We start from the raw sequence: 69803 nt of genomic DNA, 5'->3' as shown, positions 1-69803 counted from the left end.
GATTTTTTGTTTTAAGATACTGTAATTGGAATGTTCTTACTCTTTGAAAAAGTGCTAGCCTATATTGACCAAATCGTTTCCAACCTGATGTTATCTTTTGGGTAATCTTAGTTTTGATGTTTCCTGGTGTTATCATTTTCCCTAGATATTTGTATTCATCAATCTGCTCTATCTTTTCTCTATCTATCAAAATATCCGTTCTTGATTATTTTGTTGCTGTCTTGTTACGCAATTATTTTTGTCTTATTCCTGTTCGTGTTCATTCTATCTCGTTTCCCTTTCTGGTTCAGTTCCTCGAGCAATTGTTGCAGAGTGCATTTTGACTGTGCAAAAAAGATGGTGTCATATGAAAATCTGAAATTGCTCAGCAGTTGTTCATTAATAATGACGGATTTGAGCTTCTTAAATATCTCTTCAACTGAAGCTGTAAACATAACAGGTGAAAGAGTGTCACCATGGCGCACCCCTTTCTGAATCTTTATTTTATCACTTAACTTCTCTGTTTTGATTTGTGCAGTGCCATTTGCGTGTGTAATTTTGGTAATGTTTACTATTTTATCTGATAAACCATGAGTTTGAATTGCATTAAAAACAGAAGTACTTAATGGAATCAAATGCCTTTTCATAGTCAACAAATGCCATAAATATGAGTTGCTGGTATTTGTTCATCTTCTTTAATAACTGCCCAACTGCATGCAGGTGAGCAATGCAAGAGAATTCTTCTCTATAAGCTGCTTGTTCGGAGAGGGCTGGTATTCATTTAGACTGCTGCTCATTCTGTTCTTGATGCTTTTCATAAATAGTTTGTAAATATGTGAGCGTAGGCTAATGGGGCGATAGTTTGCAAGGTCTTTTTTGTTTCTTTTTTTTTTAAAGAAGAGAGTAATTATGGCATTCTTCCACTGTTCTGTCTTTTTTTCGATCACTTTATTAAATGCGTTACATAACTTTTCAAGAAGATTATCACCCACTGCTTTGACCATCTCTATCTCTATGATGTGGTCTTCTCCTGGTGCTTTACCATTTTTCATCTGTTTGACTGCTTTTTCTAATTCGCTTTTCAGCGTTTTCAGCTACAATGTTTGGTAGAAATCAGCGTATCTTTCAATTACCTTTTCTCTATTTCATGTTTCTGAGCCATCTTCATTCTTTAGTGCCTGAACCAATGCTCATTTTCCATTTTTTTGCAATCTTGCATTTTTTCAATCCCTTGCCTGTCTCAATTGCATTTTTCACCTGTAGGGTGTTGAATTTTCTGAGGTCTTGTCTAATACTTTTTCGTGTGTTCTTCTTGTAAATTTTATACGATCATGATCTGGTCAAAAACTCAACAAAAACGTATATTGTGTATTTGTTTGGCCAGTCCTCGTCGTCACTTTTTTAAATTAATAACTTTCTGAATGACAATTATTTCAAACCAATCTACAGTATTTCACTTTCCGCAAACAGTGCAAGGTTTTTGATAAACTGTGGTCACAATGATCACTCTTGATAAACTATAGGCTAATCACTTTTTTTCTTTTGGTGATATATTAGAACTAGATTCATTTTCCGACATAGCCTAATGCTCTGTATCATTTATTTTTCTCACGGTACCGTACCTTAATTTAATTAATAAAATGTACATGTCTTTGCAGAAGGTCATTGCGCTGAGTATGACCGGCTATGAATGGACTGGAATTTTCAATTCTTTATCTACCCTCTTTTCCATTTTATGAGAAAAACCTTTCAGTCTATTTTTCTTTCATACCTTCAAGATTGCACTTCAAAATTAATCATAAAAAATCACTTTGTGGATAAAGTCGTCTGCTCCATTTGTTATCTGTACAGTTTTATATCCCATTGGGTCATTTTCCTTCCACAGTATTTCTTAAATTAATTTATGTTTGTAACCGCATTACTAACAACCAACAAAGTTTAGACTTTGATTTGCTCTTGTTGACAAGTCCACAAAATGACAAAAATACCGCAGGTTGTTTGTCAATGAAGCGTTTTGATTAAATATTAATTGCAGAGTTGTTTGTTTAGTTTTAGAACTTTGGCCTGGTCGATAGCCTACCTTCAAAAAAAAAATCCTCCACAAACAAAAAAAGTAAACACTAAATGACATAAGACTTATAATTTTGTGATAATTTACAATCATAATAATATAATTTAATATCACAATGCGTTGTAACAGCTACGAGTATTAACAAACAAAGCATTGAGATTAGCAGCAGCGACCACGTCAGTTTGAGGAATTCAGAGAGGACGTACTGTTGTGATGATCTATGACCAAGAAATTGTTCGCAGCGACGAAGAAAAACGCACATTGGAGAAATTCGTAAAAAAATCCTTATAATTACTTGACATGCTTTTGCTGTGTAGACGGGCCAAAAACATCTTTTACTATAACTTGAAAATACTTTTAAAGGCCTACCCTAGGAACTTAAAAAATTTCAGTGCAGAGTTAAGATTATTGCCCAAGCAGCCGCTATGCTTTTAGTACAAACCTTATCTTAATTTGAACATTAAATTCAAATCAGAATGCGGTCGTAAGACGAAAAATTTAACTTTCTGAATAAACGCTATAAAAAAAAAACAGATTGATTTATGAAAAAGTTTATGAAACTTAAATGCGAATCTAAAATGACTTTTTTAAAGTTTATCTGAATCTAGTCAACAACTCTGCTCCACAATCTTGACTCTTGGTTAACAACTCAGGGTTAGCAGCCTATGGAACTGTTCAAAGTATATTTACAATACTTTCCTAGCGTAATGAAATTTTGTTTTTCCTAGAAGAAACTTCCTCTTTCTTATGTCAATAGCAAACCGTTTGCTTTCGTTGAGCTTACAAAGCGAAGGTGAAACGCTTGCAAATCACAAAATGCAAAAAAGGTCATAAAATTTTTAAGTGGCCTTGCGATATAGGCCTACTCCTTCATGTTGGACTACTGATAGGGTTTACTATCGTAACAAAAAGAAATACTTTGAAAAATTCAGAGAGAGAGAGTCTTACCTTAATTTTTTGTCTTGGTTTTTTTCAATTACGTTAAATTTCTTTTTGCAGACTGATAAACTGAAGTCCCTTTGGAAGCCTCTCCGGGGTGCGCGCTTGAGCGACGCATTTCAGTACTGCTCTCCCTACAGCGCCACCTAGGGAATGGAATAATTCCCCGGCAACAACACTTCAACAATAGGAAACTTCACTCTGCCAATCTCGGTAACCGTCTCTGCGCCAAGAGCCTCTACAAGTATACGAAACTACCAGGAATAACCAATCAAGGCTTTGTCAGTCCGAGGACAAAGATTCAAAACCAACCAACCAAGCCTAATCCTGGCAGTTTTGCAGACTTGTAGACTGCAGAGTGTAGAGGCCTTGAAATACTGGCATAAGCTCTGTCACCAAGATCGACACCGTGAAGTTTCCTCGTGTTGTTTGTAAAATCATTCTACTTGCCAGGTGCCGCTGTATGGATAGCTGTTCAGGGGCGGATTTACCTATGGCGCCGGGGCGCCTCCTAAAATTCCAATTTATTTTTTTATGTCTGCATGCAAATTTCCTTTTTATGCTATACTTTAACTTGTAAATTTCTATTTTACTAAGATAAAACAATGCGTGATGTTTAGTCTCGGCAAGTAGACCTACTAACCGCTAATAACCTTTTATTGTATGCGTAAGCGTAACAATGACTTTTCATCACCTGATTTAAAATATAATAGGTTCCTCAATTCAAAAATGATATGAAGGAACATTTGTAGCCTACTTTGAAAAATTGAGATTTACAACTGCCAGACACTTCGCTAATTATAATCCTAGCTTTGGCTAGACTCCCAATTTGTGCATTGATTGATGTGTATTTCGAAATGGATTTTGGTAGTTACCCCTTTTCATCCACTTGGAGCAATAACTTTTTGTGTTGTATAGCCTAAAGTTTTAGTGGAAAATACCTAAATTATCATTTCACGTTCGCTATTGCTTTTAATTGCCACGAGCGGCATTATGGTATTGCCTCACCTTTACAACTGATAGTCACTTATGGTGTTGATTTGTGATGTGGGAATGACTGGTAGCCTACCTGACTTAGATAGGCAGTTTTATTGATAAAAACGCAAAAAATTTTCCCAAGCCATTTGCGGCGAGGTTGTTCCATACTTCTTTGGCGCCCCCTAAAATTTTGCCCTAAATCCGCCACTGTAGCTGTTCTTGAAGTATGCTGTTCAAGTTTATATCTCAAGAGTCGAACCAGCGACACTTCATCTTGTCAATTGTTTGTTTAAAAAAAAATCTTACGTTTGATGCGCCCCGGGATGCGCCGCAAGCCATGTTAATTAATCCAGGCACAGAAAATAGTGGGTTGTGCGTTCATCTGGACTAGAGCTATATGAGGTCCACAGATCTATTCTGAAGTCGATAGGACTATATTTGGCATTGGATAAATAATGTGGTGTGAGTGGCTTATGGTGAGCCACACGCACAAATTCCTATTAAAACACATTGCAAGTGAAGCAACCCAACCCTGTTGGTTGGTTTTGAATCTTTATCCTCGGACTGACAAAGCCTTGATAACTTATTTCTGGTAATATCGCATAGTACTTGTAGAGGCTTTTGACACAAGGCTGGTTACCAAGATTGGCAGAGCGAAGTTTCAGATTGCTTCTGTTTGTGAGCGATTGAGCTTCACCCATTTTTTCCAAGATAGTTCTGCTCCTCGCGGAACTTTATAGGTAGGCCAGGGATATCTATAGATATCCCTGAGGTAGGCTACCATGAAAAATTGTGATTTGAATTGGGCTTGCAGCTTTTTTCCACTTAGGCTGTTTTAAAAGTCGGGAATATTAGGCTAAATTTGAAGTTGCGCATAACCACAGTATGGTAAGAGAAGCGGCAGCAGGTCGAGATTTTAAGATATCGAAAAGGAATGTAGGTAAACTTTCATAAGCAAAATATCCATGCAGAAAATATCCATAAGGAAAATATCCGAATTTTTTCCGAGTGGTTATTTTTCAGTAGAGTTGGGATATTTTTCCCAGTCGAGATACGTTCCGTATGGTTATTTTCCAGTCGAGATATTTTCCACAGCGATTTTCTGTTTCAATTTTTATCGATTACCTCTAAAAAGTCGAGAGGTCAACTAACCGAGCTATCAGGTCGGACCAGTGGCGTAGCCAGGAATTTTGAATAGGGGGGGGAGGGGTTGACGCCTAAGACGACACCAAGCGGCAGGGGGACTGGGGGGGCAAGCGTTGAAACCCTCAACCCCCCTTGGCTACGCCACTGGGCGGACCCAATTCAATTGGTCCAAATAGAAGTCGTTTCCAAACTTATAGGCCTACAGATTTATAAAGAGTTCGTTTGACGCACAAAATCAAGAAATAGGTAGAATTAAACAACAAAGTGCGAACGTTAAAACGTGCTTGTGACCTAAGTAAGTTATTAAGTTGAAAGGATTTGGCACGGTCGCATCACCTTCAGAAAAATTTAAGATAGAAAGGGAGATAAAAAAAATGTTACAAAAAAAAACAAACAGCCATAGGCCTATTGTTTTAGCTGGTATTTTCAAGACTTGTATAAATAAACATTTGCTATGAAGATCGGCCATGGTGCGTTATCAAGAGTGCTGATGGTCTTGAGGGGAACACATCTTGATGCGTTTAGCTCATAGCAAAGAAGTGCAAGGCAGGCAAAGAAAACTCCACAAAGAAATTTAAAATCCTATCACGGGCAAAGTCCTTTCAAGCGCAACGCACCAGGCCTTTCACGACTCACAAAATAGTTACAAATTGACGACACGAAACAATGACAAAAACAAATAAAACAAACAAGCAAAAACAACATCGTCATCTTGCGGAAATCCAATATCGGTAATAGCCTACCTAGGGAAGTTATGTCATGCAGAGATGAGATATCAAGCGTGCTTTGATATAAAGTTATGTCGATAAAGCAATAATTATAAGACCCTAGTCAGCTAAACTCGTCACCTCTACAGTCTACACCGATCTCACGTCAATAAACGTTGAATTAATGAGTTGTCTGAGTTGTCTATATACCTATGTCTGTAGTTAGCACGGCCACAAAACCCAAAACACAAACAGCAAAAATAAAACAAAGAGAAGCACACATGTAGCCTAGTATAAATGCAGCTTAATGAAAAGCGTTGTGGATAGAATTTGCCAGTTTCAGTAGGCTATTATGTGGATGAGCAGTCATCATAATAATAATATAATGGGGAAAGAAAACTGGACATAGAAGAAACCCATTCTCAGGCAAAAGCCCCATTTCGATGTGGTCCAGGAGAGCAAGGTGTTGAGGTCTTTCTATGGTCAGACTGTTCCGTTTGCTGTTAATATCTACAAATATAAGAGTAGGCTACCGGTAGCCCACAGCACAAGCAGTCGACATTATTGAGTTGAGAAAGTTTAGGATAGTTTCGAAGTTGTTTGAGACAATTAGCCTAAATTGTAGTTTAAAGTTCTCAGCAAGCATGGTTGATGGAAAAGACTAGAATCCTGAAAATATTATTGTCTGATTTTGGTTTGCAATTAAAAACTGCTCTCCATTCAGTAGAATTTATTGAATGGAAGTAGCTCGATCACAGATAGCAACACTTCAAGAATCGGAAACTTCACTCAGCCAATCTCGGTGGTCTGGCATGTGTCGTTGGTGTAAAGCCTCTACAAGTATGCAAAACTGGTTGGTTTTGAATCTTCATCCTCGGACTGACAAAGCCTTGATAGGTTAGTGTAGCCTACTTACCTACGGTACATAGACGTAGCCAGGGGGGGGGGGGGGGGAGAGCGAAAAGGGCCATGCTCCTCCCAAATTTTTCAAAGTTTGGGTTTCGAAGTTGAACCCTTTGTTGAAAATATAATATAATTTGTATAAATTTATATCGTTTACCAAGACACCAGGACTTGTTTTAGACACAAAGAAAGACACCAATAAATTTTGCAAATCTTAAATTGCGCAAAGTTTACGCGATTTACGCTTCTTTTAACTAATCTGTGGAAGCAATTTCAGAATGGCTTACTCTGTTGGGTTTTTGTGTAGCAGCTACCTTTAATAAGTTAATAGCTGTTAATCTGCTAATAAATTTCATACAAATATTACCCTCAAAGTGTTTCCAGAAAGCACTATAATCCATTATTTGAGTGTAATTTTGCAAAAATTTTGCGGGGGAGCATGCCCCCGGACCCCCCTAAAATTCTTGTGCTTTCGGCACGCTCTAACCCTCGCCAGCTTTATTGCTTCCCTTGCTTAACCCACCAGAATACGCCACAGCACACCAGGTGGCGATGTCTTAAATCAAACACTCTGTTGTTCTCTTCAATTCATCAAATATTTGCCCCCCCTCAAATTATTTTTCTGGTTACGCCACTGCTACGGTACCTCTTGACGCAGGGCCGGTCAACGGGATTGGCAGAGTGAAGTTTCCGATTGTGGAAGTGTTGTTGCCGGGGAAACTATTCCATCCATTAGATGCCACTGAATAGAGAGCGGTCCTTAAAATTTATTGCTCAAGCGCACATCCCGAGAGTCGAACCAACGCCGCTTGATCTTGAAGCTTCTTCGTTCACGAAGACACTCGCTAACCAACTGAGCTATCGGGGCCAGCACTGAGCTATCGGGGCTGACAAACCTGCCAGAATTAAGCTTCCAAAAAACGTTTGCAGTCCGATAGTAAAGAATACATAAAGACACAATTAACCAATCAAATAGAACAAGAAAATTTGCGATAAAAAGGGCTGGTGAAACAAGAATGCGATTTTGGAAGCAACAATGAAAAAAATCATTGGACAGGGTCTGGCAACTCTGATTTATTTATCAAGTTGAGAGCAAAGTTGCCAGATGGCCCTTTTTAGGCCAAATTCCAAAAATCTGGCCTTTTTAAATTGCAGTTGGCTTAAAAGAATTGATGTCTGGCCTTATTTGGCCCTTTTTATGGCTGCAAATTTTGACCGGTTTAGAAAGTATTATTTTAAGTAAATTGCAAATAAAAGTATCACTTAAAGCCTGAACTATATCCGTTTTAATTACTAAGTAGAGACATAGATAGTAGAGAATGTGTTAGCTGTGGACAGGGTGGTTCATTTGCCAAGTAGCCTAGGGTGGTTCATTGCCAAGTAGCCTAATTAGTGAAGTGACTTAGCTTAGTCAGCAGTCAGTACATAGTAGGCCTACCAACAGCATAGTAAGGTGTAAACAAATCATTTTTTTGAAAGGTTAAGGTATAGCCTATTCTCCAAGTATTGAAAATGAGTAAGTATACAGTAAGTAAGGCATACTGATGATGAATTAAAGTGATAATGGTTTCTAGTTTTTCTGTTACTACAGTAATTGTTTATTAAACAGATTATGCAAACCAACCGGTCATTATGCTCTGACAGTGTTAAATTACTTTCTGTTGTGCTTGATCGTTAAATGGCATTTAAAAAAATATTTTAATTAAGTTGTTAGCGTTTATTTAGCCTTAATAGAAGTTAATAAAAAATTTGGCCTTTTTTTGGCCTTATTTTATAATGAATTTGGCCTTACTATAGCTTGAGTATCTGGTAACCCTGGTTGAGAGTTGATGGTATTGGTGTTGGAGTTGGTAATTGACTAATTGGTATTGGTAATTTGTTGTCTGACCAATTTATGATGTGCTGAAGTTATCTTTTGGACCTGCAATAAACAACACTGGGTGATATGTCATTTGTCTATTCATCAAAGTTGGTTGGTTGTAATAGCAAACACTGTCAACTGTAATTGAGTGTAAGACCGAGGTTTGTGTTTTGAAACATAGCTTAAGCCTAAAAGAAGGTGGCTTAGGCGTTATAGCCTTGCCTACAATCAATCAGTGGATTATTTGTCTAAGACAGAAACAGTGCATGTTTAAAATATGCAAACTGCAAAAGTTGCTCAAGTTTCCACACTGACATTAAGATTGATTGATTGAATCTTTATCACTCGGACTGGGAAAGCTTCTTGCGAGCTTAATTCTGGCAGTTTCGCATACTTGTAGCTCTAGGCTTTAAATCACTGACACAGGCCCGGTCACCGAGATTGACAGAGTGAAGTTTCTGATTGTTGAAGTCTTGTTGCCGGGGAACTATTCCATCCATTAGATGCCACTGAATGGAGAGCAGTCCTTAACGTGCGTTGCTCAAGTGCACACCCCGAGAGTCGAACCAGCGCTGCTTGATCTTGAAGCTCCTTTGTTCCAGAAGTGACGCGCTAACCAATTGAGCTATCGGGGCGGACGAGACGACCAGTCAATTTCTGCCTTTCACAAATGGCAAGTGTGTCATTTATGACAAAAAAAGGTGTAACAGATATATGCATGAGTGCTGCACTTATTCAAGGTTATTTTATTTGTAAATTGATATTATTTTTCTATTTTGTAGCTTTTTATCATTTGTTATTATATTGAACATGTATATAAATTGTGGGAGACTTTACAGCGTATTGTAAATGTTAAAGATGTGCACCTACTTTATACTTCTTTAAAAAAACTTAATAAACATATCTCCCAGAAAATGGTACACGAAGACCATGTCAATCATGCCAATGCATCAGATCCAAATAAGTTGTTTAACAAGTAAGTTATTATCATAATATTTTCTGTCGGCTATTATACTGAAAAATTAACCAAAAATCATCTAGTGGGTTATTGACCAGCGTAAGTGTGTAACAGTCAACTTTTTGCTTTGTTTTTATCAAAAAACTTTTTCATTAACAAACCATAAAGTTTGGAAGCTGGTATACAAGTCTTCACTCTGGTCAAACATACCACGACGTCAAAACATTGGAAGCAACCAAAAATATAAGGAGAAACTATATAATATATTTCACATTTGCTTTTCTGTTTATTCATTTCACTCTATAGTCTATATGTCTTTGTTGACTCAAGTCTTTGACCTATATTCACGTCAATAGCATTTATGGCCAGGACGAAGACTAGTACACCAGCTCCAAAGTTTGATGTTGAAGTTGCAATCCAGCTTCTTAAACATTTAATTTTGTTTATAAACTTAAGTTTGAATCATCTTTATGACTTGATAACGTAGTACAAAGAAAGTTAACTAATCAGTTTCTGATCTGTTAGACAAATAGTGGATACTTGCCTCTGACTGTTATAGTCACATAGTAGCATGCTGTGTAAGATGCAGTGTAGGTTACCTTTATTTAACTATTTTCCGATTTTTAGTATGATTCTTTTGCTAGAAGTGACATTTTACTTCTGTCTTTTTTGAATTTATTACAAAATACGCCAATCAATCAATATGGTTTATCTATCATGCATGAAAGTTTCAAATATACTAATATCTGTTCAACTGGGCACCATATGAAGGATTCAGAACAAAGTTATTTAAGCTTATAACTCAGCCTAGCCAACTAATACAGTACCGTAATGCATTGATGCACAAGTCATTGTCACAACACTTCATACAAAGGCTATCATTACCTTTTAGTAGTAGGCTACCTTATTTAAATAGACTAAAACCAAATGCTTTAGTTTGCATTATTTGTAAATTGTTGAAATTTAACATGCTTTTTTAAGTCATACAGTAACCGATGTTTAGAATTTCGCTTGAAATTTGATCATCAAATTCATAAAATATGAAACGTGCAGTTTGTAAAGTGGTTACCTTATTCAATGCAGTTTCAGGTTGATTTATAGCTGCCTCATTGTTTGCCATGAAACAAAGTTTACAAAATGTGTAGTTTTATTTTTTTGTAATTCAGAATAGAAAAGTAAACTTTCTAAAACGATGATGCACGTTACCATAGTTTTCAGTTTTGTTTCCATTTAAAATAACTATTTGTTAGACTTACATGACTATGAGTAAGTTACCACTTTACAATAATACTTTTGAACCATAATTATTAACTGGCAAAGCAAAGTTCAATTAAAAGTCTCATCCTTCATAGTGCACAAATAGGTTTTAATTACTTTGATGTCGAATCAACCTATTTTCTTGCAAGTTACTCATAAAAGTAATTATTGGTTTTTGTGCAGATTTTTACAAGCTCAAACTTGTCATCAGACATTTTCTTCATTCTTGGATCTGTGTGAAATCATTGATTTGTCGTATCCACCATCTCCATCATCATCATCATCATCTTTGTCATCTGATCATATTTCATTTTACCCTCGACTAAAGAAAAAGCTTTCTTCCTGGAAAGCGCAATCAGTATGGAGCAAGTTAGACAAACGCTTTTTTGGAAAAGAATATTTTGAAAAACCAAAAGAGCACAAGTTAGGTCAAAGGGCTGGTGCAGATATGAAGGTAATTTTTCACTGAAGTGGTTTCTTTATTCTTTGTCATTGAAACAATGGTTTTGTTTATCCTTAATGCATTTTCATTCCATAATAATACCAGCCAGGTGCAGCCCAAAATTGTGATTCTGTAATAAAAAAGTCATGTTTAATCATCTGTGGGAAAGCATGTTTTGTTGTGTTTGTGGTCAGGTAACAAAACTGGGTCTGCTACTATTTGGTGAGTCCGATTCGGTAAGAGCCTTTTTTGGAGAGTTCCCTATTCGGTGATTTTTTGAATTTTTTTTTGAAAATTATCGGGTACTGTAGCCTAATTATCATTGCCGCTTTTACATCGTTTTAATATCGCTAAACGTTGAAATAAGACCCTAAACCCTAATCCTCAAACGGCAATGATAATTAGGCTACGGTACCCGATAATTAAAAAAAAAATCACCAAATAGGGAACTCTCCGAAAAAGGCTCTCACTGAATAGGGAACTCACCAAATCAGACTCACCGAAATGGGTCATTCCGAATAAAACTAGCCTATTCTTCTCATCCATTTGTTCATTGTGTGCAATAAATAAACTGTATTACTGAATCCTTCAGCATAATTATTATATAGCCTAACTCTGAAAAGGTTTTTGCAAAACTTTATTTTTGCATGTCTTTTCTCGCTGTTTCATAAATGGTTTCCTTTGATACAACACTAGAATACCGAAAACATCATTACAACTACTTTTTAATATTTTGAAAGTATTTTAATATTTGTGCCATAACATTCTTGTTGTTTCAGGTTGTAATCATAGGAGCTGGACCTTGTGGGCTCAGAACAGCAATTGATATGGCTTGTCTTGGAACCAAAGTTGTAGTAGTTGAAAAGCGTGATAATTTTTCTCGAAACAATGTTCTACATCTGTGGCCATTCCTCATCACTGATCTTAAGGTACAGTGGTACACTACTGAATTTTAAAAAAAATTTGCTCTTTTTTTGCTAAAAAAAGTATATAGCCTATTGTATGTGTACGAATGCTAACAAAAACTTTTGTACATGCACTATGTGTTGACACTCTCTGGTGTAGACTAGAGTTGTAGTAACAAAAAGTACGGTATGTTGTTATACCAAGAAGTATAAGGGTACTTTTTAAGAGAAATTTTATTATGTTTTTTTCTATAACAAGAATGGTGAACTGCAGTTAATTCAACTGCTCATTTTTTAAGCCATATTACTTGGTAGCTACAAATCTATTGTTTAAGAACGGACATTTTGGTTTTGAAATTGCTCTTTAACTTAAATTGTTTAATTTCAGACACTTGGAGCCAAGAAGCTGTATGGCCGATTTTGTGCTGGAGCAATTGATCATATTTCCATTCGCCAGTTGCAATTAATTCTGTTGAAAGTATCGCTAATGCTTGGTGTGGAAGTCATAGTCAATGTTTCGTTTGAGGGCCTAATCCCTCCCTCAGACGTGATCGATTCCGGGGTGAAAGGTAAGCATTTAAACTATATAATAATATTTTGGTGAATTGCTTGGCGATTCACTTTCAATATCTCGCATTTAATGAACTGTTTTTTAGCTTTATTAAGTGTTTTAAGGCAGTTTTCTTACCACCATGCAACATTTGTGTCATTTAGTTTTTACTTTTACACGAAGATTCAATGCAGCAGCTTGATGAATTTGATACACTGCATTTTTTGTTTGATTTGCTGTGACACTTCTCTCAAATTTGATCCATTTTGTTAATTTATATGAATTTTCGCTTGAATGCTTTTACAAGTTTCTAAGCTTGAAAAAAATTGGTGTATTCATGGCCGTTTAGTCAGTCAAACATTCTAGGAAGGCGAAATCTGTTTATTGCGCTGTATTGGCTATTCATAGACTGAAGTGATATACGTACATGCTGGGTTGTACGTTTACACGTAATGTGTATAGTGTATACGCGCTAACTGATCTAGTGTATGGTTGTAAAGATTTATTGATTAAACCAAAGTCGTTAAACAGATATTTCCTGAAAACTGATACTGCAATGCCTCCATCCTGTTGTGTCACGCCGCGCAACATCCCATCTCTGCTCAATGATAATAGCACTTCACGCAGTTTGCAGATGGTTCAGTCTATGCTTCAGTTGACCGAAGTCTAGTTAGAGACGGACTAGCCAAAAGCACGAGGAATTGTTGAACAGAGAAACGATAGCTGCTACTCAGTTGATGACATTTGAAACACTACAGTAATACAGTACCTTATGTTATGTGCTACAGGAGAAGATTGCGCTTTGGATATAACCGTAGCTGCTGTCATGAACAGCTGGCTGCGTAAGTTAAGACTAAAATGGTGGTGCGCTTATGAGACTGCGCCTTGGATAACGCTAATTTTTAGACTTATAGCGCATTTTTGAGTGCAAAACAGCCAAATGTTTGTCATCTGAATGACAAAAAAACAGTTTTTTTAAACTTGTCATCTAATTGCTGTTCCAGGCTGGACAGCGGCCGTGCAACCTTTGAATCATCCTATCTCCAACTTTCAGTTCGACGTTGTCGTCGGTGCCGATGGAAAACGCAACACACTTAAAGGTAATCACCACGTAAAAGTGGGAAAAACAATTAGGTTTGTTCAAATTTATAATTTATTCTTGAGATTTTATTTATCTATTTACTAGTCACAACTTTCAACCCTACATTAATTGCGGGTCAGCCGTGTACAGTTAACAGATCGACAATTTTGTGTTTTTTTACTAACAGCAGACGACATATTTCAGGATTCAAAAGAAAAGAATTCCGAGGAAAGCTGGCGATTGGTTTGACTGTTAACTTTATAAATCGCAACACGACAGCCGAAGCAAAGGTTGAAGAAATCAGCGGAGTGGCATATATCTTCAATCAGGAATTTTTTAAAGTACGTTATTATATATTTTTGTGGTGAAGATAGTGTTAAAGCAGTTTTAAACTATAGCTAGATGTTTTATTGCAATAAATTAATTCTGATATTACCAGATGTATTTTTTAACAAGATCATTAATTTTTCTTTATAAAAGCATGATCACTTTCATGAACGTGTTTTCTTTTAGGACTTGCAACGAGAGAAGGGCATCGACTTAGAAAACATTGTATATTACAAAGGAGAAACGCATTATTTTGTTATGACTGCCAAAAAGCACAGCTTAGTCGCAAAAGGAGTTCTTAAGCAGGTAATTCCATTTTATCACTCCTTCTCATTGAGCAAGTGTTTGCTTCATTGTTGATTCTCTACCGAGTAAATGTTTGTATTATTTATTGTAAGAGCATGAGCTGCCAATCAGAAGCTTTCCCATGCATCAGGAATCAGCTTCAACTTCAATACTAATTTTCAAAGTGCTGAAAAGACTAAATTTAGGCTTTATATCCCCTTGCTTTTGAGTTGCTTTGTAAAAAATATAAGCTTAATGTTGCCCAACAGATTGTTAAATTAAGTTACCTTGAGCATTGAGCAAGGTATAGTTGCGGTTTCGTGCGAGGTTTTGACCCGACTGGCGACTACTCGTTGTAAAGTTGTGTTATGTGTCAAGGAAATATTGCCTGAGTCATACAAATCACAGGAAGTTTCTTAAACGGGCAAGGTGTTTTGTGAGAATATTCCTCAGTCGCATCAAAGGTGACTTTTTGAACATTGATTGCTTTTGTAAGTTGGTTTTTTCAAAGCAACAACTGCGGTGCACAAATTGCATCCCTGGGTGGAGTGGTCTTCCAAACAGCAGTTCAGTCGATTCAGTTCTTTCGGACATTGATTCAGTGTCTTTAAACGTGAATAAAGGTAAAAAACGACTGATTTGCTCTCTGGTATTTCAGTATGTATTCTTCTGTTTGTTTAGTTCAACATTTAGGCACATTCATGCTTGCTTTGGTCTTAACTAATCCGATTTAGATTTGTTAAACTACATTGTTTCGGTTTTCGTAGCTTGTCATTTATAGTAACATGACACGTGGTGTTTGTTGTGTATCGCTTTGTTCTGCCCTCCCTGGTTTGTATCAACCTGTCTGTTGTGGTTGTATACGCGTGCCAGTTACATGACCTTCAGTTTTACAATGGAGCGGCAATAAGAAAAAATGATAAAATTGTCTGACACCGAGCTACGTTACCTGATGTGGATTTTGAAGCGGTGTAGTCTTTGTTTTGTCATTGTCTTCGACTATTATTCTTCTTCTTTTTGTTGCCAGCAAACGAGGTTGATTTGATAGTGAAACACTGTAGTCAGTCTTTTGTTTGAGTGACTGTATGTAGTTCATTGTGTGTAGGCAATACATGGAATGATGAAAGCAAACGACCCATGTCATACTTTCAAGACAAAAAAGTAATTTCAGTTGATTGATTTGTACATCATGTACTTCTGTGTACAAAAGGCTTGGTTAGACTTGGACTGTCAACTTTGGTAAATTTGCGCCTCAAGCAATCCCAACGACTCAAGCCCAGTCTACGACTCGTTTGCTTTTCACGTCCACTTAGATATGTATATTGAAATGCTATAAACGTTTAAAATAAACTAATAAAGTTATTGCTTGCATGGGTAATTTCGAACTTTGCTGATTTGATTCAGTTACCATTGACCTTTCGAGGGATGTGACATATGTTACTCACTTGGCACAGTTTTGTCAATGAAAGGATTAGTAAATCATCAGAAATTAGAACTTCTTTTCATAAAGGGACTAAACTTTTATAAGTTTTGTAATGCATAGCTCACAATACTTTATAGATATTGGCGATATACGGTACGACTATATAGGCTACGCAAAATGAATTTTGTATTTCTTTGGGTGGAACTGATTTACGTAACTCCAGCTTGCAAAGACTGCCATTTCTACATGGCATGGCGACGTTCAAACAATGTAAAAATAGCAGCTTTTGCGAGTTGAATACTAAATTCAACCATGTTCTTCCATTCATTTATTCTTGTGCAAGCGCATAAGGCAGATAGCTTCATTATGAGACTCTGTCGCGCCTTAGTGAGACAACAAAAGGTTTTAACCTATTCCTTTTTTCTGATTTGATTGATCATTAATCCCCGTCTGCGCAGGACTACGACGATACGTCACAATTGCTGTCCTACGACAATGTCGACATGGAAGCCATGATGACGTATGCGCGTGAGGCTGCTGACTTTTCCACCCACAATCAACTACCAAGCTTGGAGTTCGCCATCAACAAACACCGCCAGCCAGACATCGCCTTATTTGACTTCACATGCATGTCAGTCGTCGCTTATAGCCTTTTATTTGTTTTCAAAAAGAAAAGAGTTATCTTCCGTATTTGGTGTTGCTCTTTTTACACAGTGTTTGATAACTTTATATAGAGAGTGTAATGTGTATTCTCTGTATCCATCAGCAACAATATTTTTTTTGTTTAAATATGAAATCCTCGCTTCTGTCACTCTGTACTGTCATGTAGTTTTTTGTTCGTTTCTGCTAATCAGTGTCACGTTTTAGGTATGCAGCTGAAAACGCGGCGTTATTTCGTGAGGTCAATGGTCACAAACTGCTATCGTGTTTGGTCGGAGACAGCTTGCTCGAGGTAAAAAAGGATACAATTTAATTCAGTGCCGAAAATTTAGCTGCTGGCAGGTTTTTTTCACCTGTGGCTGCAGTTTGATTTGTTTTCTTTCTATTTCACGCCTCTGTTTACAACTTTGGCTGTTACCGGTAGGCTACATATCAGCTTAATTAAAACACTAAGAGCAACAATTTGCTTAAAATCATGCCATTCGAACGTCACGATTTTATTTTGGGTCGCCTGTAAGTTTCAAAGAAAAATCTTGGTATTTTTACCAAACTGGTCTTTGTGTCGAATCTCATGACGTTGCAAATCGTCATCTGACGCTGATGTTGTTTGTGGTCACGTGATAAACAAACCCGCATCTGTTCAGCTAAATGGAAACAAAAAGTATTGAGAATGGGTAAACATGTTCTTTTTTTATCTTAAGGCAGTATTTTACGAACCGAACGGTTTGAAAGTAGCCTGGACGATTTAAAAGGCAGGTCGGCGTCAGAATTCGTCGCTTAATTTGATACCTTGTACTAACCGCCTACACGAGACTATTTTATTCTCTACCTAATCTATAGTCTACTTAATTACTCATGTGGTTATCATTTAATGTTGTAAAATCGTATAAAATCAGTAAATTAATAGATCTTCCTTTTTTATCAGCCGTTCTGGCCAATGGGGACAGGTTGCGCACGTGGTTTCTTAGCTGCTTTCGATACCGTATGGATGACGAGACAATGGGCCATCAAAAGGAAGGAAGCCCTATCCTCTGGTATGCCGCTATTCTATCTTTGAAGCAAAAGTTTCCCCAGCTGCCGCTTTATTGTTTAATTTATGTTGAACCGACAAAAGCAATCAAGGTTTTGCCACTTTGTGCATCTAGCCTACGTGGAGAGTGGACGCCCACTCCAAACAGCAATTCAACCGTTTTTTTAAACTTGTCTTTTACGTCTACAGACGTTGAATCAATCTAAAAAAGGTCGAGTTGCTGTCTGGGACGTTCAATTACGTTTTTGTAGAAGAAAAAAAATCGACCTTTAACTTTTCGCTTCAGTTCTGTGCCAATGTTTTATGTGGTTTACCAATTGGTTTGCCAATTGTCAAGCGAATCATATGCTTTATTCAGGAAACTCTTTGACGTAGCCTTTTTTTCTTTACTTCTGTCACATAAGTTAGTCCTGAAAAACGAAAGAGGTAAATTAATGTCACTGGACGGTAATCGAACGTAACGATATCGCCGTATGTTTTCAAAGGAAACGCGGTATTTGGTTGCAAATGATCTATCATGACACGGATTGTACTTGTGTAAGGTTTCCTAGGTTTACACAGAAGTTGCTATTTAACAGCAGAACATTATGCATCGGGTATTTTTTTCTTTCAAACGGTAATCGTTAACATTCTAATGTAACATTTGTGTTCCATTTATCAGATATCTCGGTGGAGTTAGAAGTTCTTGCTGAAAGAGAATCGGTCTACAGAGTGCTGCATCAGACTACTCCACAAAACACAGTGAAAAATATATCAGCTTATACAATTGGTAAGGTCTCTTTGTTATCTGCTTTGGCTTAACGATCGTTTTTATTAAAGACTGTTCGTACTTGTTATGCCACTTGTGCGATCTTTAACGAAAAGTTCACTTAGTTTACCACTGATGTCACTTTTTGTTGGGTGTGATATCCAAATTAGTTGTAAAACATAGGTCTACCTATACAGAGGTGCATTTGAAGAGTAATTTTGAAAGTGTTAGGTTGTCACTTTTGGTCGATTTGGAGGTACCAGTACAATGAAGTCTTTTATGGTAAACTAAACGTAATCGCAAATGTCCAGTTCGAAAAGGAGTGCCGAAGTCCGCCCTTCTCTCGCAAATGTTGCACAAGAACACGACATGTGACATAAATCTAATTCATTAAAGTCGGTTTTCTAAAATCATCTCGATTGTTGCATAACGTTTGGTCGTAAGTTCCATTGCATCTAAGAACGTCGATCCTTTTTCAGACCCTGGCACTCGCTACGTGCATATCAACACTTCATGTGTGTCACAAAATCGCGTAAAGGAATATTACTTAGCTGATCGAGATATACCAGATGTACTGGACAGCAGAAACAAGTTGAAACCTCCTTCTACTGTGGAAGTGGAGTCGGAAAAATCAAATCGTACACGCAGTTCTCTCACTAGGAAAGGTAAAATGAGTTGTAATCATTGAGACAGTGCCTGCAGTGTTGCCAGATGCACACCAGGGAATTCGCTCAGCCCCGCCCGAAAATTTCCCCAGTTTTGTTGAAATTTTCTCTCACCAAAAGTGATAATCGCTTTTTTAGGTAATGTTTTCTTTTTAAACTCACTCTGAGCTACTTTTCTAAAAAAGGGTCTTCACTTATTAGGACAGCGGTTTTGCTGAAAAAGGCTTACCGTTTCTTCTACCTCTGCCTTATCAAACCTTTCTTTAATAGTATTTTTACCATCTGGCAACGTTGCTGTCTAGTTGCTCATTTTTTAAAGTATTGCGCTAGAAACTAGTGGCTGTACGTGTCGTAATCCGTGGCGGCGGTTACGCAAAAATGCTATAGCGTCATAAACAGTCCAACTGTTACAGGTTTGCTGATGTCAGTAGTTTGCTGCTTTAAATAATGCATAGGATTTAATTTTTCTTAATAGCGCTTTCAAACGAGGTACCGTTTGACAAGCCATAAACTACAATTCTATATTCATATTTTACTTTCTTGCTTCACAATTAGTGTTGAAATTGTGGATAAAATTGAGAGTTGAATTTTAAGAGCAACGATGCTTTTTCCTGGTCATCAACCAGCGATTTTGATCCATATTTCGAATGAAATAACACGCGTGATGAGTAGCTACTGAAATCTTTTGCACTTTGCAGTGTCGATGGTGCGATCAAGTAAGCTGCAATCGTGGTGCCAGAGAATGACAGAGGGTTACAAGGACGTTCACATCATAAACATGGCGTCCTCTTGGAAAAGCGGCCTTGCCATGTGTGCACTCATACACCGGTTCAGACCGGATCTCATAAATTGGAATGAGCTGAATTCTGTCGACATCGAAAACAACAACCAATTGGTAGGTGCAGGTAGTGTAGAGTTGCCAAATCTGTGCAACCTCTTTGGTAATTACAAGACTGTTTTGGGGGCTGTTCGAAAATCACATGACATTATTTTCTTGCTTATTGCCTAATGCCTATCTTTTATGACGCAATATGGCCGCTCTGATTACCTTCTTACTCGAGGAGATCATCTGATTGTTGACCAGCAGTTGCGTAAGTTGTCACTACGACTTTATGACTCCAAATATGAACCACTGCTTTTTTATTGCAGTGAAATTAAACTTTAAGATTGTTGTATTGTAGAGTTTGAAAATGGTGAACTGGCGACCATGTTGCAGCATAACTCGTTATCCTACTGCATGCAGGCTTTCGATATAGCGGAGAAGCAGCTTGGAATATCACCAGTTATGACCGGAAAGGAAATGCTAGAGTGCGAACATGTTGATAAACTACTCATGGTGACATACATTTCTCAGGTATGCGAACTATCGTTTGCTTTGTTTATAAACACAACATATGTCGTGTTGCTTTAACGATGAACGGTTTTTGTTTGTTGTAGTTTCTGTTTAACATTTCGTTTTGTTTTTTTAGTTATAGACTGATGTGTAGTGACGTCACGGCTATGTTAAAAGTGAAATGATACAGAAAAAAACTGTTTATTTCTGTGGGTGTTGTTACAATCACTGTTTTTCAACTTGTTTTGATATAAATTCAATTCATGAAAAAGCGTTGAAGCAAAACTTTATCAAGAGAGTAAAATCTTAAACATCGTTTTGTCTTTCATCTTTGAATCTTCAGTTTTATGAGATGTTCAAACATGAAACCCCATCCGGACTTCCTCCAGCTACCGCGGAAAATGTCAGCATGCAGGAGGATGCGGATGAACTCCATAGGTCTCATGGTGTGAGCCTGACCTCTCCAGTTGGGTTGCTTACTCGCATTCATCAACGTATTAAACGTCGAGCTGTGCAGGTATTGTTCTTCAGTTATACATAAAAACAACTTTTATTTGCGCTTCTTTTGTGTGGAGTGTCAGATGGTCAAAAGTTTCAAGCTCGATGCCATATGCAGCTTTATCAGACATATTGCATTATAGCTGCATCATAAGTCTTCCGATCTTAATTTGTAGCAGTCTACCGGTACATCAGAAATTGTTCAAATTTAAAACAATGCTTGCTTTGTAACCAAGCTGTGGTAAGACGAGAAGTTGCCGACCGCAATGCATTGCATCCTCAAGTAAACAAGAGTGATTAGTTGAGTACATATTTGCTCAACCACTTGAGCGCTATCACATGTAGAACACTCAATAAGGTAAGACAATTATCCTTGCCCACGGACACAGCTGCATATTTGTCACAGTTACTATATTGATTAGTCCTTCTCGCACGTTTCATTGTTGACTTTTTTAGTGAAGTGTAAATTTATTTTGCTTGTGACAGAGCAAGCATGATGACCACGGTAAAAAGAAGAAAGCTGGTATTTTCAAAAAGAAAGGAGATCTTGATTCGTCTCAACCGGTTTTAGCCGCTTTGCCGGAATCAGAAGACCACGAAACAGCCAAGTAAGGCAATAGCCGCTGCTGGTAGTAAATGAAGTAACACAGCAAACAAGATTGCTCTAGCACCGTGTCCTTATTTGGTTGTTTGGAAATAACTGATCACGTGTTCAAACACTTCCAGCGCACCCAAAGTCGTCCCACCAGAAATGGAAAGCATCGAAATCGCTGGAACGAACGTGAAGTTGAGACCAAAGCAGCAACAGTTGGACGAGTGTGGCTCTTCTAAAGCGACTGTCCACCAACGGGCGAGCAATAGAATCAGCGCTTTATCAAACCAGCTGATCTCACAATGGGAGCAAAATGCCCCCCAACCCTCACCCCGCCTTGGGAAACGAAGTCAACAAAGTGAACATGTAAAGTTTTTATTTCATGATATACTCTGGCTGTAGCTTGTTGAGGAAGCTGTTTTTATTGTGTGACTTTAAATTACTTTGTATTGCGTGTACCTAACGGAATCAACAGATTCTTTTATAATGTCAGTCACTGCACTAAAAGCAGCTTGTTTGTGAAAGCCGTAAGCTACAGTGTAGACTCTACACTGTAGAGTCTAGACGTTTGCTGTTTTTTTATGCTTTAGATAAACAAGTAATGAAAACTTGTCACAGCTTTGTCTCCCTGGAATAAATTTCCTCCTAAAAATTAAAAATTCCTTCCTCACTGAGCCAAATGCCTTCTGATTGAGAACCACTGAATCAGATTGCCAACGGAACAGTATCATTTTCTCTATTCCCTTGTTATCCATCAGTTTTACACATCTCGTGTTTATTTTTACGTTTCTCATGACTTTGTCTCATAATTTTCTGGTAGTGTGCTCAGTCAATCAAGCCATAAAATGCATTATTTTAACATAAGCTTCGTTGTAACAGTAAGTTTTCTTTGCAGTTGTCAGAGCTTTCGGTCCCTTCCGCCAGCGACAAATGTTACTTTTGCCAACGCAGAGTTTACATTGTGGAGAGGCTCAGTGTGGAGGGCTTGTTCTTTCATCGCCAGTGCTTTGTCTGCTCTCACTGTGGCCTGACGTTGAGACGAGGTGCATATCAATTCGTTAAGGAAACAGGTAAAAATGGCAGAAATTTGTTTGTTATTTGAATGTCATGGAAAAAATAATATTGTTCAAGTATCTTTCTTAACACGAAATGTGTTTTAACAAGTTGCTTACCACTCATAAATTATTCTGGTTCAACTCCAATTTATTTTAACTTTTCTCACGGCGTATTGTTGAGTGTGCGAATTGCCGAATTGAAAACCTTGCATTTCCCTGTCGTTATCATTTACTGTAATATTTGATGAGTCATTGATTAGTCAGCGTTCTCAAAAACCAAAAGTCAGCATTGACTTTGCTTTTCCAGGTAAATTCTTCTGTCACGCCAACTGTATAGCAGCAGCCGAGACTTGTAAACATCCACCAATGGCGCAGCAAGAACATGCAGCTTCACAAAATGATGGTAAGTCCTCAAATGGTTTGTTGAAACATTGGGGGAAATGTTTAGTTTATGAATTCAAAATTTTACAACAAAATTTTTGACTAATAATGAATTGAATAGGTTATATGCAACTAGTAACCTTACAACAGATACTAATATGCGCTAAAAGTTATATGCCTGCAAAGACCAGTGTTTGTTGAGAAGGAGCGATTTTCCTGGCGTCAGCACTACCTGAGTACTCACTATACAACAGCAAGCATTGCGTTTCGCTAACCATACCGTTGTAGCCTCCACACTAGCTATCAAGACTTTTCCCAAAAACATGCATTTCTCGGCAGTCGAGTGAAGCAAGAATTGACAGCGATAGACACGTGTTTTGCCCATGAGACTGGGCTCATCAGTATCGCACCAGTAATTCATGCCACATAGTTCTCAACTGCTGCTTTTGTCAGTCAATTGAATCCTTACCCTTGTGGAAAAGAAACAACTAAACTAACTGTCGCCAAGGACATGCGCTGTTGAGAAGGAGTGACACTCGACTGCCGAGAAATACAGACTAGTGTCTGTTGACATATTTTAAGGCTCTGGAAAGCATTGTCTAATGACACGCCACTTGATCAATAGTTTGGTGTTTCCAAGTCTACAATATTTGTTTAATTAACTATTATTTTTCATCTAATCGGCGAAAAGCGGCAATTAATTTATGTTTACAAAACAGCCGAAAATGTGGCTGTTGGAACAGCAACCTAGTAATTGTTGCCTTCATAGTATTTACTGTAATTTCTCAAACAGCAAATCAGTCCCTTTTTACATTGATTCAGCGTCTGCAGACGTTGAATCAATGTAAAAAACGACTGGTTTGCTGTCTGGGCTATCCTTTTCTATGCATTTATCGGTATTGTTAGTTGGCATATGTTTAATTGGACATAAACAATGCATTTGTGAAGGTCGTAAACGTTCGTTTACCCACTGGGTCTTGCTTCTCGTTCTTCAAGCTGCATTTTATCTCCTGTGGAAAATCCCCTCCTCTGCTGTCGTCTACTCAACGAACAAGCTGTGGCGAAGGTTCAGAGGAAAAGAACTTTTCGTAAAGAAAACTTCCGACAGTGTTGCCAATCCGGCTGAAAAAGAGGATATCGACTCGAAGCAAATACCAAAGAGTGGGATCCTGTCTAATCGAAAACAGCTTTTCGACTCTTCTAAGCTGAATCAAACGGCACTTGCCACCACCTCCGGCATCAAATCTTTAAATTTAGTCGGCAAAGTCAAGACCCCACCGCAGCACAACAGAGTTTCGTCGTTAAAACGTACATTTTCATCACTTTCCGTGGGGAAATTAGCTGCGGGAAACACCCCCATCAAAAAATGGGGATCCATGAACTCGATTGACAAGCCAAAATTTGTTCAAACTCGCCCGAAAAATGAACCTGTCGATTCCGCTCCAGAACAAGCAGAAAAGCCTCTGCAAAATCCTGCACTGCCTTCGAAAGCTTCTTCCGTCATAGCAGACATACTGCTTTTGTGCAGTTCATTTTTATTGCTCTACTCTCACCATTACGTGTTCACTTTGATTCTTGCCGAAAAGTAGACTTGATGTTTCTGTGTTTGCGTGACGTCATCGTGACGCGAAACAGCACAATAGCGTAGAAGTTTGTTTTGTTTCTGGGGTGTTGTAGACCTTTTTGCTGCACATTTACATTTTTGAGTTTACGTCACTGTTTTTGCATTGGTTTTGTTTAGGTAATTCATTTCATTTTGTAAAGTTGGTTATTACATTCCATCGCACATCCAAGTTGATCCAGTGCCTTATATTTACAAAGATTCTTGTTTTCGTCACCCGATGTTTACGCGATCCTGCCAACTTAATCTGTTGATTTATTGTTATATTCCTTAAACAATCTTGTTGCTTTAATGCAAAAGAACCATTTCTTTGCGTTTTTTTTATACGTCCTTACGCTAAAAAAACGCGAGAGGATTTTCAACACAAAGCCACCACTCACAAGGCTTCATAAATGACTGCAGAAACTGTAAGCAGGGACGAAGACGGTTTCGAAGTACATATAGATGCTTTAACTGAGATGGTGGTTTCACGATTCAAGTAATCAGCAACTGATTAAAGGTGTTTCAAGGTTTGGAACTATCGTACGGCCCTCTGGTTTAATGCTGCACAATCACAAGATGTTGTCAGTGATAATTTGCGTTCATTTCGTCAATCGGACAAGGCGGACTTCTTCAAAGAGCTAGATTTGTTTCGTTTGTTTAGTTGTTTGTAACAACGTGAATCTTTGTTCAGCCATGTTGTACATGACTGGTAATCATTATCTGATATACTTTCCTGAAGAAGGCCTCATCTGGCTGACGAAACGTCGGAATGAATTATCGCAACATCTTGTGGTAATGCAGGTTTACACTGGGACGAAAATAGCATGCTTTTTAATTTGACATCTGGTGAACGGTTTAATTTTTAATGTAGCAAGGTGTTTGTCTGAACCAGCCATAATGTATTTATTCAAGTTACAATCACTCTCCGTCGTTTGACGATTAAAGAACGTAAGTTACTATCGATCATATAATTTTGTTCCAGCACTTTACTGCTCTGTCTTTTTTGCGTTTGTTCGAGGTGATCTTGAAAACTCTGCCCTTGGCAAACTTTATTCTGTGAAATGGTATAAGTATCCCACTGCACACTGTGAAAAGGGAATGCTTGCTTATTACTTTTCATTGTTAGTTACTGAGTTGATTCCACACCTTTTTTTACTTCATTTTTACGAAGCCCACATCTATCGTTGCCAAATGTCGCAGATGTTGGTGTGACACAAAAATGTGTTTTAATCTAACCTGTAATCTCAAGTGCAATTTTTATGTGAAGTGACTTAAAATAACCACACCCTGACACGTATGAAGATGGTTTTCTAGTTTGTGATTATTATATTTTTTTTTATAAACTGAGCTGTCAATTAGACTTGGTGGTTTGAGATTTGATAATATGTGTCTTTAACCTGTTCTAGTTAACTGGGCCAATTTAGTATTAGTCTTTAGTGGTGTTCGTATTTTTGTGACAGAATCTTCGTCGTTTATTTGCTTGCCACAGCTAGCTTGGACTCTATTGTTACTGAGTCTTGCTTATTACTAGTTAAAAATAGCCAAGTTTACAGTGACTTAAAATCTTTATGCGTTGAATTTGTACGTTTTTTTAAACACTTTTTTACAAAAAAAAACTTCCTGTTTTCTATTGTAAGATTTCGCTTTTTTGTAACTGTAGAAGATCTTCCTGAGCGTCATCGCTTTTTGAGTTAACGAGCTGCCTTTAAGTTTTTAAATTGAAAATTCAAACCCTTTGTTTTCGTGAGAAAGTCGTCAGACAATTCTACGACGACCGGTTTTGTTTTTTCAAGAAACAACATTGTACGTTGCTTAAGTCCGTCAGATTGTCAACCAAGCGTTGTAAAAATTTTCCATCGCTGTGTTTGTATCGTGCCAAGTAGAATAAATTTGCTTCACAAATACCAAGTGCATATTTGCAAAACAAATTATCGTTGATCTGAGAGGAAGTCCAAGTTTTGTCGCTTTACGTAGATACCACGTTGAGCTACATTAAATTAACCTAAACTATCAACTTGATGCAGAAAGGTTAAGTTTGGCAAATGCAAACGAATGTATCTATTAGGCGATCCTGGCTAGCAAAATTTTCCGTTTTGACATCGGTTTAACGTCTGAAAAGGTTGACACGACGTATAAAAGGCAACTTTTGCTAGTTGGTAGATACGATGGTAATTACGAAGTCCCACGCACGTAATTGCTATGCTTGACCTAGCTTGTCTCGACTTTCACAAGATACATTTTTGCTGATTTGCAACGAGACATGAAATATGCAGCTTGCCCTCAGTCAATAATGTCTAGTGACGCTTGTAGTGCGAGCAAAAGTATCTTTTTTACACTGATTCAACGTCTGCAGACGTAAAGTAAAAAAAGGCCAATTTTGCTGGCTGGGTATCGACAACTACCAGATAGTTATCTCTTACACTTGACGCAAAGATATCTAATCCGGTTAAACCGCGTTTAAAATCGTGATAATCACTGTGGACTTGCCGAGTTTTACCACCAGATGACAGTGCAGCTCGTTATCCGTTAAAAAAGAAAAAAAAATCACTTTCTTTTTATTGTACCCAACTTTTTTCTGACTGGTCTGAAATTACCCACAGTTCTTTGTCCGCGATGCTATTGGCCAATACTGTTCACATGTATCATTTGACTGGCCATTGTGCGTAGACAGGAAGTGATGATGTAATTACACCACTTTGAGCCACTTGAAACTTGCATTGAGTAGCAGTCGTCCGTCCAGTCTACGTCTGCTTTTATAATCCATCACGATCGTTGATGCGTGACAGTTCATGCGTAATGCGTCACTTTTTCTGTTAACGTCACAAACTTGCGTTTTTTATTACGAATCAAACGAAAAATTTGCATGAATTGGCAATTAACTTTCACTTGTTTCCGTTGTCATTCTGCTTCCTTGTAATCTCATCAAGGTGCGAGCTTATTCATGAAATCCGCGAAACACAAATGCCCATGTTTACACTGAACACACATTGACTGAGGTTAAAGGTTTTATCTTTTCAAACCGTGGCTTGACACAATCGCTGCTGGCTTGTGTTTCATGGTGATAAAAACGTGATGAATTTCAATGCTGGTTTATTGTTACTAAACCTTAAAACAATGTTTTTGTAGATCTGACGGAAGGGAATGATCCATTGAAGATCAACCAGACTCCGGAGAGGATCGAGCTGGAAAATATCCCGGTGTTGAATCTTTCGGAGGAGTTATCAGAGGAAGCTCTCGCCAAACACAACTTCAGCACCGGAACCGATCCAGACCGTGCCTCCCTGCCGGACGACTTGGAGTTCATGAGGTTCGATCCATGTTTTCTTGTTCAGGATTTGTTTCTGTCCCACAAAAGCTCATTTCAATATATTGTTGAATTCAATGAACGTTTGGAATAAAATTGAAAGAAATGAAGTCGAATTCTAAATCTCTTTTTTTTGTTTCTCAAAAGGACGCTATTCAAGTCTAATTTCAAACCACCCAATTTGTTTATTTTTTTAATATATCACTTCTGAAATATTGGTGTAGCTGTATAGGTCACAGAGGACATGTAATATTTGGCGAACATTCAGCGTGTGTTTCAGTTCATTTATCAACTCTGTGCTTTTTAACTATAAACCGTGAAAGGTACGGCCCAGTAGCTACGCTATTGTTTTAGTAGTTGCCATTAACCTCGGTGCACTTGATTTATTTTATAAACAATTTAACTTCACTGTTAATTTTTCTGTTTTTAGGTATTAGGTAGATAGGTTTTTTGTATTGCTATCCAAGTGATAATACCCTACTGCAGTGAACGATACGGGATAATGCATTGAAACATATCTATGTTTAGTGATTCTTCGGATGATGACATGGACTGGGCAGCTATACTTAAAGAGGCAGCCAATCAGAACGTAGAACCGCATTGCGACGACTACGATAGCCTTGCGTCACATTCTTCGCTTGAAGGTGAAAATTTGTCGCTTTTCGATGTTACGTAGATTGAATGTGGCTCTGACATCAGATCAACTTGCATTGTGTTTAAATGTTGTGTTTACTGTGGTTTGATTTATTGCTTACATGTCTAATTGTTAATTCACATCACGTAGACTGCTTTGGACATTTTTACAGCTTATTCTTGAAGCGTCAATTCTCTCGTTTTACCTACACGATTTTACGTTGTTTAAGCGAAACTGTTTTCATCAACTTGAGAACAACCTTAGGTTCGAAAAGTTCAAACGACCTCAATGACGTCACGACTATGTCATTGCTTTTCGATGATTCGTGTGACGTTGACCGGTCCAGTCCCGGTTCTACGTTGGAAAGTCACCAAACGATGACATTTTCATCAGAAGGTAGCCCCCTAACAGGCATACCTGCATGCTATAACGCTGCTCCCAGGTTATTACATACCGACCACTTCACTGCACCATGGCCTGTGAAAACTGGTGACGTTATTAACTGGGTGCTAATGGATAGACGCATTACGAACGTTTGAAACGCCAACAGTTCCTACCATTGAGATGCTGAGTCAGGTGATCTGTCCCATGTAAAGATCCACCATCTTTCGAGTTACCGCAACAAATAAAGAGTATGGAGAGCTGTCGTTAGCGGCTATGACTATTATGTCATGACTCATGACAACCAGACCATTCAATTAGCAAGTTCTACTTTTTTTAAATAAAAGTGCGATGTATGCGCTGACAACTATTGTTGCAATAGAGCCTTTTGTCTTGTTTTCTCAACTTAACTGGTGAATAATGGTGTCATTTCCATTCAACAATGTTGTAATGACGTAGGTAAACATTCTCATTTATCTACCACAATTATGTTGCCACGAATGGAGGTGTGGAAGTCATTTTTAAACTTTTCATAAGTTATTCAGCAAAGAACATTTTGGACAAGTCATCACTGACATTGTTGCAGTGGCTTTACTATGATACTTGTATTGCTTGGATAAAGCCCTTTGATACATGCTGATACATCTTTATTCATTCATTGCAGTTCATTTGATCTAAATGTTTGTTCTCTGCATTGCTCTCCTTCCTTGCCCCACTGGGTCAGAACAATGTATTGGAGGTGCTTCGAATGCAATCGTTTTAAACGAACTAACACAAAGTTGCATATGAGGTTAATTCTACTAAACGCATGTCACGAAAGTTGATTCGGAGACGTAAACATTCAGATATAGTTTGTTGAGTCAAAAAATCCGAAAATTAATACTTATTTTTTTTACAAAGGTAGGATTTTATCTCTTTGTTTCTATTTTGGTATGACTTTAGTATCTACCCTTCTGGATAGGCTACAGAGTTACTGAGTGTGTAGTGTGTATCTCCTTGACATGTATAAGAACAATCGCTAAGTGAGGCATAAAACACCGCAATACATAGCCAAGATCGAAGCAAGTTGTACAGCATGAAGACAGCAAGAGCTAGTCTGTCACACCTTCCCAGATATTTAGTTGGTTAACGGATTATTTGAACGGACGGGTTATTTTGCTAGCAAGTTGTTTAGCTTGTAGTTTAACATGGCTCTATTCTTAGGAACACATGCAGAAGCTTTGCAAACATTATACAGCTGTGTGATATTACAATTTTGTTAACATGAGCTAACATGAACCTATTCTTTTTGAAATGAGACATTATTTTGTGTAGTTTAGTGTGCTAGATGCAAAATGGTATTCAGCTTTGTTAATTGAAATTCATTTGGTTTCTGCTGTTGTTTCGAGGCTTGTTCCTGCTCACTTTGTATTTGTTTTCAGTGTATGAATGTACCTAGTAGCTTGTAAGATTTGATTGTGATGCTAGTTGTATTTTACGTGGATGGCAACTCCTCCGAACATAACATGTCCATCATTGCTTGTGAAGCGAAAAACTGTTTCAAATCTGAACTCTTGTGAATCATTCAATGAACTGAACGCAAAGCGGGCAGCACGACGTGGACGCAGAAGAAAGAAACCCAGTTGTCTTTGTGGAGAAATTTCCGCTAGCAGCGCAAGTGATTTAAACGTCACTTCAGCTGGTTCGGATTTTGAAGGCTTTTCACCTTACCCCGTTGAAGAGGAGGCTGTGATACAAAATAGTTCCCAAGATGGTCCCTCACTACCACTAGAGTATGCTGATGAGGGTAAGTCAACATCCCTGCTCTGCAATCAAGTTTTTGAAAGTCTGGAAGCAGAAAATCGATTGCTACTGCTGGGAAACCACATTTCCGGGCATACTCTTCCTTCTGTTTTCAAAAGAGAAGCGAAAACTAAAGTCCATGGAAGTGCATCTCTACCTCAGAGCTGCAGAAAATACTACCTTTCCAAAAAGGAATTTTCACTTCTGGTATCAGGGGATCAGACAAAAAACAAAAGCATTTTGGTGTTTGACACCGACAAAAAAGAAGCTATTTTTCAAGCACTAAAATCTTGGTTGTCTGGATATGTAAGACAGCAGGCTTGCGTTGACAAAAGTCTTAAACCGAACACACAGGGAGGGCATAAGCCGAAAGGTAAGCTACCATTTTTTAAAGCTGACCCGGATTCATTTTCTTTCCCATTCGTTTTATCTTTTTCTGTTATTCGTTTGAAACACGATCAGCTGTTTTAAGCCAATCAAAAATGATTCGTTGTTTGGTTATTGGTCGCTTATGTTGCGCGACTAACAATGCAAAAGTAGTATCACTTTTATTCAATTTGTTTTGTTTTCCTTTTTTTTTGTCACTCTTCTCTTTGATATTAGATTTAGTTTATGATTTGCCTCATTTTGGACTTAAAAGTCAAGTAGGCTGCCTAATACGGGTTAGTCGTTGTACGTGAAAGATTATCATTATGCTGTCTGGGTGGACGAAGATCACTTTTAGTTTAATTCCAGTAACAGTATTTCGATCTGCCATCGTCAGAATATCAGTTTAGGTTATCACGTAAAGGGCTTGTAAAGCTAAGACCTTCAGTGTATGGTTTTTTAGTACTTCATGCAGACCTTTGATAATAACATAATGACGTGTTTTTATTTAACGCTATATCGATCGGAGATATGTACAAGGCAGGCAGATTCCATGCAGTCGGGTACATGAATCCTCTCGACATAAATGCTTTCCCTCAATGTCATGCGCTAAACTGGCATGACATTCAGCGCTATTTCTGTGGTATTTTTAGTGTGGCCCAACAGGAGATCGAAGCTTGGCGGGCACTTAACTACCGATTCTGTAAAGATTTGAGTTTATGAAAGCGTTCACTACCTTTAACTGGTACTCCTGGACGACGAGACTGCTGAGTGGCTGAAGATTTCCTGCCCTCCAATCTAGCCTGGAAAGATCGCTCATACGCCATCACTACCTTTAAACTCAATACAAATTTGCGTCTGAACAGAAAATTGAAAAAAATATTATTTACAAGCATCTACTACACCAGCTTTGTAAAGAATCGTTATTTATTGTTCGGTGTTCACAAAGTGATTCATCAATAACATGTCTTTGCGTACAACATCAGCAATCAGCATGTGGCGTCATCTTTATCAAAATCAACTGCATGTTTGCTTTTATTTTGCTTTGTATGCACTGGTAACAGTACGGTATTCTTCAAAAATATAAATTGACGATTTGTTTGTTAAATATTTGATTAGAGCAGAAGTATGCCTTGTTTTTTGTTGCATATTGTTTGCACTTTATGTTGCATGGTGGAATTGAGGATAAGCATGGTAGCAAGTGAGATGGCACTGCAGTTGTATGATATACAGTAGTTAATAGTTCTTAAAACTAGCTAAATGGTATCTTTTGATCTCTGTGTATGTGCGGTACTCAAAATATTTTAAGCAAAGATGCTATAGATAGCCAATACTGCACTACATGATATTGCAACGATAAGTTGTGAAGCTTACTTTTTTAACCTCATATCAAGATGTTTTATCTAAATCTTGTGAGAGTGGCCTTGTAAAGCCGTCATAATGAGAGTCTAAGTGAAAATTAATGTCACAATGCAGTCTTCTCTCTACTGTTGCATGTTTTAGTTAAATTAAAATTTGCTTTGCAGGAGCTATACTTTCATCCAGTTTTTACATTACCAGTTATAATACTGTAGTATTACAATAGTCCTTAAATTACTTTCCTTTTAACTTTAAATCTCGACAATAAAATGCGCATGTTTTTTTAACTTCCAGATTCTGAATCATCGGATGTTTTGTCCGTGGCCGATGTCAGCTCCCATGATAGCTTGAGTGACGTCAATGCTGTAAGTCACGTGTGCGCACTTTTGTGTCGTTTGGAAGAGTAACATCCATTAACTAACGTATCTATACGTCGTATTTGCATCTTATTGTGACTGACACTTTATATCAAAGGAGAACGAAGCCTGTGGAACAAAAGAACAAGAAATCATTCTTTCGTCGTCGTCCTCTTCATCTGTAAGTGAAGCTCCTGAGGACGAGAGTCCAGAACATGATAAAAAAGAGGAGGACGACGAGAAATTTGAAGAAATGTTACCAGCAGCTCACAAAGAATCAGAACCCGTAAGTTCGACTTAACCCCTACCGACTTCTTATATTGATGATTTTCTTAGTGTACAACCTGCGGAAACCTAATCACTTGCTGGTACGGGATATTTTAGTCAAGGTGTATCTGTCAAGTTCGTATGTTTTCTAGTCCAAAATGCTTAAAAGTTCCAAAATATCCGCAACACATCTGGTAACGTCTCGACCAAAACGGAACGTTTCGAAGCCTTCTCAGTCCGAAACAAATCCTGCCTGACCGTTTGCTGTTGTAGAGTTTTAGCAGCTCATGCTGCATTACATTCGTTAGCATACTGATGATTGTCAGGTCCTTGCAGCAATCATTATGGACCCCATGGCATAATCTTCCACTCTTGACTTTTATTAAAATCCTTTACTGTATATCTAAAAGAATAATAATTTATACAGCAACTCAATGCATTTATATTTGGTTTCGATTTTAGTAGTAGAGTTTTGCGTTTCGAGTTTTCTGTCGTCATCTGGCACAGATTCTAATGATGCAGTAACCCAAGCCACGACTTTCATAACACATTGTTTTGCAAATTTCAGGATAGCCAACTGTTGGAGGAACCGCCAAATTTACTCGTTGAAGACTCAGGTAGATTGTCGTAACGCTATGGGCATTGTTAGAACAAATTATTATGACAACGGCTTAACTATAGTCGCTTGATAACTATGAGGTAATTTACTTGACAACCACTTCAAAATGCAGTAAGATCGAGTTACTGCTGGTCTTAACTTTCTCTGGTTACTTTGGCTAATAATAATCGTATTGATTTGTGTTTTGCAGTGGTGGCGAGGGATAGCCTTAGTTCGACAAGCAGCACTTTGGATCATGGAATAGGAGAAACCAATGAAGAGGACTCCCATGAGAAGAAAGTGCCATGCTTTGATTCTGAAGAAGATGAGAAAAGTCTTGTTGAAGCTACACTTACATCTGCTCTTCCAACAAATAATATGTCTCAAGATGAAGCAGTACCGGAAGAAGAGGCTCCAAAGAGTCCCGATGTAATTCAATCTTCCTCCAACAAGATTGTAGAAGAGTCTATTAATCTGCATCACAAAGGAGAGAATATGATTGAAGAGAACGATTCGAAACAATTAAGAAAACTAGATACTCTTGATAAAGTACAAGAATACATCACCAACAATCCAATCGCCCTTGAGATCATAACAAACCCTGATGCAGACAGAAGCTCGTCCAAGAAGGAAGACAGCAGCAGTAACCAAACAACTACAAGTGGCAGCGTTTCCCTCTCATCGTAAGTGTCAACAAGTTACATTTCAGTAATAATCATTACTGACCACAATGAAGGTAATTACACCTTTTTGCTTTGCAGCTCTACTTCAGATATGGCTGAGTTTGAAATCCTTGATTTGCTTGAAGAGAACGAAACGAAAGTGGAAGTCCCCATAGCTCTTGTTGTGGAGAAATCGTTGGAGAAATGCAATGAGGACCGCACGAAAGGGTTGGAATCGAAAGAACTGCCTAAGACCGCTCTATCAAACATTCGAATCCTGCCTAGACAAACCTCCGTTGACAGCATTTTAATCAGAGCATCGAACTCTCTGAAAGGCAACAACACAAGCGTCTGGACCGACAAAGAGAGTATAGGTAATCACTAAAAGCTCACTGATTTATTCCTTTTTTCTGGAACATGTTTTATATTTGAATTTTTGTTTTCACCAGCTTAAACGTTTGAAATTTTTTTTATACGTTTGTAAATTTTTAAACAAAAAAAACGATAGCTGCTCGTTGAGTCCGCAAAAGTTCCATTCCAATGCCCTAATTGTCATTGTGAACAGGTGATGCATCTGTGCCATCTCCTGTGCATGAAATACCATACAAGGATGGGAATCTTGCTTCATCTTTTGATGAATCGTTTATGTCTAACTACCGATCTTGCGAAGAGAAGACCCCACGTGCCATGACAAAACGACCTCAACCGCCAGTGGAGAGAAGGCTATCTTACGACAGGCGAGTTTGCAAAGACTTCTGTGCTGTATGTTTGGTAGTAGATGTTAAGACCTTATGCATTAAATATACTGTATTTCCTTTTCCGAAACTTCTGTTGTTACATTAGCTTAAGCTGTAATTTTGTTCGTATAATCAGTATGTTACTGTGTCGTGCCATTTTGAGCTAGTAGGTTGATATGACTTGTTTAAGCGTCTTTGTACTGACTGGTGAAATGCCGAGAATATAGCTGGTTATTGCTTTAATATCAGGGTAGCCTGACCACAGTCTCCAGAATAACACAAAAGATTTTAATGCTATATTGCTATATGCCCGGTGGACACTCTTATTTCTTGTCAAGCTTAAATCTCACCACAGAGAAATATTGCGCTTCATTGCTTCTAGCTCACTGCAAGAGAAAGGGACCTAATCATGATGATGAAATGCTTTTTCTGCCTTTCAATTTACCTTCCAATTCAAGGCTTGATTATTCATGAGTTATCAAGTCTCGCGTTGTTTAAGTAAAAGTCTCAATAAAATCTCAACATATCATTATGAGAACGTAATTTAGTATTTGTTTTATTATTGTGAAATTATTATGTCATACACAGCTTGGAGCGTCGCATGAAGTTGCGGCTGCGTGCAAGGAACAGGTGGTTACGCCAGGAATCGAACCCGAGAAAGTCGTTGACCCGGTCAAGTAGTGAAAGGTCTAGCAAGCCCCCGCGGTCACCTTCGGAAGACAATCGCTCAAAAGATGATCTTGCTTCTCTGTCACCGTGAGTTATCTTTGATGTGTTGTTTGAACGTTGACAATACGAATTCTGGTATCGAGAAATCACCTTGTCAGTGGTTAATGCGGCCGTGTCTTAGCAAGGTACTTAATGGCATGCGTGAAGGTGGACATGAAGATTGGCTTCCTTGTCTTCTTGTTTACTTAATCACTTCATATTTTTATTGCACAAGCTTGAATACTACAAAAACATCTTACGTTATAACTTGACCGTTTCCATACTATCCAGGACCAGCAGCTTCGTCATTATAGAGTCTTCGCCTCCCATTGAGACTTTCCTGACTCCGACGGCTCCTCCTAAATCTAGACAACAGTCTTTGGAATTCGATGATGACTCTTTCCATACGCCACTCGGTTTCGATCCCAAGGACCTGCAACTTGGTATTGGACCAAAATCTTTCACCATTCCTTCTCATGAACTACCTGCCATGGACTTAGACAAAGGTTTTGTTTTGTGCAGATATTTTTGAAGTACTGTATAACTTCGCGCTATATTCAAGTTTTGTATCAAAAATCAACTTTTCAAGTATACCATTGGTATCAAGTTTTGCGACTAGTCTCGGCAGATATCAGCTTCATTTTTCGGCTCATATTTAATTTCAAGTCAGAGTAATACTAATTTCTCATTCTGTATCTTATAGGAAAAGTTTCTCCGTTGGTGCCCGCAGGTAAGATTCTTTTAGATGCAGAATCAGCAATTCCTCCTCAACCGGCTTCCAGAAAAGTCCTTCCATCTCTTCCTAAGGTACAACACACTTGATTGTGAAGTTGGTATTTTCATAACATTCTCACATAAGCTGTTAGAGATAGCATCATGAAAGGGTCTGCTACTATTCGGTGAGTCCGATGCGGTGAGTTCCTAACCTCTAACCTTTAACCCCTAACCCTAAAACGCAATGATAATTAGGCTACGGTACCCGATGATTTAACAAAACAATTGAAAAAATCACCGAATGAGGATCGGACTCACCGAGACGGGCCATTCCGTCATGAAATCCCAAGCCATTGGTAAGTTTACCAATTTATGACGAAATTTAGGGATGTTGGAAACAAAAAAATATTTGTTTTGAAGTGAGTTGCTTTGTGAAGAATTTCACTCAAACCCCTTTTCGTATATTGAATGCAGTTTTCTTACAATTTATGTGCAACATTCATTAACGTAACTTTACCGATAAACTACTTTTACGTGTCAGAGTTGACTGGAGGTGCTAATATTTTATTGAAAGGTGCCTCATCTGGAAGCAATCTCTCCCACTGGTTTGGCACCCTCATCTATTGACCGTAAAACGAAACTCGAAGAAGATTTTAAAGTTAGAGAGGTAAAAAATTGTTTTGTTGAAGTATAATTAATTTACAACTGTTAGTTGAATTGGCGACTGTCCGCAGTTAGCAATGTCTTTTTAGATATAATCTTTAAAGACATACAAAAGAGTCAAAAGTCTCGCAATTTTTACTTTGTGTGGAGCTACATGTACTGAGAGGTTACTGCGTTTCTTTTTTCGATTTTTGCATACCTAGACCAGATCTTTAATTTCAATTTATGAAGAACATCAGTCAGTTGGTTACTTGAAAAGAGCTAACATGAGTATGGCCGAAAAGGTTTTCTAATTTTTAGTTTATTTTCATGTTATTATGTTAAATGCCGTCTGGTTGTTAAGTTTTATTTGTCTACATTTAGTCTATTTGTGCCAATGTTTGATTTCCTGTAATATTATTGAAGTGCTGGACCATAAATAAAACATTTTTTATTGTTTGTCCTAAAAAGTCCGAATTTTAGACTAATATTGTCCTAGGTCTTCCTGGATCACCTGGCAACCCTTGTCACAATGCAGTACGACTCAAGTCTGCAATGCGCTGGGAAAGCCAGTTATTGCCGATCCAGACTGAATTATTATATTCCTTGCATTTTGTCTATCCAGGCTCGGGTCAAAGAAAGAATAGAAAAAATCAAAGCTGAAACTTTACGCCGAAAGAAGCAGAAGTCGGAGAATGCTACACCCCCTATCGGTAAGTTTTGCCCACTGTGAATAATTGCTGAATAAAAACGAACATATCCACACATTCTATGTGATCGTTTGTATTATTTGACTTTGCTTAATGAAGATGTGTATTTATACTCGCAACAAAATAAACGCCAATCAATCAATGTTAAAGTTAAGCTATCTTACAGTGAGTTCTACACACGCAAAAAGTAACTGGTTGATCTTGCCATTTTCAAAGCACGGTGCTGTACCAACTGAGATAGCATAAACGCGCCATTACAATTATGATTTCATTTCTTATTCCATATTTACGCCCCTTCTTTGTGTACCACAACGTCTTGAGGTCAACACTAACATTTACGGCAAGAAACTGACGTAAAATTACATTTTTTAAACCAAGATGAAAACGACCCGAGACCTGGCGGTGAAGCGACAGTGGACCACGCACCAACCGGGAGTGGCTATTCACCTACACCAACTCAAAAGCATTTATTCAAAAGGAAACAGTCTGACGTGAAGTCGGCGAGAGGAAAAGGTGGTTATGAAGTGATTTTACCGGTTGAGTCATCACAGCGCTAGCAATGAAGGTTTAAAAACGTGATTTAACGTCATTGTTTCATTTCGCATGTTGTGTGGGAATGTATGCGCCTCTTGGTCTAATGCATACAATTATTATATCCAGGTCATCCACTTGTGCCAAAGCTGATTTCCTCATTGAATATTAGCAAAACTGACACTTTTTAAACTCACTGCTCGTCACAGTGATCCCCGAAACACTTTCAGATTCGCTTTTTTATGAACATTTTTAACAGGAGGCGAACAAAAAATCAAGCGTGCTCTACCAGTACCGCATGTCAGTGGCCAGCCTCTCACAGAACTGCAGATGACACATCACAACGTACCGGAAGAACGTAAACACCACAAAAAGCACCATAAAGATGGTGAGTTATTATCCAAGTAACGTGGTATTGATCATCTGCGAGTTCAACTCGCACCATCATCACTCAGACAAACCCTGGCACCTTTGATATCTTGTAGCTAAAATTTTAGTAATACAAATATGTTTTTTTGTTATTTTTTAAAATGCTTGATCCGTTTTGCCGCGCAAGATATTCTCTGCCAGTTTAACTGAACTTATGTAAAGCAGTTTCGTCGATTGTTTGAACCGTTTTTCTGCCATATTATTAAACATTTCTGACTTGAACATGTAAATCAGTTTGAAAAAAGGCTTGGCAAGGGCTGGATGTAGTCTACAGCCGAAAATATTTGCAATTTTTGTTTTTATTTGTATCGTTTTAAATGCCTCGTTGTTACGTGGTTTTGTTTGCTTATGGTTTAAAGAAGTAACCTCTCTACCAGAATTGTAACTTAGTCAGCTTTTTTTCCCAATTACATGAAATGTATAAGTAATTAGGCTAATTAGTAATTACGGTACACTCATTTGTAATTAACCAAACTCCGGTTGACCCTTTCTCCCTTATGGCAAAAGGGTTTCCAACGAAGATTGTTCAAGGATAAGTTTTTGACTTAAGTTTGACCAATTCTTTTAATGACTTATTAAGGTTCATTAGAAAGAAGACCAGACAAGCATGCGAAGCCAAGTGGTGGCCAAAAAGATCAGGTACTTCCATTTGTTAGTTTTTTTTATCAATTGCTTTCGTCTGTGTGGTCGAGCAGTTGGGTGGGTTCAGAAGGACGTTGGTCCGTCACCTATCGGACAAAACACGTAATGACCTGCTTGACTCGTGGACACGAAGATTGGCTTCTTGCCTTTTTTCCAACTCCAAATTTTTAAACACCAGATTGTACACAGAAAAACAAACACTAAATAAGTGTGGGCATGAACTGGCTGTGGTGCGCTTGGACAGTGCATTGAGCAATATATCTACAGTGGGCTCTAGGTAGCAACCAAACGCCACCAGGTAGCAACCACTCGGATAACGCCTCCATCAAAGTATTACAACCACCCCAGGCGGTCTATAAGTGTTTTTTTTTGTTTTTTTTTTAACATCACACCAGTAGGAAACGTTAGCAAAGCATAATCTGCTAACGCGACTGCTTGACATTTTATGTCGTCATAGATCCGATTGCAGAATGTCTTCGCTTTGAAGTTCTGATAGCGTATGACCTTGAAGCACCATGAATTAAGTCTTATGTTGGTTGATATTTTTCAAGCAGAAAACTAAAAGCTTCTTCCGAATTCCGCATCGAAGGAAACACCACAAAGATAAGAGTGCGATCTCTGTTGACGTCGTGGATGGGCTAACTACATTGGAAAGGAAGTATGACAGCCGGTCAGGTGGGCAATGCAAGTGAATAGATGTTGGATTCCTAGTACTGGGGAGTAGATCACGACCAAGTAGTTCCGTTTTCTATTCTTCCTTTCCAATAAACTGACGTAAAGTCGGCTTGTACATGTTAATTTTTGTTTGCTCGGTGGCCTCAATTGGTAGTCTTGTAATGTCATCTAGCGGCGATAACAAATTGTTAACTTGTAACACTTCTACTACACAGAGCGGGAGAGAGCAATATTACGAGGAGAGAGGTTCCGCTTGTTACCCGACCCCCCTTCAACAGCCCACCCATCCAGGCTAGATTCGTACGAAAGCCCCGATGAAGGTAACTGTGGTGTCACATTATCACATGTCACCTCTTTGTGTTTTTGTCATCAACATCACCCAAATTCGGTTTTATCCCCATTAGTGGGGGTGGCCGATTCTTTCTTTGGAGCGATTGCCTTCACTCCTATTCTCCATTTCGTTCTGTCTATCACATCTTCTTCCTTCAGTCCGACTTTGTCTGCCTCATTCTTCACGTGTTCTGTTTGGACGTCCCCGTTTCCTCTACCCATCTACCTTCAAAGTCAATGCCTTTTGAAGAAAACTTTCTTCCTCCCTTTTTAGTATACGCCCATCCCATAGCCTACCACGTTACGCCATTTTCCCTTGTTGTTCAATAGTCTCCCTCATCTCTAACATATCAGCTCTTCAGTCTTTTTCTCCCAGCTCGTTTATACCCCACATATTACCCTCACCATTACCCTTTCCGTTTTTCTCAGAATTGAAAGTTCGCTCTCTCTCTTAGCACCCATGTCTCACTGCCGTACAATATTGCGGCCCGCACACAACTCCGATAGACTTTCCCTTTTATTTTTAATGAAAATGTTTTTCCGTATAACATTTCAACTTGTCATCGTTTCACAGAAGAACTGACAAAGAAATACTGGGAGCACAAGCGGCGCACCACCGCTGGGCTGACTGCCGCGCAAATCGATGCAAAGATCACGCGCCGTGTGCAAATCGCCGCCAGGCGACAGGCAAAACTGGAGGCTCAAAAGCGACTCCGACGAGCTCAAGTACGTTAAAGTAACGTCGTCAAAATGTGATGATTTTGTTTATGTGCCTGTTTACTGATTGTTATGTCATGAAAAACCCAGGTCATACAGCGCCAGTTGGAGGAGGTGGAAGTGAAGCAAAAGGATTTGGAAGAAAGAGGTGTCATTCTGGAAAAGATGCTGCGTTCCGGAGAAGGTTAATGTCACAGTTGTTAAGTGCACTGCGTTTTGCCAATGCTAATTTTTCATCGTAACATCGTTTCCACTTGCAATAAAAGAAATAGAATATGTTAAGAAACGGAGAACGACAGCTTAAGAGATGGATTTCATGGACTCAACTAGGCGCTCGACACGTCAGAAACCAAACCATCTCGCAATGAAGATGTGCTGTTGTTGTAATTAATTAATTTCGAGCGCCGCTTTTATCTCGCCAGCAAGATAGGACGGCCATAAATTTTCATTTTGAGGTACTAGCCAGCATAACCTATATAATACCGATTATTTTTATATTCAGAGGAAAAAGAAGACTCCAAACCCATGCAAGAATGGTTCAAGTTGGTCCAGGAGAAAAATGGGTTGCTGAGATACGAAAACGAACTCATGGTTTAGTAAGTTATTAATCTTAAAAGTTGTGCCATCACTGACTTAGATAACGCATATATTTCTAAAATAAACGGCGTGGAAATTGCATCTAGTCCATTTCTATAAAACGCTGATCTCGTGGTGACATTGAAAAAGCGAGAAATTGTTCTGTTACAGCGCTGATGTTTTATTTGCAGCCAGCGCGAACTTCAGTTGGAAGACGTACAGAGTCGCCTCCAGCAAGATCTAAGAGAACGGATGGCAATGGACGGTTGGTATTGGTTAATTAATTTGTCTATGATAATTGGTATCTTATTTCAACGCATGTTATTATTTTTGAACCTTACTTGTTGTGTATGCTGTCAATCATATTTAATTAGTATCCTCCCACTATCTAGTTACATGGGAGCAGTTGTATATCGCTGGACAAGTAGATTTTATGCCGATGGCTTTCACTCTAGATGAGCGATATCCAAATATATTCATGATGTTTCAGATTTAATACCATTTTTATTCTAGAATTAATTCTTACTAACTGTACTAAGTATACTAACTATATATTATGAATATTAGGGTATTTCCTATTTTCAAAAAGCATTTAAAAAAATTAGTCCAAATTGTAGGTCATTATGACATACCCTAATGAATACAGATAAACGGAAAACATCATCCCAACTCGCCCAAGAGAAGGAGATCCTCCAGAGGATGCTGGAGGTTGTGGAACAACGTGACGAGCTTGTTGCTTTACTTGAAGAACAAAGGCTCAAGTAAATACTTCCTTTTCAATTATACTTTCCCGCTCTCGTTTTTAAAAAAATGAGCTAATGCCTGGCAGGTAAAGTAGTTGGTGAGAAATCGAACATTCTCCTTACGTCATGAAACAGTTCAGCGCAGCCGAAAGATCACTGCTATGAATTCATTCTGTACCAGAGCTGAGCAGGAACAAGATTGAGTACCATTTTATAAGGTTTTTGGTATGACCCGGCACAGTGTCCAACTGAAGCCTGTTGCCTCAACGACGCATTACAACCACTGAAACCCTGAGATGTCCAACCTGCGGGCCGCCAGTCATTTTCACTCCAAATAGTATTTTTAGCAAAATACCAACATTTAAAAATATTTTACGTCATCTTATATTAGATGTAAATGTTTGGTTTCTTTCTATGTGTGTGTTATTTGTTCCTATTTTCAAAAATGAAATTTATGATTTTTTTTTTAATATGTACCATTGTACCGGTACCCATTTTTCTTCAAATGTAATAGGCTCTGCGGTCCATTGAATTATTTCAAGTGATAATGCGGCCCACTATGATCAAAGGTTGGACAATGGACATCCCTGACTAAGACGGTGTAAAATTGTAAGTCACGTATGACGGATGGTTTTAAATCATTTTTACAGCCTTGTGAATTCAACAAATAAATCTTTAGGGAGCGCGACGAGTCTGTGGATCCTGAGACCCTGATGCTGAATAGATTTAACCTCATCTCCGAAGATTCGCCGAGAGTGTCCGCCCGATCATTGAAATCGCTCGCTTGAATCAATCACATCGCGATCACGCCATTTGTTGTAATGTAACGCGCTTTCTCAAATGTTTATCGTGTTTTAGATTTTATTTGCAGATTTTAAAATCATTCCTAGATTCAACCAAAGCATAAATTATTATTGCTGTACGCTGCCCTACTTTTGATGTTGTGATGCTTAATTGAAGCAAAGACAATCCCAATATTGTTCTGCTTGGTGCCTTGTAAGAATTTGCTTGAATAATTTCGATTGCACTGTGTGACATTTCGACCAAAGCTTATAACATTTCAACTGGTGCCAACATTCCTGTGCGGAGTATCACCTTGAAGCAGTCCTGCACAGGCTACACTCCTAACGTACTATTTGTTGAAAAAAAAACATGACAAATTCCTTTAAGAGAACATTGTGCTTGCTTTGGATGTGTTATAACCTTGTAAATAGCCATGTTGACTGCACACTGCACAGCCACATGACGAACTGTGTTATCAGCCACAATTGTGAAGCCATTTTGTGCTGCTGAGTTCTCGTGCAATACGCAAAGGGCTAAACTGAGTTGCGTTTTAATTTCTGTTGCTGTCGCACTTCGATGTTGAAATCTCGAATAAACATTTGAAATATTCAGATCATTGTATCAACGTTTACTCAAATAAAAGCAAAGCCATACACGAAGGAAATATCGTATGCGGGTTGTCAGCAGCATTTGGCGGAAAGATGGTCAAGAACAACAACAACTACCAAATTAATGATTTTGCTAAAATAGTGCAAAAAATCAAGTTAATTCTAAAACACGTATTTTCTACCTTTGTGGTGAAACTACCAGATATCTGAGTTGAAATTGCTATCCTAATTAGGCCCGACAGTCCAATTTTTTCTATAAATCATTCTACAAGAAGTCACCTTGGTGGGACAGACCCCAGAGAAAAGTTATCTTAGGTAGCACATCTGCCCTTTTTACATTTAACGTCTTTTGACGTCAAAGCAATGTACTAAAGACTAAATTGCTCCCAAGGCTACAGATATTGGGGTCAAAATCTGACCGCAAATGACTAGTGGGCATTCATAAATGACAGTTGGTGATCAATAGAAAAACAAGTGAAAAGAGAAAGAACAAGTACATTACTAACAAAACAAAAGTGTTACTTATGTACATTTTGTTTTCACACAAGCTGTTTTCAATGCACCCCCTTTTTTAATTAATAAAAAGCCTTTAATATGAGAATACAAAACGGTCTTCTAACATCATGAAAATAAGATTGCTTCTTTAAAACCCTTTGCATTGCTTGGTGAAGCTTATATGGCCAGCAGGCATGACCGGCGAGTTCCAATGTGCTGAGCTGGTGCGCTTGAAGTAGCGTTCCTTGGGATTCTTGAATAAGCTGCTTAAACTGACGGGGCTGAGCAAGTTTGGAAATACATTGTCGAGGTCCGGTGGGAAGCGATACTGATGAAGAACAGCGGAGTTCAGCAAGGCACCTGTTTGTCAAAAAAATTCCGTGATTGCACTGCTCAGATTGACTAGAAATACACAATGATTCTGGAGTCAGTTACCAAAATCTATCCTTTTTACATTGACTCAACGTCAGCAAAAGTTGAATCAATGCAAAAAAGAAAACATTTTGCTAGCTGAAGACGCACAAGCATGGAGGAAAAAGAAGTCCTACCGCCTCAAAAAGACAAGCTTTAGGAAGCAACGAAGTTCACAGTATGCTTTTCATATAACAACCAGTGACAAGCTCCTATGACAAACAAACTCCACCCAGACAGCAAATCAGTCATCTTTTACATTGATTCTGCTTATGCTGATTCCTTTACACGTCTGCAGACGTTGAATCAATGTAAAAAATGACTGATTTGTTGTCTGGGCTCGTGTTGGTGTGAAAGAGATTTTTGTTTCAGTAACAGAATAATTCGAAACTGGTGTCACCTTTGGCCCATCTCGGTACCACCTTCTTCGGTTCATCTTCATTATCGGTGCTGTCATCACTTTGGAAGTCATCGATGTTGTAATTGTTTGAGGATGAAGGAAGAAGAGGCCGTCCAGGTCCTCGTGGAGTCATGTTGTAATTATCCACCGATTCATTCTGGAGAATCACACCGCTCAGATAAAACGCAAAAAAAAAGACGTAGAATAAACAGCAAAACTTTGCCATTTTGGTTTGAAGAAATTGACCTATGTTCATGATGTGTCTCAGAGGAGTCACAAGCCAAAGATTGCTTTGGATCTGTACCACATTGTTGTAAACACTCATTTATTTTGTAATGATTCCGGAAAATCGTGTCATACTCTGCAGATCATTTAAAAAGATGATTTTTTTCATTGTTATCCCTTGTAGGCCTACAATGATTTTGAAATGACACTTGATGTTCTGACGAATCCGCGTCACAATGAATTCAACGCAACCAATGTAAATACTTACAGCTTTTGTGTATGTGCTGTTGAGCATGCTTTTATCGTGGGCTAATGTACTGGACATTACGGATGCAGACGTGCCTCCTTTCTCCACCTGCAGCTTCTTGATTCTTTCTTCCGCCTCCTGCAAATAAGTCGTTAGTAACAATGTGTTGTCAACGTATCTCAACCCAGATACTGCACCGTGGAATCATCTCGGTTTTCAATAGAAGCTTGTTGAGTGGTCACAAAGAAAAATGTTGAAACAGCACATGAGGATTTTTTTTTTAATGACCTTTCATACAACGCTTCTGACAGTCTTAATTCTCAAGATAAACGTCATATGATGTTTGAACAGCTCTCCAAATGAGCTACATATATTTGCAGTATCAGAGTTTGCTATCTTGGCAATAAATACGTAATATGTAAGCTAATAATATAAAGATCGTTGAGGGTGGCTGCTTGACTAGAAGACCTTCCAGGTTACTTCGCAGCCACCTGTTGCAGTATCCACACATTCTATGTGATCGTTTGTACTATTTGACTTTGCTTAATGAATGTGTGTATTTATACTCGCAACAAAATAAACGCCAATCAATCAGACCTAATCGAATGCGATAAACTAAACGTGGTACAAAATGACTGTGCGCTTGAACAAGTTTGGCAAACATATATTGAGCAGGCATACCTGAGCTTGTCGCAGATATTCCCGCTCTTTCCTTCGCATCTCTTCCTGCATGCGCTCCTAAAATTTGCGGAAAAATTTTTTTTGTTGACAAAACAACCGGACCAAAAAAGTACCTGCTGAAACGCATGATATTCCAGCGCGCCAACATACAGGTAAAAGGTGTCAAAAACATACGTGTATATCTGCTTGGGTAGTGAAGTGTTATGTCTATTAGAAAGATTTCTTCCGAACGAAAGAACTATTGGAGGTACTTTGGTGGAATATGAATCGGGAGTAAACCCCAAAAATCAAACAGGCATTACTCAATCGGAAAATGACAGTAATGGAAAAACAGTATACGATATTGCGCCAGATAGTGCAGCATGCAAACAAACTATTGCCCGATACAAAAGATAAAAATTTCAACATAAATATCTAATCTTTTGCTGGAAAATTGTATCGGAGCAATATCCTGTAAAATGCAATTGCTCTTCACGTTTGTGCGAAAACTTTTGTTTTGTTTCTGCAACATTTTTATATTTTAAAAGCAGCCATGGTGGAAGCTACGAAAAATCGTGCAAATATGAACACAAGCAAAAAAATATTCTTAAAAGTAAAAAATAAAAAACACGTTTTATTGCAGTTACGGTGCAATACTGTCGCGACGTTTTCATATAATAGTATGAGGTAATGAAATCCTTGGCGAGAAAATATAGCTACACAACCCAACCTAGGTTGTATAATGTATTATATAGTGCTTACTTGTTTCAACTTTTCCTCTTGTAATCTTCTGCTTTCTTCAATGCGAACCCTCATTGCTTCTCGTTTCTTTGCTGCTTCAAACTTCTGCACAAGATATTGATGGTTTATTGCACTGTGGTTACTCGCGTTCATGTCAAGTGTCACTACTGAACGCAAGTTTTGTTATGTGATCACCTGCGTGCACTCGCACTGGTATCAATAGCAGAAAATATTCAGTTCTCACTACTTGTACGAAATATTAAATTCGTGAACAATATAATGAGGGTTCTGAAAGTTTAATATTGAATGTCTTCTTTCCCGAGAACCAAGCATAAAGTTGAAAAAGTGTTTGAAGCGGAATGTCTGTTACCTTTCGCTTTTCTTCCTCCTCAAGTGCTTCTTTGTCTCGTTTAACTTTGCGAAGTGCGTCTTCTAACTGTCGCGCGGCCTCTTCCTCCTTTTCCTGCTCCTGGAGAGAAAGATAAAGTGTTTCGTGTCTTCGAGTAATTACGAGTTATTGCGCTGACACAGGAAACAATAACAGTTTTTCGACACTGCGACAAACAAAATTAACGTTTATAAAGAATCTTGCAAAAAAAAATTTTTTTAATATTCTTGAATTACTCTTCTAAGCCTTTCTTCCATCACTTTTCTATCTTCATTCTTTCGCTTTTGTTCCTCCAGAAGCTTCTTCTCTTTCGCCAATCTCTTCTCTTCCAGTTTCATCTTCTTTATTTGTTCCCGTTCAGCTTGCGCCTTTGCACGTTCTTCCTACAAATAGCATTTAAATCGCAAAAAAGTAAATAAAAATTTAATAAAAAAAAAGAATTTAAGAAATTTAACTTGATTGCTTTTGGGGACTAACTAGGTAATAGTTAACCACCCAAGGAATTATGACTCACATTTAGTTTTTGGATTTTTTCTTTCTGTTTCTTGCGTTTCGCTTCTTGCTCCTGCTTTTTCTTGAGCTTCTCTGCTTCGAGCTTCATCTTGTTCGCTTCTTCTTCTTCTTCCATAGCAATCCTCATCTTTTCTTCCAACTTGAGCATCTGCCGCATGCATCAAACCACTGCACTTCAACTTTATAATTACGTAAAGACTGCACCTTCAAGCAGGCAGTGAATAACATGTCTTAGAACAACACTAATGTTTTGCATAGAGTTTTCCAAAAGAAATGACACGATTGTACGGTAATACTCCGTTTAGTGATCAAAGCATCATGGAACGTGTCTGCTCGGCTAGATCAATGAACCGGAAGAGTCATGACCAGTTTTCATGCCAAAACTGTATCTATTAAACAGAACATCGTTACTTCTACCCTAGAAATCAACAACTGAACTTTGAAAGTTTACTCACTCTTTGTCTCTCCTCTTCTACTTTCTTTTTATCTTCTTCCAGTCGCCTAAAAACACACCTCTCCGGTTATCATGACAAGAACTGCAGGGGTTTGAATGTGTGCTCACATCCCCGGATTTTCCATTTAAGTTTTAAAAAAGTAACGCAGAGTAAAACAAAGCTTCGTAACGATAAATGACGTCCAAGTGATGATAAACAAAAGATAAACTTCGAAAACCAACTAAACTTGTCAAAGACATTCGAGTTTTGTTTAAGGCCAGATGCAGTGAAAATAAACTTGTACTTCATGTTTGCTATTTTGCCAAGCACATCGACTGTATCACACACAAACGACTGTACAGAGGCAGAACCACAAAAGAGGTGCAAGAAAGCCAACAAACTTTTCTTGATGTCTTCTTTCTTCCGCAAGTTTCTTCTCGGCCAGTTGTTGCTGAAATCGGCGATCTCTTTCCTCATCCTAAAGTTCAGACAAGAATGTTGTATAAAAACCGTAGACACAACCAACCATTCAGTTAAAACAGTCATTGCATAGAAAGCAGAAAGTTTTAACTTCGCGCTGTGGTACTAAAAGCCAAGTAAAGACCTCAAACCTGTTCTTTGAGTCTTTTCAGCTTTTCTTCTTCCTCTTCTTTCCGTTTAGCTTCAGCCTTTGCCTAAAAAAGTGTAAAAAAATAAGTCACTGGGAATGATGGAATGTCCACCAATTGACTTTGATTTATTTGAGTTAAGCGTGGTTGACGCAACGTATAACAATGTAGTTGTAGAATCAATCATTAATAGTTTACATGATTTTCAGTTGAAAGGAAAAACTTACGAGTTTTTCCATTTGCTTGGTCATTTTCGCGGCTTCCTCGTTCATCCGTTGGGTCCTCAGGCGATCTGCATCGATCAACTTCTGCTCCCACTGCTCCTGCTTCTCATGTTGCTTCTTTTTCATCTCCTTCTCTCGCAGTTCACGCTGCTGCACGGTACGCTGATTGCGAGCTTCTCGCTTCCTGTGGAAGAAACCGTTTTGAGTTTCAAGACACTTTGTTGCAGACTTGCTCTGCTAAGAAAATTTACTATACAATTTCGCCCACCTCTTCACTTCAACAATTTTTTGTTTCTTCTCTTCTTCAAGTCTTCTTGCTGTTTCCTCTTCTTTCTTTCGTTTCTCCTCCATTTTTCTTTTCTTTTCCAAAAGTTCGGCCTTCAAACAACAAAACCATTTGAATAAAAACAGCAAAAGTAGAAACAGACGAAAGAAGATGATGATCATACCTCTCGGTTGGTTCTCTCTGGAGTGTTTCTGAGGATAAAAGATTTTACCATCGCATTGATCCCCGAAGATGGAGTTTTCATCGGGGACATAAACCGGGAATAGGATGGCACTGGAGTCGCGGAGCCAGGAGTTTTTCGACATCGAGTCGATGGACCTGGAAAGAGATAGCAGTATTTTTCTACTAGTAATATACTCACTTAAGGGTTCCCGACCTGGGAGCTCACGGACCCCTTGGGGACTTCTGGATAGTTTTCAGTGGGTCCGCAAATGCATCGCTTTTTAGATGAAGTTATGCAAAAATAGGCAATAAAATCATCTGTTTTTTAAAAATAAATTCGCAATTTTTTTTACTTATGGTGACTCTTGAAGGTTCAAGATTTGTCGGCTTGATAAAATGCTTTGAAAGTGTTGCTGCAAACGGTTGAAAAACACTGATGTAAAGTTTGGCATGCTGACTTCTTCAACGTATAATAAAAACTCTACACGACAGGCTTTCCAATCAGTTTAACAATGCGATCCCCATTCTAAATGTTATTAAATGAGAATCACCTGATGATAGGAAGCTTGTGACCTTTGATTTACTTTTCTTTGATTTAGAAACAGGCTTGGCTATGCGGGGTTTGGGTCTTGTCCTTGATTTTCCTTTAGTATCTAGAACAAAGTGAAATAGTTTGCGCAACATTTTGGTTATGTGATGGCAGGGAAGGTATTTTAACACTTGAAATACCTTGGAATTTGAAAATTACCTATTAATAGAACAAGTGCATGTTAGTGTTAAAGACATATTAACAAAAAGATTGATGAATAGGCTAATACACAGTTTCGTTATAGCCTGTGCAAAATCAGCAAGGAAAACATTTTCAAGAGGTGCAATAAAACATTCAAGCAAAGAAACATTTGAAATAGTTTTAAACAAAAGATAAGGAGTTCGGTTGAAGCTCAGCCAGCAATGGTTACAAACACTTCTGTTTCTGTTCATCCAATCACTTAAATATCGCTCTGTCCATTATTATATTCACATAGCGTTGCGTGTATTTCAGACCTTCGCAGCACTGAACGCTGCACAATACAAACACGACGAACCTTCAGGTTCGGTTTGACTGGAATCCTTTGCTTCGTTTTCTTCCTCTATGGGAAGAGCGTCATCACTTGATAGAGTTTCTTCACTGACTTTCTATTAGCATAATGTTTGAGGGGTTAATGCTTGGTTCCGATGACAACAACTCATTGAAATATTTGAAGTGTCATTCAATCGTTACAAAAGAGTCGCTGAAATACATCTGTAAAGATGTGTTATAATTTTTTAGAAACTTAAACACAATGTACCCTGAAAAAACTGTAGAGGTAAACGAAGATGAACTCTTCCAAAATTTTAATTATGGAGGACCACAAGAGACCATAATGAGAATCTTATCGTGACAGATCGACAAAGTACAGATCGGGCATGGCATCAATGGAGGAAGATATACTTAGTTCAAATGCCGGATCTTACTTTCATGGCGCTCTCGCTGGTTGCAAGCACTTTCAAGCGCAGACTTTGCCTGGTGGATCGACGCTTGGCAGCAAGGCCACCTGAACATAACACATCAGTGAGCACAAACAACACTCATAGCGTCATCTTTAAAAATTCGACAATCTTCAGTAGACATTATGATTTAAATGATTCTTATTTGTTTTTTCAAGAGAACAGGTCTACTATTCCAAGAGCCGCATGCTTTGTTGTAGAAAATTGGGATTCAAATGATTCGCGACTTAGGTCCAAAATCACTCTATTCTATTGAAAAATACGGGTGTGTACCTAAAACTTTTGTTGAAGTATGTAGCTTGTGCTTTCCTAATATACTTTTTCTTAGCTTCGTCGGCTGTTCAGTTGCATCTGTCTCCATTTCTTCAAACCTACAACAAAACATGCTTTTGTTAGCTAACGATAATTGAGAACTTCACAACACTGGTGTGTTAAATACTTGATGCACCAATCACAATGTGTCCCTTATTGAATGAGGTTGTTTACCTATCACCAGGCATCTAGTTCAATAGCATGAGACGCTCTTATGGTGTAAACTGTAAACTAAGCCAAACTATCACAATGTGTTTCGAGTGGTAATCCGCACTTCGCCAATCCGACACCACTGACTTTTTCATGGGGCTAGATCAGGAAATGACTACATGTCTAACACGGCAGAACACAGGATCATGTTAGGGATGGGCAATTAGGATACCGAAATGCAAATCAATTCGAATCCTAAACGATTCCAATAATGTTCTAATTATACAATTGAAATCCTAATTACAAGATTCGAATGATATCGATTGTTTTTTCACATCTCATTTATGTTATGGTTCAGTGTTCACAGGCGCACTGTGCGTAGGCAGCGCAACAAATATGCTGTGCGAGCACACATACACTGATTGGTATCGCAGTTGCCAGTTTTGTTCATGGGTTCTCTCGCAGAATTGTTTTTAATTTTATATCAGGTTTACGATGTCATCACATTATTACCCCACTTATTCTCACTGCGTTATGCAAAATAAAAAACACAATTGGTACTGCTTTTAAAGTCTTCGGTTTGACCAGACCTGGAATCGATCTCAGATCTACCAGCACCAGAGCCGAAAACGAAACTACTCGGCCACTGAGCTGGTGCAGTTGCAGTCACGCAACCAGTAAACCAACCAACCGCGGAAAAACTGCTTCCGTATCCAGGCAAGTGAAGTAGCACAAACAGTATTTGATTGATAATGGTGCCTTGTCTTGCGAAACTTGATAACAAGCACCAAAACCAGCGTAACATTTGTTATTGTTACGCAACCATGGCAGCTCTGCTTGGTTTCTTGTTAGGTTCATAGGGTTTCAACTTACTCTTCTTCGGATTCGGGCAGAGTCAACTTCAATCCGCTTTCATCCTCTTTCTCTTCACCAGTAGCATCCTCGGGATCATGAATCGGAGCCTACGTTAGATTCGTTAGATTTGTTTTGTTGAGACAAAAATATCGTAGCAATGCAAACGATTAAAAAGTAACTGGACCATCACACAAAACTCGAGACCCGATGCTTGCAGACCTTGAATCGATGTAAAAAGGACAAATTTCGCCAACTGAGACAAAAAACGCAATCAAAGCATGAATTGTAGGTAGGGTGAAGGATGTGTGCACGTATGCGATATTTACAGCAATATACAGAATAAGAGAATTATTTAACTAAAAACAATAAGAATAAGTTTAGAATTGGGAAGTTTTTATTTAAAGAGGTCATGTTATCGTGGATAAAAACCTTACTTACGACAACGTGGGGTTGCAGAAAACGTAAAAAATTCGTGATTGAAAATGCTTACCACCGCCGAGATGGGAATTTCTTCGTTCTGATCATTTTGGAGGGACTTGCGATGGTTAGCTTGGTCACAAGCAAGAGGAAGCAGAGTTATTGAAAGTTTCTTCTTCAAGCATTCTTTCACAGGAGTAGACAAGCGTACAGCTTTGGTAATAACAAAGTCAGTCAGCACGAGCGAGAGAAGAATCCATAAGTTACAAAACTTTTTAGAGATTAATTTCGTTGTTTTTACTCATGCTCTAAAATCGGCTTCACTATACAAGCTCATAAAAAAATTGCCAGTCAAGCTTACGCGAGCATATACGATACAATCTTATCAACTCAACAGAAATAGGTAGCCTGTTGAACACTTTTAGATAGCAACTACTGTAATTTGTCAGATGAAATGCTACAGTGTGATATCTTGGTAATGATAAGATTTTGATACAATAATGCCACTAACAAACAGTTGCAATGACACAATTCTGTACTTTCGATGCACTGCATAGTATGTTATTGTTACATTGTATGGGTACCTCAAAAGGAACTATGCAATATTGAAAAGCAAGTCATAAGCAATCAACGTACACTTCCTTGTTCTTGTAGGAGTTTCAGCAAGCGAAGAGTTTATTTCAAGGGAATCTGCCTCAGGAGGCGAATTTGCAACTTCGGCTTCTTTCGTTTCTTTAGTAGTTGATGATTGATCAACATCAGGTCGATCCGCGGTGACACTACTGCGCCTACATTAGATCGACATTTTAAAATTGTTGGTTTTCGCTTGAAACATTTCGGTCATTTGAATTTGCGTAAAAACTGTCTGACATTTTCAATTTGATTTGGTCATTTTTAAATCTCTCTTCTTTCTAACTATCTAAAGTCTGCATATTAGTGTGTTATTCATCAATCATCATTATTACGTTCCTTCCTCATATTGAGGATCGAATACAATGTGCCATTGTTCTGGACCATGAGCTTTTCGAGCCGTAACTTTCAATTTAATTTTGTCCCTTGGAGATGTTTGTTGTCCAAATCATTTCTTGATACAGTATTAAGCAGCAACAAATTTGTTCTTTTTTGTGTATCCAACATAATGGACACTCGATCAACTGGTCAGTGAAGGAATTGTTGTGTATTGAGGACAGGTTAATGAAGCTTCATAAGCTCAGCACCAACTCAGAACTTCACAAACTGATACGTCAAGCTGTGATATTACCTGACTGCAGCTGCCTCACAGCAACAAATCAATCAAAAAAAAAACTGCGGTCTACGAACTAATGCCACGGTCCGAATGACGCACAACTAAATATTAATCTCTAGTTAAATATTTGTGCTTCAGACTTACACTTTGTTGAGTTGACCAGACGTTTCTGATTAGTAAGATTTTTCTGCAGACATGTAATTATTGTACATAAGATTAAAAAGCAACAAAGGAATTAGTGGCGCCTTCATCTAGATTCTAGACTTTGTTAAATGCAAAATTACTGCCATATTAAAAAAAAGTTTTAGGGAGAAATAACCAAGTCTTATATTTATTTTGATAATTGCAAAGAAACAATTTTATATTTTGTTTGTGTGAAAAATTAAATTGAAATTGCTACCGTGACAAATGATTGATTGAATCTTTATCCTCGGACTTGGAAAGCTTCTTGCAGAGCTTAATCCTGGCAGTTTTGCATACTTGTAGAGGCTTTGAATCAATGACGCAGGGCCGGTCACCGAGATTGACAGAGTGAAGTTTCCGATTGTTGAAGTTTTGTTGCCGGAGGATTATTCCATCCATTAGATGCCGCTAAATGGAGAGCAGTCCTTAACGTGCGTTGCTCAAGCGCACGCCCCGAGAGTCGAACCAGCGCCGCGTGATCTTGAGCCAGGCGCGTAACCACTGAGCTAACGAAATTACCACCGTATTAAAAAAAAACAATTAAATTTTGGTTAAGTGCAAAATTACAGCCATATTCAAAAAATAACTAGTTTTAGTAAGAAATAACCAAGTCTCGCGTCATTCATGCCTTGCAGCATACAGATGACGTCATTCGTGGTTGCGTCATTCGGATCGCGGCATAACGTCGTGTATCCAAAAAAGTATGACCAGAACGCAAATTTTCTATAAAAATAGGCTTATTTTAAGCATAGGTAAATCGGTTTTTATTGCTGACATTTTCACCAAACTGACTAATTTTTTTATGACATTTAGCTAAAACTTCGGTCAATGACCGATAAAAAAACCTAGAGACATGGGATGTGGTTCCGACCATTGACATTATTGGTAAAAATTGTTTCATACTTCGGCTTAATAAGACATGAAGTTGAACTTTTCAACATACACAAGTTTTTGAAATATATAACCAAACGGCGTTCTTGAAATAAAAGATCATTGTCTAACGGAGCGTTTCTCAACCTGGGGTTTGCGACCCAAGGGGGTCACGAAGGTCATTTCATGGGGGTCGCAAAGATATTCATAAAAGATTTTCGAAATCGCAATTTATATTTCGGAAAAATAAAAAATCTTTGCAGCAATCACTTTAGCATACAGTAATGTCGTAGCAAGTGACTATTTGGTTGCAATGTTATGAAAGAGAAAGTGTAGCTCGGTTGTAGGCCAATTTATCATCGTTTGTTCAAGTAGAACAAATGAACTAAGTCAGCCTATTTAGCAGTCTCAAAACGTTAGTTGTCAAAAAATCTTGGTCGTCGAAGTGAAGAAAATTGCTGTAAAAGTGAAGAACTAAGTTGTTAAAAAACATTTGTCTATATCAGATTATAATTATTGTGGAGTTGCGTTTAGTGAGTCAGGAGTAAACGTATTTCAGTGTTGATAAATATTTTCAGTTCTATACATACCATGGACAAGAAACGAAAATATTTTGAAAAGTATTTAAAGTTTGGCTTCACTCCCATAGTCAGCAACGCCGCAACGGCATTGAAAAGCCACATTGTGTTTTGTGCAATGTACTTCTCGGTGCTGAATCTGTGAAGTCATCAAAGTTAAAACAGCATTTAGAAGCAAATCATTCCAATCACATCAGCAAGGATTTAGAATTTTTTCAACGCCACGAGGCGGCTTTGAAATTGAAAATTGCAACACTGGCGTCGAAAAGTAATTAAAGCTCGACCGATATATCGGTCAGCCGATATGTATCGGCCGATATCAGGTGTAGCCGATATATTGTATCGGCTATCTAAAACCAGCCATACATGCCTTTAGTAGAAGAAACACAAGTTGCTCAAACGTGCTTGCATAGCACGAACAATTGTTCCGAGAATATAATTTCCCGCCCATTCTAGTGCGCGCATCTAGAAAATGTTAATACTGTATCCCTTAGCTTCCATTCAAGCAGGAAAACTTTCGAGGTTTACGTTGATTCAACGATTGATGACATTGAATCAGTGTAACAAAGGTGAATTTTTCGCTAAGAATCGATGGGAGTACCGGTGTACTTCTAAACCAGCCACGCGCAACTTATTTCAAGTCTTTCGTCACAATGTCTGGCTTTGATCTCCGAGTGATATTGATAAGGCAAGGTTGTTGATCTCCGAGTGATATTGATAAGGCAAGGTTGGTTACTAAATTAGATCATACGAGTAGGCTATCACAGCAAGATGCAACAAAATTTGTCAAGTTTTGGTATTACAGTAAGAAAGAAAAGGCCCAGGAAAAATTAACTTTCGCTCACATGACATGCAAAAATAAACCCAAAGAAAAACGCCTAGTGAAACTTTGCACATAAGAAAATAGTAGGGTCATTGATTGTAGAAGTTGCAAAAATAAACCCAAAAAAAAGCCTAATGAAACTTTGCACAGAAGAAAATAGTAGCGTCATTGTAGAAGTTTTCCGACTCGTGCCCAGAGCATTGTGATGCAAGAAACACGACCTCGTTCGGTGGAAGTTTATCAGTTATGCTGCGTATTGCAGCTACACGCGCTTTGACTCTCCAAGCGCACCTCGTTGGTCTGATGAAAGCCTTCGCTGAAATTTTAAAAAGCCTCTGGACCAAACCGTAGCCATAGCTCTTAAATGGCGAAGAATTCAGACCGGACACGTTTGTCCGCCGTCAGCAAAAACGAATTTCGAGGCCTGGGTTGTTTCTTTTTTGTTTGGTGTTTTTTTGTGATTAGTGGAATGATTTTTCAATTACAGCAACTAATGCATAAACTTTCTTGAACTGGTTTGTTGCCTTATAACTTTGTTGGTAACAAATTTTTCGTAGCTGATATATATCGGTATCGGCCTAAATTTTTTATAAATATCGGTATCGGCCTGAAAAAGTGATATCGGTCGAGCTCTAAAAGTAATTAAAGGCAACATTGCCATGTTTGAAAATTTGTCCAGTGTTATTGAAGAACATGAAGTACTCGGTGAACGATTGAAGACATTGATAACGCAGCATCTTCAATCCCTTGAAATTGAGTTCGAACGATAGTCCCCTGAGCTCAAAGAAAATATGCCGCCTTTGTACGAAATCCGTTCTCTACTGCTTTGGATGTTGCTGATATTCCAGATGAATTACAAGACCAATTTTATGATCTTCAAAATGATTCTTCCGCATGTGACGTTTTTTATGAAATACCACTCTCTCAGTTCTGCTGTGCTATGGGTAAATCATACCCACAACTATCTGAACTAGCTTTTCGAATATTATTTCCATTTGCCACAACATACCTCTGCGAAAGTGGTTTTTCAGCTCTTGTCCATATCAAAACGAAGGCAAGAAATCAAAGGAAAGTTGAAGATGATATGAGATTGGCCTTATCAAACACTCAACCACTAATTTCGAAGTTGGCCAAGCAGTTGCAGAGTCAACCGTCGCATTAAAAGTTGTGACATTCAGCAGTTCTTTGAACTTAAATGTTATTGAAATGTAGTTTTGTGCTAATTTGTATATCTATAGAAAACAGAGCAGAAAGGGAGTCGCAGGCTGTATTACACACCTAAAAGGGGTCATGAAGCACACAAGGTTGAAAAACACTGGCTAAGTAACCTTCATTGTTAATGCAACAACATACCGCACTTCAAACGCGCTGCTTTGTTGCAGGACTAAAAACTTGCTATTCCACGAACTTTCCCGATACTTCGAAAAATATTGTAAATTAAACAAGTTTTAACATGTAAGTGTGACAAGAAAACAAAAAACACTTGCTTGTTTTGTTCGTCGGTGTATGCTTTGATGTGTTCCTGCAGTTTCAATGTGTCCATGGATACGAGGGTGGTGGTATCCATATGATCCGATTTTCGCATCAAGACAGAGTATGATTGCTTAGTTCTGCGAGTACTTCTGAAAAGCGAACAAAAAAGCCTGATCAGTAAGTACACAAGATTAATTACAATTTAAATGTAACAGTAACTGCAAAAGCAGTTGTATCTTAAACGGTAAAATCCGTCATTTTTACATTGATTTAACGTCTACAGACCTTAAATCAACGTAAACATGGCGGATTTTGTTGTCTGGGATTGACCGCGCAAACAGACTAAATTATAAACTTGTTTAATTTGCAACAAGACGCGGTGATTGAAACTGACCAAAACCTATCCAGGCTATCCTTAATGAGTTCATTTAGTAAATAAGAGCATAAAAGAAATCTCTCCTTCAGGTAAATCACTGTTGAGAAGGAGTGATCTTCCTGGCGTTGGCACTATCTGACTACTCACTATAGAAAAGCGAGCATTGCGTTTCGTTAATCGTACCGGTGTAGCAGAAAGTCATCGCATCCAACAGTGCGATAGTCTTTAAGTGCGATAATCGTTTGGTTCCCTAACACCAAAATTAATCCGCATTTTTCTTGCTTGACACTCTGGTAGCAAGCTGCTTTTTTAATTGTTTCAACGTTTGCAGAGGATAAATCAATGTAAAACTCGTTGTCTGTTGCTCTTGTCAGTGGATAGGAAAAGGTTTGGAAAGCCATACATACAATGCACTATGATTATTTTACGTTTTACCGCGCATAGTTTGTGCCCCAAACAAAACTTTGACTTTATTTGTGTTTGTTTCACTTTCTTTGGCAAAAATACATGGAATCGGTCTTCATATGTTGGGTTCCTTATTATTATTCTAGAATAGATTTGATCTCTCAACAATTCGAAAATGCCCATCTCATTGTTTTTTTACAGTCCGAGACCGAGTGACAATTGCTCTTCGCTATCTCTGTTGCGTTACTTGGTTTGCGTTGATGTAACGAAATATTGCTCTGCAAAAACTTCAAAAACATATCCATCAATGCTAATTACGAATGTATGTTGCTTTGATGTATTGTTATGTAATACGTAATGTCTTATAACTTGCAAAAATGAATGGAAAACGAGTCTTATCACTCAAAATAAAAGCAATGGGACCACAAATCCTCAATAAACTAATCAGCAAAAGGTCTTGTTGTGCCTCAAGCTTTTTTTCTGATCTGCGGAGCTGATGTAAATCTTAAAAATCATATGGACTCATTTTTGGTATGGAATTTGACTACCTATGCCACATATTGATTAATGGATACTTTGTTCCACTGAACTTTAAAGTCAAAACGGATTTATTTTTCACATACCAAACCACCAGCGGTGATCGAATTCGTTGATTCATTATTATTCGATAAAATGATGTTATGGAGGATGATGCTATGTCATTATGCCGACTTGAGATGTAATTTCAGGACGTCGTATGGACGAAAAACTTAACAAGTTTTATGTTCCGTTGAGAGTAAAAAAGAAACACAGATGATAAACATTGGAGAAATTGTGTTTCCGTTACAATTTAAGAATGGAACAATGCAAAACTGCTGAAAAAAAAAAGTTTTGTTCGAGTGGAAGAATCACTGAAAGTAACCAGCAAAAATTGCCCGCAAAAAGTCATGAGAGTGTGAGGTATCAAAAATATGAACACTTGAACAGGTTGTTATTATTCTACATGAGGTAACGTTAGTTACTACTTCAAAAAATCTATATATATCTTTGCTGACTGATAAATCTGCAGCAAATGCGTTTTTTTTTACATTTTCAGTATCGGCCATAGCTTCGGCCAAATTTTGCTGATACTCCAAAAATGGCCCATATCAACGATATCGATAGGCTATCTCTAAAATATTGAATAAAGTTATGAAGCTTGATAAATTCTACAAACGATCGAAGACAAAGGTGGTTTTCACAGTAATAAATGCAATGCAGCATAAAATGTACAGAAATCATAAAACATAAAAATACAAACAAGCCGGAAAAGAATGCTGACATTTGTTTTTGCAGGAAGGGGACTAAGGGAGGTGTATACGTATAATTTAAATAAATTCAAATCTTTACCTTCTAACAGGTTGCTTGTTTAAGCAACTTTTTCTTGAAACTCTTTTCCTCACTCGCTTGGCAGTTTTTGGTGTTTTCGGAACACTTAACAAAACTGGAGCTTCTGCGTTTTCTTCATACCTATAAAGAACTTATTTACACATAATATTATACAATACCGGTACTGACAACGTCCAATTCAAAAACTTCTGAAATAATAGGTCATGATGATGATGAAGTGGCATACAAATAGAGATGTACCGATACCGATATCACTTTTTTAGACCGATATAGATATTTTGGTCGATACTTTAGTGTTACAAAAAGAAGCAATTTTGGTATTTGCAAATTTTGGTAATTTGCAAAAAAACAATGTTGTTTCAGAAACTCGAAGTATGCTCTTCACAGAAATTAGACAACTTTGCAATCAAAGCTTTGTACAGCTGGGGGACAAAATTATTTTTGGTTATCAAAAAAAACACAACAACAACCAATCTTACATGATCCTTTCAATCCCAGACATTGCTGTTTGTTGAATAGCTTCAATCATATCATTGCATTGGTTTATGCCTTCTTTCAGTTCATCTAACACAGAAGGGTTTGCGGCTACATCGCTCCATGACAGCTGGTTACTATTTAATGGATGTTGGTCAACAGATTTATTTCTACAAAATAAAATAATCAGTGTTTATAACTTAACAGGTGAGCTATTCAACAAAAATGTAATTGAATCCACAATGTAACCAATGACTTATAAAAGCAGGCCTCGAAATTCGTTTTTGTTGGCGGACAAACGTGTCCGGTCTGAGCAGCTATCTCGGCGGACAAATTAAGTCTCACGGCGGACATATCAGTTTTAGCGCCGATTGCCACATGTGCTTAATTTTACTTGATCTTGATAATTCTTCGCCATTTGAAAACTATACCTACAGTTTAGAAGGCTTTTTAAAAATTTCAGAAAAGTCACTCTGAAAGGCTTTTATCAAACCAACAACGTGCACTTGAAGAGTCAAAGCGCGGCGTAGCGGCTTAATACGTTGCATAATTGATTAATTTCCACCGAACGAGGTCGTGTGGCTTCTTGCGTCACAATGCTCTGGGCACGAGTCGGAAAACTTCTACACTAACGCTACTATTTTCTGCTGTGCAGAGCTTCACTACGCTTTTTTCTTTAGGTTTATTTTTGCGTGTCATGTGAGCGAAAGTTAATTTTTCCTGGGCCTTTTCTTTCTTACTGTAATACCAAAACTTAACAAATTTTGCTGCATCTTGCTGTAATAGCCTACTCGTATAATCTAATTCTGTAACCAACCTCGCCTTATCAATATCACTCGGAGATCGAAGCCAGACATTGTGATGTCGGACTTGAACTACGTTGCGCCTGATTAGTCCAGAAGTACCATACTCCCATCGATTCTTAGCGCAGAACTCACCTTTGTTACGCTGATTCAGTGTCATCAATCGTTGAAGCAACATAAAAACTGAAAGCTGCCTGCTTGAAAGGAAGCTAAGGGACACAGTATTCACATTTTCTACATGCGCAGGAAATTATATTCTCGCAACAAGTGTTCGTGCTATACAATGACGATTTGTATCGCCAGTTCCTGTGTTATATCTCGGCGAACAAAAACGACCGATCTAGATGGTGCCGCGAAGATGACATGCTGTGACGGCATTGTCCGCCGTGAATTTCGAGGCTTGTAAAAGAATGTTATTTACTTGCTTAAATATTTCAAAACTTATAATGCAAATCAAAGGTCAATATTGAACAGAAAGTCATTTTTGTTATACTAAAGAGCTGGTCAACAAAGCTAAATTACGCTACGTACTTACCTATGGGCAAGCAAAGGTAAATACCCGAATCCTGGTGCTTTCCACAGGGGAAATAAAAAAGAGCTTCTATCTGAATTGGATACTTTCAACTTTTTTTCTTTAGGCATCGTGGAGACACAACTAAATCACCATTAAACCACCACACAGATACCAACTGTTTGAAAATCAATCTGTCTTTAAATTTGTGCGCAACATACAAAACGTAACAGGACCATTACATTAAAATATATTTTACTTTGCAAAATAAAACAAATAAATCACATACCAAGCTTACTAATTGAGTTGTTAGCTGGTTAGTTTGTAACAAAGAAATTTAGCGTAGTGTAGCCAGGTGTCTAAAACTATATATTATATACCATAACCAAAACTAACATATAAGCAGGGCTGCGATTTTTTCTTTCTTGTCGAACGACCAAAAATTCTAGGCTTGTTTGTCGAATAATAATATGACGTCACAAGAGTCAGATTATAAGCGTTTGGCCGCGAGTTACCGCACAGGTTGTGTGGTATCAGAGTCACTTACTTTAAGTTTTTAATCGCACGCTGGTTGAGTGGTTCCATCTACGACGGCAAAAACATTGCCGTCGCCAAATCAACACACCTTGGATTGCTGCGACAATTGCCGTATGCTTTTAATGTTTAATCAAACGAAATTTTATGCGCTTCTTCATCGCGTGTCACACGGCGGTAGCCCAGAGCATCACGCAATCTATTTTATGCGCTGACAATGCTCTTGTGAACTGTAAAAAGTTTGCAACCTTATTAATACCGGCTTATTGTTACGCAAAAGCTATTCTTTCATCCAATGCTTATTGTTTACCCATGTCGTTGCGAATATAAATCATCGTGAAAGAAGATACAGTTAAAAAGTAGGATTTACCTGCTATAGTTATCAAACAGAAGGAAAAGTTAGTGTGGTATTTTGCAAAATTTGTAAAGAATTTTATGACGGAAACAAATCGGAATTAGAAAATCTACGGGGTCAAGTTAAAAAAGTAGTACAAAATTGGATAAACGGTTCTTCGGCAGAAAAGAAAAATAATGCTTCTGATCATATGTTATGATCATCATGATGATCGCTTCTGATCATCATATGTTAGTGTAAACGTAAATCGAGGCAATCATCTCGCAGTGAGATATTAATTTGTTACCGGTACCTAGTTGAACAATTAACGTTATTTTATGATAATTCAAAGTCGCTAGATGTCGAATTAATGTAAAACAAACGTAAATTTCTTCTTGGGCATTGTTACGCAGGCAGCAGAATTCGTTATTTTTGCATTTACTTCACGTCTGTAGACGTTGAATCAATGTAAAAATGATGATTTTTGCTGTACGGTACGCAATGTAACCCGCCAGGAAAATTAAATAGATTTGTGCTGACTCGAACGTTGAATCAACCCAAAATTAACTTACTTTTCCCCCTGAGTTATTTAACGTAACAGCGCGCGTATCGCTACTTTTGGTATTATTACATCACTACAAATCAAACAGTGCGGTCGTGAATCGTGATAGACTACTCTAGTATATTTTTCGCTTCTCGTTTTTTAGATTCAACGTCTGCAGACGTTGAATCATTGTAAAAACGACGGGTTTTGCCAGCTGGGTTGTGTGCTTTTGTGAATGCAAATGTAAAATCGCCCATTACGTAATCATAGAAACCCTTTTAGTGGATGGAAGTCAAGTCGCAATCGTGTTTATCTGTCTACTATTATATGTCTACTATATCTGTTCTACTGTCTACTACTAAGAAGAAGAAGATTGCAAAACATTTCTGCAATCTTGGAACAACAAGTGCATAAGTCAGACATAAATACAAACTTGCAAACACGTTGACAATTAAAGTAGCCTACTCGGGTATTTTATCTATAAAAGAAACCCGTTGTGTCGAATAGCACAAAACGTGTGTGGCGAAATGTTTGATGCCAGGCGTTAGAACTTGGATGAAAGCATTCTCCCGCATTGTTCAAAATGGACACCTTGGGAGTTTCTCGTGTGAAGCGTCGCTTTTAGACCTTGCTTTGAAGTACCTGGCGCAAGAAAGTTTACGTAAGTCAGCACTCTTATGATTGCATCACGTCATGCCCCCCCCCCCCCCGATTGTTCCTCGACCTGACGACGTTTAGTCCTTTCTCAGTTTTTTTTTTTTCGTAAGGCACGGCGTTTGTCGAATAGTGATGACGCGTGTCGAGTGACCTCGTCACCGAAAAAGGCAAAAATTGCAGCCCTGCATATAAGCAGCACACAACAGCATACAGCACACAACTACAAAGGGGTCTTTACTCTTACATAAAGGTCAAACTGAATTAAAGCCGTTATTTTTCAAAGGTCCATGAATGGTATTGATCACAGTCAATAAAATTTTCCTCAGTGGGATACTAGAATAACGTAGGCTAACAAAAAAGTAACTATGCCTTCCTATTTTTATTGTGACTATAGTTATAGCAAAGTACATATGGTCATTCCACGCACATTTTTTCTAATGTTTTCAGTGGCATACAATCACCACTTTTAGGTGTTCTTTTTTTAGCAGGCTTTTAATTTTAACACACACTAAGTTTGCAGTTTGCACAATAGCTGTTCATGTTGCACAAAATATACTGAAGTGATATAATATGAAGAGTCACTATGCAACTCGAGCATGTGTTTGAAACATTGTAAAAAAAGTGAACTGTGAACACTCAAAAAACTAGTCACCATACGCCATGGAATGTCACTCTTGCTATGCTCAAGGATGGGCAAGATTTTTGGTGATCTTGCATTTGGTGTCATTTTGACGTCGTAAAGTGCCTTCTGTGTCAGTTTAAGTTAAGACAAAAGTAATGGTAGCGCCTGTTACTTAGCCTTGACTTTAGCTAGTAAAGCATTATTTTTAAAGTAGTGGATACCCACCTTTGAGTGTAAACAAATATGGTACTGAAAGTTGATGTCATTTGTTTTAAGGTCATTTTGACTTTACAAAGTACCATACTTGAAGCATTCAACAGCTTTCCAGTTTCTAGTGTCAATTTAAGACAAAAGTTGCATGTAGAAGTAAAGGTAGCGCGCACTACACTTTTTGCTTAAATAGGCGTAGCACATTATTTTTCACCGACTGATGGCGAGTAACAGTAAGATCGCTCTTTTGGCATATTGTAGCTGTAGCGCGTTACTATCAAAGTAGCATATGCCTAATGGCACTATTTTGTCCCCCAAATTTGTACCCCTGCAAAGATTGAGAGGAAAATGCAGCAGCGCCAAAGCGGCGATTAGAGTTTCGGTAACATGCAGCAGCGTCAAATGTGCTGATTGGAGTTTGGCAAAATATTTTTAATCTTCTTGAAGATTACAGCCCTTCCATTCCAAAATCAAATTGCAAATCATTGAAAAAGTCACACTTATTTTGTGGTAAGCCATAAAAATTGAACGATTGGTTTCCAACTATTTCCGACAAATAAAAGATTCTTAATATTTTCCAACATTGAAAAGTTTTTGCGACAACTCTGCTTTATCACTTACAAGTGGAATTGCTTAAAAAATACGCAACTGATAATGTTGCCGAAAAAATATGCTTCATAGTATGTTGTGAGCTGTTAAATAATCTGCCTTGATAACTCAGGAAGTCCTGTAAGCCTAAGTTTCCAACTTTGTACACACAGAAACTGCAAGATCAAGCAACACTAGTTCGACTCTCACAGTGTGCACTTAAACAACGAATTTCAACAACAGCTCTCTAGTGACTAGTCTCTATCTATTCAGTGCAATCAGCGGCACTTACAGTTGAACATTTTTTGCAAAAACACAGATCAGCGACTTGGTGCGGGTGCAACCTAGTTCGTACCCTCAGTTCGTAACCTTAAAAGATTGAGAAAAAAAATTAAAAAAAGCCAAAGTCGCTGATCGCAGTTCAATAGCACAAAGCCGAAGTCACTGATTGGAGTTTCCACAAACAACTCATGGGTTAGGGTTAGCGGAAACTGCGATCAGTGAGGGTTAGAGAGCATAGATTACTCAATGGTTAGAGTTAGGGTAAGCGGAAACTGCGGTTAGCGGAAACTGCGGAAAAATGTTTGCGGAAACTGCAATCAGCGAGGGTTAGATCATAGATTACTCTATGGTTAGGGTAAAGGTTAGCGGAAAAATGTTTGCGGAAACTGCGATCAGCGAGGGTTAGCATTAGGGTGAGGGTTACGGTTAGCGGAAACTGCAATCAGCGACTTCGGCTTTGTACTATCTTTCTCTCGATCTTTTCAGGGGGAAAATTTTAAAATGTTTGTGGAAACTGCGATCAGCTGTTCAAGGAAGAAACAGATTACACCCCAAATTGCCTACCTCTGTCTATAAATTTAGCTATTCCCGACTAAAACTAGAATCTATTTGATTAAGTGAAATAGACTAGGCCTAAACAGATAACAGTTACCTAGACAAAAAGAGCATATGCATTTTTATGATTCAAACATGGCTATATATGATAACTAGCCAAAATAAAATGTTATGACATGTAAAAAGCTGCTTAGGCCTGTTCCCATGATTGCAAAATCTAATCTAGGCCTAGTCATGCCTCAAAAATAGTTTAAAAGTACACATTATTAACAAATTACAACGAAAATTTCAGCGTCAAACTTCATTGGTCCATCAGACTATCTTTCACTTACTCAGAATACACAATACATCTAAACTGAACAGGACACCAAGACCAAGTTAAGTTTGCAATTTGTATTGTATTTGCTTTTGGAAATTGGAATTTGGAAATTGGATTGGACTTGTAATTTTTCGCGGTAATTTAAGCGTTTCCCTTTTCAAATCTATAAATTTGAAATCTTGATTCAAACCACAAGGGGCGAAAGGTTATAAATATATTTAATTGAAACTTAAAACATGTTAAACAGATTGCATTATATAACAAGACTCTGACAATAATTAGTCCACGTTTATGTTTTGTTGCTTTTTTTAAAGCTTAGAATCTAAACCACTGCAATCTTTTTCTTTTGTGTGAGACACGATTGTTCAGACTTCAGGGCAGGTGATGGAAAGTCAGGTGTAGCCTACGTAATGTATTACATGCTGATGCTGTGTACAGCTCGGCTTGGCTAAGCGTTCTTTTTAGTACAGTCAGAATAAACCTAGCTGCGTCCAACAATATTTAACTGCAACCTCCACTTTGTGTCAACGCGTGTCTTTCTCCTCACTGTCCAAGAGCAGCAGACCAATCGTTCGGAGAAATAGCGGTTTTCAGTGATGTACGCGCATACAAAAAATATTGACGCCGTCAGCGTAAACGCAAACGTTCGAAAAACCATACGCCGTATGCGTCAACGTAACTTATAAAAAAAGTTGGCGGCGTCAGCGTCAGCGCATACACTAGCGTAAGCTTGTTTTGTTTACTAGGTGCCAAACATTCACACGGTAGGCTATAAACCACTCGAAACAAACAAGTTTTATTTTGAATTTCTACGAAGAAACACAAGCATTTGAAAGTGTTCATCTGACATTTTGCTGCGTTTTGTTTTCAATATGCCTTTCTTTGCCCATTGAAAACATTCTTTCAACTGCAGCGCTAGAAGGTAGGCTATATCGGCGTGTTGTAGCGAAAAAAAAAACATTTCGCAGTCTGAGAAAAAAAATGCAAACAATAGCTAAGACATTAAAAACTCTATGTTGACGCTATATACGCTAAAAAACCGCGAAAACTTTACGGCGTAGCCCTCAAGCGACAACTATCCAAAAAGTGTGGCCGTAAGCGTTAGCGTAAACAAGAAGTCTACGCCGCAAGTCTACGGCGTAGAATTTGCGGCGTATACGTAGGCTATAGCCTACATCTCTGGCGGTTTTCTATTAAAGAACAAAACACATATAAATATATAGACTGTCACAGAATACTAAGTAGACAGAAAAGACGATAATTTTGGTATAGGCCTACTGTAATAGTGTAATTATAGTTTGACAATTGTAGGACTAAAATAAAGTCACAATGTTATTTACCAAACTATTTCGTGTCCAAGGTGCAGATCGTCCAAACTCCAAATGACGCAATTACGTAGTTGAGTCCAATATTCTACTTCAAGGGGAAATTCATGTGTGAACAACTTAATTCACTATAGTTGTTGGTAATCCACAATGAAGTGACAGCGACAAACAAAACAATTACCTAGGCTACTACTGCAATAGGTTTTATACAAAAATTTTGTTGTGAAATAATCAAATAACAGTTCATTTCAGTTCAGTTTATTGTTTTGCTGGCGATAAACAAACAAAAAGTACATAGCCTACAGATTGAGTGTCTACCAGCACAAATCGTGCAGATTTCTTGACAACAGTGAAAGCTATAACAATGTTTTACTAGGTGAAACCAGGAAGTTATTCCCCATTCAGAGCCATGAACCATATATGGGGACAACTGGCGCCTGGCATAAAGGCATTTGAAAACTGATCGGATTGGTAAAGTAGGAATCGAACCAAGCAACCCAGCATGTCGACTGGCAAGTGAGACGCGCAGGGCAGAATCGCTACTGTCCGCATTCGCGCCGCTGGCTCAGAGACGATATCGGAAAGAGGCGCGGTCGTCGCGGAAGAACGAAGCTCTGCGCTCCCACCCGCGGTCGCTACAAGCTAGAAGATAGAGGCAAGGCAAGGTGCGGCTGGCAGTTACAAGCTATAACTTTTGGTGGCTATAACGTGAAGTCTTCTTGACAACAGTGAAGCTATTACAATGTTTTACTTGACTCCAGTGACAAGGGCGCCGCCGTCGGGTGGTGTTGCGGCGTGCGTACTAGGGCAGGTCGATTTTATACTTTTTTCGGAATATTAAAGTGAATAATGTACCGGTAGTTAGATTTAGCTGAAAAACTCACTTCTGTGAAATATCAGCCATACTGGATGAGAAACGGCTTGCGGAAATTGATTTGAATTTTTTTCAATTTTTGAAAGAAAATTGCATTACCGCTAGATGGCGCAAAACCAACTTCGAAAATGGCTGCTTATTTTTCGTTTAAACTGTTTTGACTCAATGCTTCGAGAACTCAAAATGAAAACTTTTATGTTCAGGCGTACGCTTCGAAGTAAAAAATGAATAAAAATGAAACAAATATTCAGTATACGTGAACTACAGTAAGTGAAAGTTGGTTAGCTGAGCCAATTCGTCGTAAGAGTGACGATAATGACCTTAATAGGCTACAGAAACGGCCGGCGCATATTTCTACTGAGAGCTTTGGCAACAATTGTTTTGTGAGGATTTTCGAAACCGTAGGAAACTTGCGAAGCTTCCGAAACCAGTTTTACGCATCTCTCCACACTTTGCGAATGTGAAGGTACATCAGAAATGTTCAGTTTCCGATCGTTCTTCTTCTTCGTTTGAACCTTGTTCTTCGCCACTTCAAGGGTCGAGGGGCTCTGCCTTTTACCACCCTTGGGCAGTGGCGGCGACGCGGTCTAGATGTTTGGGCAGGTGTCGAGCAGCCATTGAATTGATTCGTCATCCAATTCACGCAGACCACGCACACCATTTGGCGCATGGTAGATGGCGCAGTTACAGATGGTGTGGTCTACGGTTTGTTCCTCCATGCCACACTCACAGATCGCGGATGGAGCCATCCCCCATTTGTGCATGTTGAAGCGAAATAGTCCGACGCCAGTACGCAGGCGGTTGAGCCGCACCCAGGCCTTCCTTGGCAAATGCATTCCGGTTGGATGGTGGCTGGTATCGGAGATGAAACTTTGGAGTCTTGAGGAGTTCTTCTTCCACTCCGAGCTCCATTGGTGGTCCGCCCACGTAGCCGCACTGATGGATTGGTCTTCAGCACTTTTCATCAGGAGTTGTGCGGCACGTACAAATGGGTGTCTCGATTTCAGTCGCAGAGGTTTCTCGTTCACAGACTCGTAGAGACTTGAGTAGAGCAAGTGGTTGGGGTTCGTAGCGCGACGAGAGAGAGACAGGATGGCTTCTTCGCGACGAAGCTCAGCTGGTTGGATGCCTGCAAGGACAGGGAGATTTTCCGATGGTGTAGG

At 38.3% G+C, this 69803-nt stretch overlaps 2 protein-coding genes across 4 annotated transcripts; one reads left to right on the top strand and one right to left on the bottom strand.

The window, feature by feature from the left end:
* Positions 1-9427: 9427 nt before the first annotated feature.
* LOC145786691 (uncharacterized) lies at positions 9428-43636 on the top strand. 2 transcript variants are annotated; one of them, XM_082598407.1, is made up of 43 exons: positions 9428-9560; positions 10983-11253; positions 12021-12170; positions 12535-12715; positions 13701-13796; positions 13982-14118; positions 14291-14410; positions 16271-16443; positions 16680-16764; positions 17398-17506; positions 18164-18271; positions 18730-18915; positions 19614-19810; positions 20159-20269; positions 20592-20765; positions 21233-21354; positions 21473-21704; positions 22234-22408; positions 22701-22796; positions 27504-27684; positions 28210-28325; positions 32498-32568; positions 32678-32845; positions 33395-33443; positions 33636-34107; positions 34186-34460; positions 34652-34823; positions 35412-35579; positions 35823-36037; positions 36235-36338; positions 36820-36912; positions 37513-37600; positions 37976-38110; positions 38388-38516; positions 39138-39196; positions 39754-39874; positions 40090-40194; positions 40779-40930; positions 41012-41105; positions 41424-41517; positions 41689-41762; positions 42144-42258; positions 42920-43636. In XM_082598407.1, the coding sequence occupies exons 1-43, from the start codon at positions 9499-9501 to the stop codon at positions 43026-43028; spliced, it is 6144 nt and encodes a 2047-aa protein (XP_082454533.1). In that variant the 5' UTR covers positions 9428-9498; the 3' UTR covers positions 43029-43636. The 2 variants fall into 2 exon arrangements, with proteins under 2 accessions (XP_082454533.1, XP_082454532.1); XM_082598406.1 differs by having other exon boundaries at positions 39751-39874.
* Positions 43637-43683: 47 nt separating this feature from the next.
* Positions 43684-61969, bottom strand: LOC145786692 (uncharacterized). 2 transcript variants are annotated; one of them, XM_082598408.1, is made up of 25 exons: positions 61821-61969; positions 60488-60652; positions 60009-60128; positions 57874-58008; positions 53323-53474; positions 52760-52899; positions 52288-52376; positions 51226-51323; positions 50920-50999; positions 50511-50601; positions 49977-50078; positions 49427-49581; positions 49246-49355; positions 48981-49161; positions 48757-48819; positions 48547-48623; positions 48167-48212; positions 47713-47859; positions 47435-47581; positions 47181-47279; positions 46832-46915; positions 46091-46147; positions 45431-45547; positions 44938-45094; positions 43684-44486 (listed from the first exon to the last, which is right to left on the bottom strand). In XM_082598408.1, exons 1-25 carry the CDS (start codon positions 61925-61927, stop codon positions 44275-44277), a joined length of 2931 nt encoding a protein of 976 aa, XP_082454534.1. In that variant the 5' UTR covers positions 61928-61969; the 3' UTR covers positions 43684-44274. The 2 variants fall into 2 exon arrangements, with proteins under 2 accessions (XP_082454534.1, XP_082454535.1); XM_082598409.1 differs by having other exon boundaries at positions 60488-60619.
* Between the last annotated feature and the right edge of the window lie 7834 nt (positions 61970-69803).

This window comes from Aplidium turbinatum, chromosome 17 (assembly GCF_918807975.1).
Source record: "Aplidium turbinatum chromosome 17, kaAplTurb1.1, whole genome shotgun sequence".
Classification (NCBI taxonomy): Eukaryota; Metazoa; Chordata; class Ascidiacea; order Aplousobranchia; family Polyclinidae; genus Aplidium; species Aplidium turbinatum.
The sequence above is the reverse complement of the archived record's forward strand: the minus strand, read 5'-3'. Positions and strand labels throughout refer to the sequence as shown.

Bases quoted from the DNA above. Each gene is read 5' to 3' on its own strand.
- LOC145786692 (XM_082598408.1), bottom strand. From the start codon at position 61,927: ATGCCTAAAGAAAAAAAGTTGAAAGTATCCAATTCAGATAGAAGCTCT. The intron at 60,653-61,820 runs GTAAGTACGTAG...TTTATTTTGTAG, and splicing joins TTACCTTTGCTTGCCCATAG to AAATAAATCTGTTGACCAAC. The intron at 48,624-48,756 runs GTTTGAGGTCTT...TCTGAACTTTAG, and splicing joins TGAAAAGACTCAAAGAACAG to GATGAGGAAAGAGATCGCCG.
- LOC145786691 (XM_082598406.1), top strand. From the start codon at position 9,499: ATGGTACACGAAGACCATGTCAATCATGCCAATGCATCAGATCCAAAT. The intron at 21,355-21,472 runs GTAAGGCAATAG...AAACACTTCCAG, and splicing joins GAAGACCACGAAACAGCCAA to CGCACCCAAAGTCGTCCCAC. The intron at 37,601-37,975 runs GTAAGTTTTGCC...TTTTAAACCAAG, and splicing joins GAATGCTACACCCCCTATCG to ATGAAAACGACCCGAGACCT.